Source organism: Mytilus galloprovincialis, chromosome 1 (assembly GCF_965363235.1).
Source record: "Mytilus galloprovincialis chromosome 1, xbMytGall1.hap1.1, whole genome shotgun sequence".
NCBI lineage: Eukaryota > Metazoa > Mollusca > Bivalvia > Mytilida > Mytilidae > Mytilus > Mytilus galloprovincialis.
In genome coordinates, this window is record NC_134838.1 from 99,439,674 (window position 1) to 99,501,762 (window position 62,089).

Here is a 62,089-nt window from a genome sequence, read left to right on the forward strand (position 1 = left end):
CTGGGTCGTTGGTTTCTCCTTTAATTTGTTTCATATGCTTCATGCCGGGGCAAAAGCTATTCAGGAACCATTCATATTTCAATATTAGAGAATATATTTTCAAAAACTAGAGTAGCAAAAAGAGACGTTTAAATAAGATGTTGAAAGCCATATTAAACAGATTTTTCTGTACTATAAGTGTTTACATTTTTACTAATTTTATAACAAATCGTAAGTTACACCTGCTTTTTATCAAAACATCGTTTTCAATATAATGGAATTTTATAAGACTGTCATACAAGTGTGAGGTTGAGCTAGCTATAAAACCAGGTTTAATCCACTGTTTTATACTTACTAAAATGCCTGTACCAAGTTAGGAATGTGACAGATGTTTTCCATTCGTTTGTTGTATTTGAGCTTTTGGTTTTGTCATTTTGTTAGGTCTTTCCGTTTTGAATTTCCTCGGAGTACGGTATTTTTTGTGAAACACATTTTATGAAGTTCTTCCAAATCTTAACATAATTTCGTCCTGATATGCATTTGAAAAAAAAAACAGACATTTATTAGATATCGTGTTAAGGATCTGAACAATAACATAAACAAAACCTCTGAATGCATGTTTTTATTACCATTCGAAGGTCTTGTAAAAATGGATGGTTATCATTTAATAAGATTGAAAGTCATCTGTATAACATTTGTCAAAATCTGTTGTTTCGATAATGTCATCAAACCAAGTTGTCAGCCTGATGAAGAAATCTGTGAGTTTCATTGGACAGTTGCTTATTTCCAAACAATGACAGTTATCCCACCAAACGGAAAAGGCTCAAGATCGCCAGTAGAAAATGTCAATGGCACACTTTATGTTCGGACTAATTGTGGATCACTGGAAAATATAAGAGAAGGTATATTATGAACAATTTAAAAATAATATGTACATGTATCTTTATTTTGGCAACTCATTTTCAAACAATACAAATGAATACCTAAAACACAAAGGGGCCATAACTTAAAATTACAGCAGTGTTTACTTCGAGTTTTAAATCGTAATATGGCTTGTTTATAAGTATATAACAACATTATGAACGTCACAACATTGTTGAAAACCGCAATGTTCACCTGATCGTAAATTTGAGGTAGGGCCAATTTGTCGGGATTTTTTTTCATTCGATAAGATAGGTAAATCATGTTTTCAATAGCCCGATAGATGCTAATTATAGTACATGAAAATACGTTTCATAATCTATTTTATTATTAACATTCTTTATGCAAGGTACTATTCCACGTAACTTGTCAAGGAGCCAAATAATACCGAACAAATTCAAATCGTGTTTTCTCATTCTGAATATATGTATAGCTGTATTTGTCCTGGACTTTTAAAGTTTTATCGTCTATAAGATAAGATAAGATAATACATGTATATATTTTAACCGGAGAACATCTTACATCAGTTGGTCATAGATCACCCTGTGCTACTAACACATGTTATATTGCCTTTTCCGGCATTTTAACAAATCGGTTCTTCGTTGTGATACAGATGCAACTGCATCTTGATGTTTAACCTACAATCACAAGCTGTAGTGTAATTGATTTGTTCTGTTGTGTTGTTTTATTTTCTGATGACTTAGGTACCGGTGTAAGGACGGTGGTAAACATTTCAGTACTAGTATCTACACAGTTTATGAATTGGCGACAAAATTGTTGTTGACTGCATTTGTTACGTATAATACCATGTTCAACAATGGTTTCAAAAAATTGTTTGAGTTGTTTTGAAACTTGTATACAATGGCCTTATTTTAAGTTATGTGATTATTATACCCAAACATTTGGGCTTCATTGCTATAGAATAGATTCTCGTGTTATTGGTTATGTACAGGCACCTACATCAGTTTGACGGCAGTTGTTCCTTGAATATATGTAATAAAGTAAACACATGAATAGAAAGTAAGTCAAGAGTATGGACAGTCATATGAATGCACACAATAAGCGATACATTATTCCTTTCTTTAATACATGTAAAATGATATACTAGTAAACTATATAATCTAAATGAACCAGAATGACTCTATGAATTAAGCAAACATCCGAAAAAATATGATACAAACATTGAAATTTAATATAACAACACAAAAAATGCAATTATTCTGAGCGAGATTAATCGAACCCTTCCTTCAAAATCATCATTCATTAGTAGTTTTTTTTTATATCTTTCTTATTTCATTAGTAGTTCTGTGCACTACTGATGGAGCCACGGCGATGCTTATCCCCATAATTCTTATTAAGAAGCTATATAGGTACAATTTTGCGATGTTACAATTTTTCTTTAAAAAGTTGTTTTTATGTAATAAGGCCACACTAAACCATTTTCATTTTTGAGGGAAAAAGTAGTATGAATTACAACAGTCATAAAAAACATAACCTTTTTTTGGTTTGAAATGTCCTTCTGGGGGGGGGACTCCCTGTTTTTCCAACCTAAAACACCCGAAATTCCGCATATTTGACTTTCATCCTTTTTAGGGTTAAATTAACTATTGATCACACATATCATAATATATGTAAATCGAGATATTGACCAAAAAGCATTTTTATTTTTAGTTTTTATAATAAATTTTATTCTGTCGGCACTTTTTGAAATTGGCCCTTCTGTGAAAAAAATCCCAACAAATTGGCCCTACCTTAAATTTTGCGTATTTATCCCAAAATGTGTAATAAGGGCAATCTTAACCCAAAGCAAAATTCTGTTGAAAGTTGACAATGATGTATTCGGATATGAGTTAATCTATTTTGATTTGAGATAACTTTCAAATAAATTAACTAGATAACACCCGCCAAATCGCGGGCATATACAGCTGGTAAACAGTTGTAGGATGAATTTTTGTAAAAGATATTATGACTGGAGAATTTCATATAAGGTATCAATAGCCCTCTCCCTTTTTTCCAAAGTCCGTTATGTGTTTCCTTTCTGTTAAATTCAGTGTTTCTGGCCTTATACCACAATTATTCTTCCCCTTTGCTACAATGCATTTTTTGGTAAAAGTCAAATTAAATCAAAAATTTGCACCGCTTCAAACATGAAATAAATGAAACTGCTTATAGACCATTATCATTCTAATATAATGTGCTTCTAGGATAATCCATAAGTGGTTTTCCTTTTGAGAGCCCTATTAACATGCCAATGGCAGTATTTGAATCTCTTATAAATGACTAAGGCTCATTTGAGGTGTGGTCTGAGGGGCCCTGATCCCGAAACTGGGCTTAAAAACATGAAATCCCGAGGTGCGTATTTTAACGAAATTCATATGGCGACATCCCAAATTAAAAAAGAAATATTCCCGCATCCCGTAAAGATCAATCCTGAAATCCCGAGCTTAAAAACACCCGATCCCGACATCCCGAATAAGTCTTGCCTCCCTCTAATTTCTACCCTTCTTTCATTTTAGCCAAATCACTACTTTCACTTTCAACAATAAATTGTTATGGTGCCAGAAACCAGTTATTTTACAATAAATCTTTAAAATTTCATGGATTTGTGATTTTATTTTCTTGAAAATTCATTCAAGCTTATATACAAATAACATGTATGGTTTCAAGGAACTAAGATGTGTGCGTGCTTATGTAAATAAATAGAAAACCTTTAAATTTGGGTGTCTGTCCAGCATGGAGATTTTAAAATATATAAATGCATTGCAAATAAGACAAAAAATGTGATGCTCTGATAACCAAATTATTAAAATTCTATATATCGTTTTTAAATTTGATAGTTTAGGAATTTCATCAAACTTTTAAAATACTAAACCTTACGTGCAATTTTGATTATTTCACTTTTTGAAAGTTTGATTTTTTAAATTTTTGATTAAAATATCAAAAATAGAAAAGGGGCAAAAGGAGAAGTACCTGTAAAAAGCGAAACGAAACGAAACAATATGAATTGAAAACATACTGATACTTTAAAGGTAATGTATGAAATAAAACCACAGACAGACAGTTGTAAGCGGTGAAAAATTGGATGACAAAATAAATATTTCTCAAAAGAAGAGAATTCATTTCAAAACAAGACGTACGGCTCTGATATTGGCCATTTTACTTGCTGGTTTTTCTAGCATCCATATTTTAGGAGAAACAGGAGTAACAGTAAAAAACTAAACAACTCGCAGTAGGTAATAGTATGGTTAGGTTGAGCATGTATGTATATATTCTACTGAAATCTAAGCAATAAAAAGCTCAATAAACGGTATATTATCTCTTTTGATTTTCAATTTTTTCTGTTTTGCTCTACGACATCTTACTCTCTGCAATCATGTTGGCTAAATAACATATCATTTCATGTACATTATGAACGATTATCTTTAACGTTTTAATCTGTTCTTTGTAAGTTGTTGGCCCTAAATATTCAGCTTTGAGCGTTCCTTAAGAAGGTTGATCCAGAAAAGCGCTGCGGTCGTAACTTGTAACGTTATGTTTTCATTTTTATCGGTTGCATGACAAACATAATTATATTGCCTTGTATTTTTTTATAACATTTTTTTTCGTACGGTAGAAATACTGAATGCATGGTGTCCGAATTAAGGTTGTGCTAGTCTACAATGTGGGAGGTTTTTAATTCTTATTTATAAGATATTTATATCTTATTTACGCTGAAATTAAGAGTACTTAGATGAAATATTAGAAGATTGGAGCCAAGATACTGTTATAAGGTATCTTCATAAACTCATCATAGATGGATACCAGGATATACATTTTGCCGGTTCTTACGCCAGATGCGCATTTTGTCTACAAAAGACTTATCAGTGACACTCAAATCAAATTAAGTTAAAAAGGCAAATAAAGTCAAATAAAATTAAAAAGGCCAAATAAAGTAAACGTTTATATCCAACTTAAAGCTCTGGTTTTGTAAAATTTGAAACCATTCATATCATAGAATCATATTCAAAACAGTGTAGCTGTGGCCATTGATTGACAACCTTAAATTATCCCATTGACTGGGGCAGATTATGTGAACGTTTGTCTGTAACGACCACTGCTCACTACTTACTTATTATAGAATTTAAGCTGTGGGTCACCAAAGGTTCTTGACGCCTTTAATATTAAAATAATTCGAAAAATTATACAGGAATAACTTTATGTTTTGATTTATATTATTGATACAAATCAAAACATCGTGTTATTCCTGATTAGTTTTTCTAATTACTTTATTTAGGTGTTGAGAACCTTTTGTGAACCCACAGTTTAAGTGTCTTTAACAAGTACATAGTGAGCAGCGGTCGTTACAGACAAACGTTCAACTAATCGGCCCCAGTCAATGGGATAAATTAAGGTCGTCAATCAATGGCCACAGCTACACTGTTTTGAATATGATTCTATATAAACTTATACCATAAACATTATTTTCAGCATTCATATTTATGTAATAGTTGCCGCTGTACTACATTAAGCGCCCATCTATCAATTTATAGGTGCCGGCATTTTGAAAATTGAAAATTCTTTTCAAAAGTTTATATCAGCGAAAAATGGTAATCTTTTAGAGAATCCAATATATAGATAGTCACTTTTTTTACTTTGATACTTCCACGATGGGCTTCGATAATGGTACATTAAAATATTCTGATCCCCAATTTGATGAAAAAAATAATATTCTGTGCAAGCAGAGGACAAAAGAAAAATTCTGAATCCAAATTTTCCCCATGCCTTATAGTGTTAAGTTTTGAACCAGATAAGTTGATTAATAGCGATGAAAAACGTAATAAAATTGTTAGCGCTTCGACAAAACAACCACACCCCACTTTTAAAGTTAAATGGTTGCTCCCGTATAAACAACGTTTGGACTGATTATTATATATACGTAGCTCCATTATGGGTCCTAAATCAACCATTTTTTTTTAATATTGAATAAAAATTGTACGACAATCGACTTTGAGCATACTAAAAGAACACAGGTACATCCAGTCAGAATGGGGCGTGTCGAGAGAAGCCACACTGTCCTCTGCATGATGGATTTTCCATTTTTGGCCATACACCAATGTTGCTCTCGAAAAACCAGTACGATGTAAAACACTGAATTTTAAGAAAAGAATTCACCTACGGAACGCTGAAACTGAAATTTGAAAGTCAAGAAAAATATGAACCGAAACAATTGAAAGGTGTTTGGCCAAAGTGAAGTTAAAACATATCAAAATTCATCTATAAGGGCTACTTTGTCCGAGGGAGTTGAATCCTACGTTTCTTCGTAATTTGTACATAAACAACCTATTTTAAATTATCGATTTTTTGTTGCCAGTGACAAATATTTCATGAATGTTCCGGAACAAATTAACAATAAATACAACAGGGAGAGAGTGTGCATAATGAAGATATAACCTTTCAATTTTTTAGCTTTGATCATGAAAACACGAATTTTATAATTTTTTTATTTAATTCACCTGTGCACTTTATTGTGGGACCACGTGTTATAATGAATGATAAGTTTTATTGAGTAATGTAATTGCTTAAGGAATAACACGTGATGCGCAGTTAGCCAATCAAAATAAAGTATTATAATAGAACATACATCTAATGTAATAATAATATTTTAACGATATTTCTGTCTTGTTATCAGTTACTGATGATGACTATTTCGTTTCCGGTGATGGACACCAAAAGTTTATGTTTGCAATCAACGATCAAGTTCCAGGACCTTCAATTGTCGTATATGAAGGTCAACAGGTAATGTTATTGTTAAATATCTCTTTTTCTCCAATTAAATGCAAATTTTTACTAAATAATAAATACCCAATACAAAAAACTGGGTTTTTTAATTTAAAATCGTCCCGGTCATGCATGAAATATTTGCCACTGGACGTTCAGCAACCAACAATCATTCAATCAATCACTACCGGAATAAACATTATGCCTTTACCAAATAACTACAGTGAAGTGGGCATACATTGTAAAACAATATATTAAGGGTGACGTGATATAATTACCAACAAGAAAACTATTCATCAGACATAATAGAACGAGGATGTAATTAAACATCTACAAGGCAGTGTTCGGCCTGCAACAATGTATCTAATGAATATTTTTATAAAGCTTTAAGATATGTGTTTGCAAATCAAACTGATTCTTCAAGGTCAGTGTATTTAAAAATGACAGCATTATGTTTAATTGTCTTCCCCAGGAGTGTTTGCGTCAAGTGTGCTCTAAAAATTATTTGCTTATCATTCCGGATATCATAATTCTGAACATCATAATTAAGAAACTCTATCTTAAAGATTCCTATTGAAATGGGTGTTGTACAATATTCTTATGCAGGAACGAAAATGCAATTTATGCAATGAAGATACATAATTTATCTATCGACCTATTTATTAGTCTCCTCAAATATAATTAAGCATTAGAGACAACTTTATCATCATACGAAGTTTCCAAGTATACAAAAGTTACCAACGTGATAGAATTTCTTTTTCACAGATGACCACGCATATGTTTCAAATGATGTAACCACAATCCCGTACCCTTTTCTGTGAGTTCACTGTAGTAGTTCGCCGTAGTGTACTTACATCAGTAACACGTCGGGTACCACATAAGAGCAGATTCTGAAATATTTAAATATTCATAAATTATTCAAAACCATAATATGGATGGTGTGTGTTTAAAAAGAGAAATTAATGGGGACACAAGGCGGTAAAACTCTATATTATTTTGTCATTCAACATAATTGTCTCCATAATAAGATTTTAAAGCTTTATGTTATTCGTATTTAGATTGTGGTGCATGTTCACAATAAGTTGATGATGGAAGGAGTGTCTATTCATTGGCATGGCCTGTTCCAGAAAGGCACACCTTTTATGGACGGTGTGGCTAGAGTTACACAGTGCCCTATCAATCCAGGAGAAACTTTTACTTACAGGTAATACATATGTATAATATATTATGTTCAAACACATTGCTATTAATAAAATAAATGTATATTGGCTCTTGCACGTATAAATTTAAAAAAGGAAAAGATGTGGTTATGATTGATTTCAAATGAGACAACTCTCCCCCTGAGACCAAATAACGTAGAAAATGGCATTTAAGTAAATCAAAGTCTTGATTATTTTACATTTTGTATGAAGAAAGAAATATGCTCATACACATTGCTCAGGTTTTATTAGAATTGAAAAAAATAGGTGTGGTGAAAACCAATGAGATGGCAACAAATCATCAAAATCAAAGTTAAATACGATGCACTAGTAATAAAAGGTCTCAATCGTGTCAAGTTTGGATGAATATAACTATTGCTTCAAAAATATCTTTACAAGGAAAAAAAACTGTGCTTATTTTATACTTAGATTTAAAGCTCTTCCTTATGGAACATTCTGGTATCATTCACATCTTGGGGCACAGAGATCAGATGGAATAGCCGGTGCCTTGATCATTTCAAAAAGACCGCAGTTACCAGTAAGTAATAATCTCATTAAATATCATACATGTATGTTCAGTTATACTGAATTGAGTGCGCGGTACTAGCTTTAATGATCAAAGTTGACTATTTTCTATCAGTTTTCTTTTTTCAGATAACGTACAATTTTAGTACAAATGTTTGCTTTTATGCTATTTCAGCATAACGTTTAAACATTAATATAAAATGATTAGGGAAATCAAGATGCAAAATTGCACTTTTATTATTTATTGAAGAGAGCTATGATATTATTAGTAACATAGCTTGTAATACAGACTATGTAACTATTAATAATATCATTAGAGACTCTTTTATATCTATTTTCTATATTTACATCTAACTTTGCTGTTCCTCCGTGAAAATTGAAATATATCTAAAATATGCAGGCTTATTATTTATCATATTAAAGTATACGAGTAAATGTAATGTGGTAACATTTCAGACTGACACTGTCAGAGCGAATGAGGAAGAGTTCGTTTTCCTTGTACAAGACTGGTTTCAAAGAGGTTTTACACATGAAGTCAAGTTGGCTAACTGGCATTTAAACAAGTGAGTCGAAAGAAGTTGAATGTGTTTGATGAAAGTAAATAAATGTTGTTTCTATGTAATAAGTAGTGTTGCAGAATACCGAAAAATCAAAAGATTTTTCACTTTAAAAGGTGAACGAAAATTTTCAAGTTGTGGTAAAATGAAAGACATTATTATCCAAACTATAGTAAATGCATATTATGCAACTTGAAAAAACCATACACATATACAAAATTAAAAACCACAAGCAGCAAAATATGATGGTAACAGCAGAATGATTTTAATGTTTTCTGTAACAGGTACATCAAGACATCCAATGGTGAATCGTGTACTGGTATAAAGAAGACATATGATGGCTCAATTATTGGACAGAAAGGAATACAGACCCCATTGATTAATGCAAAAGGTACATTTTCGAAATTTATTAAGAAAAAACAAACAATGTATCTTTGAAGAAGAGCATGGCAAAACTTTTGTATTAATTTTTCTTTTTTATGTAGTCTAAAAGATAGGTCGAAAAATGCCAATGGGAAATGTAAACTCATTAGTAAAAAAAAAAGATCAAAATACAGTATACTAAAAAAAAAAAAAAACAAAACAAAACAAAACAAAAAAAAAACACTAAAAACTGAGAAACAAGAGCCTCATAATAAATCGAGGACAGTCTCGGGTGCTCCGGAAAGGTAAACAGACCCTGCTCCATGTGTATCCCCTGTCATGACAGGAGTTAAACAAAATCTCATTTCTTAGAGATTTTAATAACCACAAACGTTTGAAAAATGATGAATTTTATCTACTTATGAGAAATATCAAACAATAAAGTTTAACTATAAAAATATCGACACATGTGGGCTGTTTTTGCCCGTTAGAATAATGTTTTGAAAATTCATTGATGAAATACTGAAGCACACCTCTAGTTGCGGGATTTCTCGCTGTATTGAATACCCATTGGTGGCCTACTGCTGTTTTCTGTCCCTTTGGTCGTGTTGTTGTCTCTCTGACTCTCCATTCTCAATTTTATCGACTTCTGTTCAAGATCATTTTTACAACAAATCACAATAAACAATAAAAAGTTTTAAAAGTTGATTACAAATACTGATCTTGATGTCTAACGTATTTATAATTTCAACGTGCATCTTAAAACAACAATGTTATTGATTATTTATTGTTAATTCATATTGTTTCAAATCAGAACAAAAATTGTATTGTCCAAAGATAAGACCATTGCAACTGTTGGTACAACCATTTTATTTGTTTTATCTGAACTAAGGATAATCAATGAAAGTTGGCAATCTTTAAATCGCTTTCTTTTTTCAGGACGATTCCACGAACCTTCCACAAATGATAATGCTAACTATTTACCTTTGGAGACCTTTGTTGTTACCAGTAGACATAAATACCTGTTTAGAATGATTGGTATACAGTCAATAAGTACTTACCGTATCTCTATTGATAATGTGAGTACAGGAGCACCATTTTAGTTCCATGCGATGTCCCCATGATGGGGACCCCATCATTACAGTTTTTTTTTCTTCATATTTTTGGTTACGTTAAATGTCTATGTGTTGATTTCAAATTATTTTTTTTAAATCGTCGAAAATTAATGCAAAGTTGTTTCTTTCCAACTTGTTTGCTTATTAACTATTCTATGATGAGTTTATTTATCATGATCTATGTCTAATAATGAATACATCGAATTTCTATTAATTTCACATATTAATTTCTAAAATTGATCAAGCTTTGTGCTTTTTGTCATGTGCAAAGCCTCCAGTAACAGTCATATCTTTTAAATCGATTAAGTGGATTTAAATAAAAATGATCCAATTCTCCTGGATGCAGGATATGATATATGTCAGATGACCTTGCTGTAACGGCCATTGCCCTTGAAATGTTTGATTTATGTTTCAGAAAAATAGTGATAAACAATTGCTTAAGGAAACTTTTATGTTTTATGATGCAGCACAAGTTGAACGTCCTTGCTATTGATGGAGGTGAAATAGAACCTGAGGAGACAGACTATGTAATAATACATTCTGGTGAAAGATATGATGTCGAAGTCCTAAGCAATGCACCAGTTGGGAACTACTGGATAAGAATTGAAGATTTGGCGAGTCAGGATATTGCAGGGGTATTAAAAAAGATATAATCAATGTATCTGCCTTGCATTTAACTGCCAATTCGGATTTTAAAATATGTTTAGCTGTTAACTGATTCGATATATATCTCCTCTCTTATCAATGAGTCAACTGACTAATTTGTCGTCAGAACTTGATAATATTAAAAATGTAATATTATTTTTCTCATAATTTTCTGTACTGTATGTGGATTTCGACAATACATGTCTCTTAAGTAATGCTCGAAACCAAATTATTTCTAAAATCCAAATCACCCTAAGAATCGGACAAAAAATAAAACTAAAGCCCGGCAAGACATCAGAGAGTTATAAAGTGATATATAGTCATCAGTTTAAAAAATAATTCCAAAACAAATATGATTTTTCTAACCATTTTACCTTTACTCCAGAATCCTATACCAATGGTAGTAGGATATGGAATATTAAGATACGATGGCGCACAAAAAGAAGACCCTGTTAGCTGTGGGAAAGTTTGTACAACCAGAAATCCATGCCGAGTTGTAAACTGTATATTCGGGTATTTCTATCTTTCTTTAACAACACTACATCTTTTGTTGAATGTAGAACACACTCATAAATATGTATATATACCTACTTCAACAGTATTCATACATCATAAGGGTTTTTATGCTCTTGAAACATTAGACTTCAATGAATAACAAAGAGATATCTGATAAATGCTTATGCAACAGTATCACATTCATTAAAATCTAGAAAAAAATAAAATATTCCAAAGTCTTGACGACTTTTCCAATCTGTGAACATTCAATAAACTGCAGCAACAAAAATGTAGGTTTAAACATGACAGCCAACAAAAGACGAAAAACAAATATCGTTCAAAAACATAACAGAAAACTGAAACCCAGTGTGAACTCAGGCTTCGTAGATGATAAGTCACATTCGGTGTTACGTCATACATTGTTTACGTGCTACTACAAATTAACAAATTAATTTTCTTTATGATCATCCTGAACACACATTTTTTCGTAATGTGAAAATTGAAAAAAGACAATTACTTATTCATGATGAGTTTGTGTATCCGTAGCTTCCACATAAGCAAACACTTTCAATTAAATACTGATTTCTAAATAGTGAAGCCATCTCTTCATAACAATATACAAAAGCCATCATGATTGTTGACTGTTATGTAATATATTTGTCATAGATTACAACGGACCTAGTAGTTTGGTTACCTTTAATGGTAACCCAACCAGACTATGTCTGTTGTTTCCTTTAATTATTTGTGTATCGTCTACCAACCAAAATGTTTTAAGTTTAAAAATGAGTCTTAATGTTCATTACCTTTGTACTTACAATTTTGATTTAAATTGATGCACACTACTACAAATCCTGGGGTTATGAGTATAGATCGTTTTAAAGCAAATTCGTATTCATTTTTCTGATAATATAGTAATAAAAGTATGTTTTCAATAACTTCATCCCAGAACCTTTCCTGCCGATGATTATACATCTTGTATTCCTGTTTCCAAACTAAAGTCTAAAGAACATGAGATAGAAACCAATCCAGTACCAACCATGTCTAGTACAAACGATCTGCAGGAATTCTTTCTTAGTTTTCATTACTCGTGTAAGTACAGGGATTTACAAAATGAATATAAAGATGTTTAACCATAATCTTATATAATTACTGATGTTCACTGTTGGCATAATTGTCTATATCGTTTTATAAAGTAGATAGATGATGATTGCATTGGTCACATACTTGTACAACATATGCATTACTTAAAATTAAATATATATGTAGGACTCAAATCTATGGCGGGTTCCAAATATATGGCAGATTCCTAATGTATGGCAAAAGAGGGACGAAAGATACCAAAGGGACAGTCAAACTCATAAATCGAAAATAAACTGACAACGCCATGGCTAAAAATGAAAAAGACAAACAGACAAACAATAGTACGCATGACACAACATAGACAACTAAAGAATAAACAACACGAACCCCACCAAAAACTTGGGGTGATCTCAGGTGCTCCGGAAGAGTAAGCAGATCCTGCTCCATTTGTGATAACAAATCCGGTAAATAGTCTAATTAGGTATGTCACATTCATGAAAGGGAAGGGGACTGTAGTTATGACGTAAGGAACATATCCGATATCATTTGTGAAACGGTTATTCCATAACGGTCAACCAACTCGTGATGGCGTCCGTAAAATTTACGAAGGGATGATTTTAGCTTCACCATTTGGAACTCTTGATTTAATAGCGTCCTTGTGAGCAGCAACCCTCTATCAAGAAAATCATGATAGGAAATGCAAGCACGGGAATATCGTATCAATTGGGAGATATATACTCCGTATGCAGGTACTTTTGGAATGTTGCTATTTAGAAATGGAAAGTTCACAATTGGAAAGCTGAAATCATCTCTTTTGTCGTAAAGTTTTGTTTTCAACCGACCCTCATTGTCAATTTCTAGATGCAAGTCAAGATATGAGGACGACTTAACTGTATCTGTAGTATCTTTTATCTCTAGTTGATGGGATAGATGCGTTCAAAATAGTCACCAAATTTTGAATTATTTAGTGAAAGAACATCATCTATATAGCGGAAAGTGGAGTTAAAGGATATTGCTAACTTCTTATCTTTCTTCCTAAGAAGTTCCTGTATGAAGTCAGCCTCATAATAATAAAGAAACAAGTCGGCAAGAAGAGGGGCACAATTTGTTCCCATTGGAATGCCGAGTGTCTGTTTAAAACACGTCTTCCGAACGTAATAAATATGTTGTCAATCAAGAAATAAAGCATCTTGATAATGTCAGTTTCAGAGAATTTTTTGTTTGAATGAGAGTGATCCTTTACAAAGTAGGATTTATCCCTCCATAAGAAAAGATACTTGTATCTACGTTGGCCATTCTTCTTTATGAAACAAAGCAATAACAACTCTTTTAATTTGTCTTTTAGTTTGGAATTTGGAATACTTGTGTATAGCGTAGAAAAGTCAAATGCTTTAATACTATTACAAGATGAAAGAGAGTTAGATTGTATGTACTCTAAAAGATCTTTGGAATTTTTTAGTATCCACATCTGATTCACACCATCTCTAGATTAGACAGTTTCACAATAACGTAAAGCCCGTCTTTGATTGCTGATAAAATAGATGTTAATAATTTAGAAAGAGATTTCGTGGAGCACTTGGAAGACCCAGCAATATATCTCTGTTTGTAAGGACACTTATGAAGTTTAGGTATCCAATACAGTGATGGAAGATCCAGTTCTTCATCTTTGGTTGAAATTCCAAAGGAACATAGAACAGACCTTTGATTATCCTGGATTTCCTAAATCTTATGTATACCGAATACTTGTTGTGTGTGGCAATATTGCTGAAAGTATGAACATTGAAATTCCAATTATGAATATAATTTCCTTCCTTGTTTCTTTTAATAAATTCTACTTGAAATTATTCTTTATCTTTAAGTACCAGAGGACAACCCGAGCCTGGTAATATCTACGATCAACAACTTTCGGATGATTTTACCAACTTCTCCACCAATGGTAAGTAGCGTAGAATCAAACATTGTACATTGTTTGGTGTCTCATTTACGGTCGCCATCACGAGCTGATTGGCCATATTGACAAAAGTGTGTCAGAAATCATATCTGATATTCTTTCTCAGTCATAATAATTTTCCATCATTACTGAACTGAACAAAGAAATAATACGACAGGTGCCGTATACGGTGCAGGATATGCTTACACTTCCGGAACACCTGATTTAACTCCTGGATTTTAGTGAAGTTCGTGTTGTCTCTTATTTATTATTTGTAACTGTTGATGTAAATGTCTTTTGGTTTTATGAGTCTTTGTTTACTCCTTGGTTTTGATTGTAATTGTCTTAATGGGGACAATTTCAAATATGACATGCGTAATTAGGATAACAAACACTCGATACATCAAAGGGAAAATATTCAAGTAGATACGATACATCAAAGGGGAAATATTCAAGTAGATACGATTCAAGACACGGACATGGATTGCCATGGTACATTCCAAAAACAAAACTGGTAATCAAAACTTAAAAGGTTAAAAAAAACCAGACAACACATTGTAGTACAGGAAAGTGCTAGATATTATAAAACACGAAAGCAAGGGTGCGATGAATGAGGAAGTTGAAAGATTAAGCTTAAGACAATGATACAAGAAATAAGAACAGAAAGTACTATTTTTTAAATGATAGTTTGTTCATTTTTCAGTTGCACGAGGCTGAATTTGTACCAGAGACAGCTTGTCCAAAAGAAATCACAACATTTGCATCTCAATGTAACCACATATTGAAGTTGAAATTAGGGAATGTAATACAATTTGTTTTAGTTAATGTTGGTATGTTTGTGTGTTAGTTACATTTTGTTGATTTTTATCATATTAAGTTTAAATATAGATGTAAACAATTAGGTGCTAGTCTTTGTAAGAAGCAGGCAATTTAGGTAAAAATCAAAACATGATCAGAAAAAACCCACTGAGCTAATCATGTTATTTAATACTAACCATCATCCTGAGTTAAAAATTATTAGTCTTTCGTTTGTGTGTGTCTGGTAATATCAAATAAGTCGGTTAGAAAATTGGTGAGAATGATAGCAAATTACAGAGTTATCTCCCCTTATTCGATAATTTCTAGTGCATTTCAACCAAATTGTATCATCTACTACCAGAACAGAAAACGAAAATGAATGTTATTTTTGTGCATAACTACATATTATGAACTGAAATCAATGTCAAATTGGGTGGGGTTTTTTGGTCATGTTTTCACCACTGCCTGATACTTAGGCAGACTGGCACTTAATGATCAACAAAAAAAAACCTAATGGAAATATCAATATCGGCTGCTGCTGCTGCTGTATGTCAACTTAGGATTGGGAAGTTTTATTTTGTCCGGTTGCAAATATAACATGATATAAGAAAGAGAAAATATGTGTTATGAATATAAATCCATATTTGTACTAGACCTACTTAGTGTGCCAGCATTGTTTATGTGTTATGTCAAGAGATAGCAATTCGCAGAAAGAAATGTCAAATTATGGTTTGATTAAGGTATCTGCGAGCATTCAATGTTACATGACATTGCATACTTTTATTTTTCTTGTACTATTATTTTGGCTTTATAAAATAATGGTTTTCGAGAGTTGAACACCTTTTCTAGACCAGTCTTATTGCATGTTATTTTTCCCTTGTTTTATCAACTAATCGAGAGAGAAAAAGATGAGGATGAGGTCTCTTCAGCAAAAACTTTGATTTGTCTCTTATTTGACTATTTCTCAATTTGGGGAAATTGGTTTAGATTGCTGATGTTTGAAATTCTCGTTTAAAACTCTGAATTTGTCATGTTTCGGGACGCTGCAGAGATAGCCGCATTCGAAACCCAGGTGCCTATTTAGGACCTTATATCTGATATATCCGTTTATCAATTCCATTGTTTCATAACTTTTGTTTACAAATACAGTAAGATTACATTAAACAAATCAAGTGTTCAAGTGGCGTATAAGTAACATAAAAATATATACTGTTTTACATCAAGTTATAAAGTGTAATCATGCATTCAAACGAAAATACATATATAATACACGATATCCTTCGTTTTCAGAAAGTAAAGGTTTTGGAAGACCACATCCAATTCATATTCATGGACATCGATTCCATGTTATGAAAATCGGATTTCCGACATATGATCCCGTTACTGGTAACATGACGGAAATGAACCAGGATATAGTTTGTGAATCTCAGCATTGTGACCGAGCTCGATGGGCGGATCCATCATGGTCTAATGGGAATGTTCCAGGTATGAACACCAAAAATCCTGCCATCAAAGATACATTAGTTTTACCGTGGGGAGCCTACGCTGTGGTCCGCATTCTTGCAGATAATCCAGGTATTCATATATTGAGATATTTTTAAGTTAAGACGGACTTCAAATATGTTTCTGATGAATAAAAAAAAATGAAAAGAAGACACTTTTGTTATAGCTTGTTTGACGGTATCTATATGTTTTAAAATTTACAATAAGAACAGTCGGTTTTCAAAGGCTTTAGAATTTTAATGTAATTACTTTTTATTGACCAGTCAAAAAGCAACATTTCCATTTTTTTTCATTAAGTGTACATAAAATTCTGTTTCTTCTTTTGCTGAAAAAACTAAATTTTAAGTGTTAAACATCCCTTCTAGGTTATTGGTATATGCACTGTCACATTGAGCTACACAACGTAGACGGGATGGCTCTGATTTTACAGGAAGGACAACAATCTGACATGCCCAAACCACCTGATGACATGCACTTCTGTGGAAACTCGAACAACAATCACACCATCAAGACTCCAACAGTGGTATCTGTAGTAAAAACCTTTTTAGGAGATACCGAAGAAAAGGGTATACAAATTTATGTATCCTACAGTACCTTGTTCATTAACAGAATATCGAAAAGAAATTGTTTGAAATATATGAACAGCTTTCCATTTATTTTTAAACATATACAATCTACAGTACGCGATAACTTGAGGTGAAAATGACATCAAGAAGTGATAGGCAAAACATGATCGTTTAAAAATTATTAGTCCTGCAATTGGCATTTATTGTCTGTTTATTTTCGAAAAAGGAGTTTGAATGTCCCTCTGGTATCTTTTGTCCTTTTTTATAAATACAACCAAGCCGATTTTTGCAATTGCAATCTATCAGGACCATCATTAACCCCTCTAAGGTGCGAAAGTCAGGGCTTACAAAATAATGTGTTTTATTATGTTCATTGAAGTCATATGACTGATATTTGACATTTTCTATGGAAATTTATGAGGAAAAAAATAAGGAAAAAGGAAACTTACATCATTTCATATTGCAAACGGCTTGTAAACGATATAACAAAACAAATGTCTGTGTGAACATACTGAAAAAGACAGGCAAAAGAAACTAACAGGATATTCAAACTCACTAGTCAAAAACAAAATGACAACCCCATGGAACAACAGTACAAAACAACGTAAACCCACAAAATCCGGAGGTTACCTCAAAGGCTTTGGAAAGTAAAGAAAGGTACCTCACATTTGTAATATTCATCTTGAATTTATTATTTAACTCACATTTAATATTTCTTTATATATACATTTACAGGACTTACATCTGAATCAAAGGTGTCTGCGTCCTCAGTTGTTGGCACCATTGTGGTCTCAGTAGTAATAACTTTATCACTGGTGTTCAATGTAGTTAGCATGATTATATTACTGAGAAGAAAACTATATACATACCATTCATATATCCCGGATGTGAAGATAAATCACTACCAAAATGAAGATGAAGAAACAATTAGACTATTGAAATGATACTATTGGAACAAACATTACAGATTGAATTAAGACTGATTGTTTGCTTAGCTATACAGATATCGGGGTTCTACTTGTAGTTGATCATCTTTTACAATTTCGATACCGCGACGTGAAACTTCGAATATCTATTTGACTTTTCATATACCATGTTTTTTTGCTTAGAAAAAAACACAATAAAACGAGAAAATAAGAAATACTAATAGTGTTTTTAATAGTTTATATTTATAATGATATCGAACGTGTTTTGTTTGCTAAGCGTCCCGAAGCAAATCGTTCAAGCATGTTCAGAGCGATAAAACAAAATGGTATTAAATTGACTATCATACAAGTGGAAGGAAGTAAGGACAACAGTAGTGAACCAATCTTCTCTTTGGTCGAGTTGTTGTCTTTGACATGTTCCCTGTTTCCCTTCTCAATTTTATTTCAATATTCAAACTGGTAAATCAAGATTAAATCAAAATAGAGTAATTGGATCAACTCGATCGAAGCGAGACCTGTTACATCGACAGGGTAAGCGTCTTCTGCTATGTATGAATCGCACGTCTTGGAGTCTAATGCAAAATAGTACAACTAATTACTTTCATTTGAAAAAGCCTAAAATAAATAAGAACTATGACAAATTCATCATTTCCACATTCGGAATGTTTGAAGAGATAGATAATACATTAGAGTTTTACAATTTTTGAACTCCAATTTCTTTTGTAATGCCCGGAATAGATCTGAACCACCGAAACATTGGAGAAAATATCAATAGAAGCTAAGGAACCATTCCATCATTTCAATAGGAATGGTAACATATAATGTATTGTCTTATTCAATCAAAACAATTGAAACACACCAAAATGACATTCAAACTCACACAAAAGTGCAATTTTTAAGCATATACCAATTTAGTAATCATCAAGGAAGTACGTCTAAAGTTGGGCATACATTATATATCAACAGATACGCACTGTGAGATTGCTTACAGTAAATGTCAGCTGTCATTTATTAATATATTACTTATTTGACGATTTCTACCTATGATATTAGGCTAATGTCTTTTCGGCCACTTTTAAAATACTTTAATTTTTCAACTGATCAAGATTCAAAACCCACTTCAACCCCTTAACATACGAATGTTTCTGTTTCATGTGAGGAACATTATCCGTCATTGTTTTGTGTTTTTAAGAAAGACAAATAATGAAAGTCATTACTATTAAAGAAACTTGCTTTAAAATATTGCAAATTGATTTGGTTTAATTTTTACATAGATAGAAATTCGGAGTCAAAGTGATAATAAGTATCTGTAAGACGGAAAATAGCTTAACATATTATATAAGTTTGTTATTGTGCTACTTATTGGGAATTTGTTTAAGTTTTATTTTTTAATTATTACCAAATTCAAGTCTTGTGCATCATTAATCATTTTTTAACTTTACATCCTTTTTAAAAAGACGTTTTATGATTTGAGAATCTTTGAATACACTACGAAGCTGCAATAGGGTAATTATAGTTAATGTTTTAATTGAGAATAAAAATGTGCTCTGATGAACAACAAAGATTTACAAGAAATTCGCAGAATAATTACAACAGGATATACATAGCTGTGTTAATTGTTCTTCTATGTTAAGGTTGGGGTGTTTTCAATTGGCGATATCTTAATCTAATTTTAAGGCGTGTGATCAAAGTGGTTTATTAAGCATGAACACAAAAAGACCAACTTTGTTTAAAACTTAGTATATAAAAATAGATGTTACTAAATTTAAAATATTTGAAATAGTAAAAATTCAAGCAATTGACAAGGACGTCCTGGGTTTATATTTATTGTATACATGGTGGTTACTTTATGCATAGGAGACGATTACCCTGGCGCGACGCATCCGGTCTAGCACTTTATTGGGTTCGTTCGATTACCTGCGTTTTTGTTTGGTGTCCAGATTTGTCTATTATTATCGACTGACTAGATTTGAACATTGATGAAATACTCTCGCATTAATTAAACGAGATTTCGCCAATATATTATAATACATAACGACAGTTCAGTTATTTTGCGTTTTATTCATATTTTAGAGAAATCAAAATGCATGATTTACAGAATTCAGCACTCTGATTGAGGCAAATCTGCGGGACAAAGAGCAAAATGAATTGGAATTATTTTTCATATTAAAATTTGAAGATAAATATTCAAATTACAGAGAACATACGACCATGTTATTTTGTCTCTGCTGGATTGTTGTTTAATTGGCAATTATAATCTAGATTAATAGGTTATATTTAATTCAAATTAGAATCAAATTCATAACAGTGTGCTCGACGGTAAAACGTTAGTTTTTAATTGAACTGAAAAATTTACCTCTAACTTGTTTGTCATTGGCGATGATTTTATGCTCACTCAGTCTATCAAAGGCCTTCCAGTGGGGATTTGAAAAATCACTTGTTCAAGTTTCCATATTTACATATTTACACCAAATTATACATGTTGCGTATATATAAAATTACGTAAATGCAAATTTTACAAGGCTTGATCATAATAGCTTTTTTACTATCCAATAACTTGCAAGTACGAAAAAGACAGTCCTGACAGAAGTATAGTTTCTATTATTTTGTCATTATTTGTTATATGTTTTGATTGTGCACAACTTTTGAAAGTTGATCATACATTCGTTCTTAAATTAAATTTCAGACTAGATAACAGTTAAAAAGATGACATAATTCGACAATTGATAAATCCATATAACGTCCGAAAAAAGATAAATATCAACACCAGCATTGTAACTTTTAAAGTCAGTTAAAATCATTTTTTTCTGAAAGTACTTGCAATATCATAAATACTAATTATCAAAACATAACAAAAACACTAGTAAAGATTTTTTTTAAAGTTTTCAATATTATGAATTAAAACGTAAAGGTTATTCCTGATTAGTTGTTCGAATTATTCTATTTAGGCGTGGAGAACCTTTGGTGACCCCACAGTTAAAATGTCTATCGTAAGTACCTCATGTCGTTACAGATAAACGTTCACCTAATCTGTCCCAATCAATGGATGAATTTAATGTGTTAATCAATAGCCGCAGCCACATCGTTATGAATTTCATTCTATAAGCTTGTGTGTTAAAGGTATTGAGCTAATTTATCAAAAACAAAAATAGTTCTTATCTATCAATATAATTATATTTAAAATTTACTGCACAAACTTAAAATAGATCTGACGAAATATTTAAAAGAAAAGGCTGTTAATGGTAATAAGCTGAGAATGGAGGTATTTCTTTTATATTGCTTAGTCATTTAAAATATATAAGTATATTACTTAGTTTTATCATAAAGGTTTAATCTACTGCATGTAATAATATAAAAAAAGCCGTACAAAATGAAACTAAACTTTCATTTTCCAAAAGTCGTAAAATTAAAGACTATTATATATTGCGTCTGTGTGATGAAATCATTTTAGCTGTAACTTAATTTATTTTTAAGCATGCATAACACAGTTGGGTCATTATAAGCTGCATTGCCATCACTTGCGTTAAGATAAATAAGACCATACAAAGGAAGCATTTAATTCATACGTTTAAGATAAATAAATAGGAAAAGATAAATTAAAACTCACTAAAATTACTCCGAAAACAAAAGATAGGGTAAAACTAATCTCACCAAAATCTGGGGGTAAACTTCAGTGAGCTGGAGCCTAAAACGTTCATGTTTCATTAGTGTCATCCATTGTCTTGCACAAGACTTGTAAATTAATATTAAAAGTACTAATTTTATTTCACTAGATTCTCATTTTGATAATTAATATATCTTCAGTAATGTCCAATGACAAAACATTTAAAGTCTTAAAATTAACATTATAGATCAGTCAAAATGGAAAGCCGAATTTGGCGATTCATGATTTTTATTTCAACCTAGAAATAATAATTACATGTAATTCACCAACCGTTCGTTTTAAAAGATAAAGTTTCATTGCACAGATTCATACAGATAATAATACCTCTTTTTAGTGTTTAATAGTGGAATTGATGTTTTAGGGGTGTGAAAGACAAATTAAGTCAAGCAAGTGATCAGCCAAGGAAACTTCAATGAAATAAAATTAAAAGAACATTTATATGTGTTGGCAATTACAAAATAGAAAAATAGTACCAGGATATAAATACAAATGTCTCTTCAAATAATTATATCCTTTCTAGGAAAATCAAGAAAAAATGTGTTATAATTGTTTCTAAGAAATTTAGTATTGCAAAGAAATAAAATTTCCAGAAGTAACGTTGACATCAACTTCACGTCCTTGCATAGGTCGTTATATCATAATATCATGGTATATCATAATTTAATGATATGTTTTAAAAGTCTTTGAGATAAAGCCTTAGGTCTAACTTTAACTATTAATAAAATTTATTTTACTTTTTTTTAACTATAGATGAAAAAGCACTCGTTTCCAAGGCGGATGCTCGCCTGTTAACTCGAACCTTCCATTTGGAGTTCATGGTATTCCCTTGTTTTTTGTCTGAATTTTGGACATCTGTTATCGACTGTTGCCTCTTGTTTTATGATACATTATATGAGCTAGTCACATGTTTGCATTATTATGATAGTAGCATAAGTTATTAGATAAATAATCAAGTCAAATAGTTTCAAACGACGAACGACATACCAAGCGCAAACAACCAACATAGGCAGTTGGCCCAAATAAATGAAACATGTCAACTATACTATGATTGACTGTGATGATGTCTATTCTGAATTAATAGCATTGTTTTAATGTTTTCTTGTCCAAGCAAAATTTCCGCCGCCATTCGTAAATATTATGAGGGAAAATAATGAAATTCCATCAAGTTGTCTTTCACTGATCTTGTAAATCAAACAAATCAAGCATATTATCAGATTCATCATAACAAAAAGGAAATTTCCAAAAGCTATAAACGTTAGGGATTCCCAGCCTTTAAATATATCACACTCATACATCGAACTTGACAGAAAAGATGGTATAGTAATTTGCATTTTCACTTATATTTTTTGTGTATAATTTACAGCTTTAAATTTGTTGATAATGAACATTTTCTGAAGAAAAAAAAATCAGTGAATCACTAGTTCATTAATTTGTAAACGTCATGTAAAATACAGATGCTTCTCAATAGTTTTTTCTTTTTACAGAAACATGGTGCATAAAATCTTTTGATCGACTTTGTTATTTCCTTATCTTTTCTCAGTATACAAACCTGAAAAAAAACATGCGTCTTGCTCCTAAAGCTTTTAAATAAATAGAGAAAAAAAAAGAAGAAAAACATGATAAAAAAAAATTACTACCCAAGTCCCTGTGTTTCAAACACAAATCAATGATTCTAGGCTTGTAAATTGGAACGTCAGAAGCACTTTTCGTCTTGTTAATATATTATCATGAAAAAGATTTCGTTATTGTATCAGATAAAGGATAAGCTATGTATTAACAAATTGAGAATCGGACTTCGAACGCACCTTTGAATAGCAAGGACGTGAATTTCGACAAGAAAAAAATCTCAAATATATGTAGGATTTCCAGGATTTCCAGGATCCGTATTCATGTTTTGGTAGAAGAGCTTACTAGTTTAAAGTAAGTGGTGTTTCTATGTTGAAAACTTTGATGTCCCTGTTTCACAAAGACATTTAAAGCTGATTGTGTATAACTGTACCATCGACCTAGATATTAACCTAGAGAAATATCATTAATATGGATAAATTACCTGTTTATTTGGTGAAGTCAATAGAAAACGCATGTAGTATATTTGACAATATAACATTCACAATACACGGGGATGAAAGTAAAGCAAGAATATCAATAATGTTCGGTCAAAGCGATAATAAACAAAGTAGACGAAAGTCAAAATCTATGGAACGCCGAAATAACAAAAGAATGGCTGAATATATTCAAAAAGTTGCAAAAACAGATGACAATCTAGATAGAAATAAAAGTATTTTACAAGAGACTGTTGGTGATGATCAACTTATGGAAATTGAAACCGCAAATCTACGGAGCACAAAAACAGACACTATAGTAGAGAATGGTGCACTCAATTTACATAAAAAATAATGCAATTTTTTCAAACATACATTCCGAAAAAGATGAATTGGAAGATAAAAACAATTTTACAAATCAACCAGAAATGAGTGAGAATCGCTTATTTGAAACCATGAAAACAGATGATAACGATACCACAATATCAACTGCAAAAGAAAATCTAGAGCAGTCAGTAGAATCTGAAAAACATGATGATGATGATGACGACGACGATAATGATATCGATGATAATGATGATGATGATGACGTTGATGATAATGATAATGAAGACAATGATGATGATAATGATGATGATGATTACGTTGATGATAATGATCATGAAGACAATGATGATGACGACAATGACGATGATAATGATGAAATAATTGCAGTTAAAATCGACGATATCATTTCAAAAGCGGTGATAAAGAAAAGTAGACTGTATCCTGATAAATTTATTGCGAAATTGAAAGGGACCGGGGACATTATAAAATACGATCGAGGATCTGATGAAGTAGAACAAGTGAATCCAAATGATATTGATTATCAAATATATAAGAAAAACGTAGAACATGACTTTGTGGATGTAAGAACTTATGGATTTCGTCCGAATGATACTAACGATAAACTTTTGTTGATGGCTAAATTTGCCTTTGACAAAGAACTTTTTGTTTGTAAGAAATGATTGATGTTTATATCAGATGAATTTTAAATTTTGAATATTCCATGATTTTGAAAAACTTTTTTTCTGCTATATTTCAACTAACAAGTCTTTTGAGTAAACAACTAACAATGGCTAAAATGTCAAAATAAAGTCGATTATATGACAGAATTGGAAAACCATCTGCATACATTCAATATTTGTTTTCATGCTATAATACGTGTTGTGACTGAGAGAAATGTTGTGAAATATAAATATGAGTGATTGGGTTTTTTTTTTGTTGTTGTTTTTTTTTTTATAATTTTTTTTTTTATTTTTTTTTTTTTTTAAAGTAAAGATTAGAAAATAATTAAAAAAAGAAACTAAGTGATAATGATGTAATGTGTAAGAGTATGCATGTGTGAAGAGTTGCATGGACTTTCTACAAAATATTATATATATGATATGTATAACGATTGTATAGTATGCATAGATATGTAGTATGAATAATAATAATAATAATAATAATTAAAAAAAAGAAAAAAAAAAAAAAAAGAAAAAAAAAAACGTGACTTGAATGGAGAGTTTTATCACGGGCACTCATGTCACATCTTCTTATATCTATATCGTTTTTTATTAAATGTATGTAAAACGTAATTATATCTGTGTATTGTAGACTTAAATTCACCAATTTTTTTGCTTTGCATTTGATTATTTTCACAATAAAATATGTATAAAATAAAAAAAAAAAAAAAAAAAAAAAAAAAAAAAAAAAAACAAATTGAGAATCCTTTTTAAATTTTACCTTTTATACTGCTTTTTAACCCTTAGCTTATATACAATATAAAACTTTCTTTCCCCCTCTCTGGTGTCTTTTTTTTAATTCTAGAGGTGATGCAGGTATTTTAAGTGTGGAGACATTTTCAAAGGTTTTTTTGAAACAATAGTAAAGGTCAATTTACAGTTATTGAGCTTTATGTCACAAAAACAATGTCTACAACTTTGGCTTGTTGAACTGTTGACCTATTTTCAGTTAAACAATCCAAGGTTGTATGCAAAATCTGTAACATAGACCTTGTTACTGTTCATTGACATTAAGAATGTAAACTTTTCTTGTAAATTGTAACTATCTTGTAATGTATCAAACAATATTCACGGGACTTATAATATTGTTCTGAAAGGTGTTTCCCCCGCATTGTATTGGTAATTACAGTGTTTTAATTCTCTTGTCAAAACTAAAATGTATACCCATATATATTTCCACATATCAAGGTTATGACTACACATGATTTATCGCCAAACTATTTTACAAATTCAGCTTGTTGTGTATTCAAGATCAATCATGCAAAAGTTTTACAACAATTAAATAGACAATTTATAAATACGGTTTATAATAAGAAACAAAATAGTCACTAACCCGGAAAATTCCAATGCTCTGTAGTTTGTAGTTATATATTTCATACCGTTTTAAATATCATCAGACTTTACCAAATTGGTAAATCCTGGATCATACATTTTAAAGAGGATATGCATTAAACCTATAACATTGATCTACGAAGCATATAAAGTGAGGTCAAGATCACGTACTCCATTCTAGAAAGCGTTCACAATTTAAACATTTATTCTTTAGACCAAAGTAAAGTTAATCTACCAATTATCGATACTGAGAGACTGACATATGCAGAAAAAAATAAAGTCATCAATTCTTTTCAGATCAGCACGCATATTGCTGTCAATGGTAGACTGTCCAAAGGAATAGGTCCGGTAAGACCCCTTTTTGGCCCCAAAATATAGCAGTTTTACACAATTGTTAAAATGTAAACTTTTAGTTATGTATTGGAAAGTAGAATGCTTCTGCTACATAAATATGGCCTGTTTTTGACAATACAATGCACATATAAATAAAGGCAACAGTAGTATACTGCTGTTCAAGATTCGTAAATGTATGGACAAAAACAAAATCGGGGTAACACACTAAAACTGAGGGAAACGCATTAAATATAAGAGGAGAACAACGACACAACATTAAAATGTAACAACGACACAGCAACGAACTAAGCATTATACAAAATCCGATGAGAATAACAAATATAACATCAAAACCAAATACATGAATTTGGGATAGAAAAGTACCGTGACACGTCTTATAGTAATGTGAATTCACACTCAAATATAGGAGAAAACAAACGACACAACGTAAACACAACGTAAAAATGTTACACACACAGAAACGAACTATGATATAACAATGGCCATTTTTGTTGAATTTTGTTTTCAAAGGAAGATTATTAAGACAAATAAATATATAACACAAGCAGGATTTTCCTCCATATATCGGGTACTATCATCATTAAGTCATGCTAAATGACTGAAATTTTAGCATTTTAGTTAAATTTAGACGGTTTTCGTTTTGATGATGAAAATGCCTCTTTTAGATAATTGAAAACAGTTTGATAAATGACTATGTCCACCATATTGATATTGCAACATTTGCAACTGCTGGACACAGTATGAAGTCTTTTTCAATATGTTCGCTGTACAAAAGGCTTCATATTGTGACTGTGTTTTTGTTTTTTTTGTTTTTTTTGTTTTAAGACGGCTTTTTTGTTCGGGTCAAACTCATGCTGTATGACTTTGGTTGTAGTTCCAGGTAAAAACTTAATGTGAACCGTATTCAACATCAAATCCTTAATGTTAAATTTTAAGAAGAGTTTATTAAAATAATAATGATTATAATAAATTCTTTATTTGAATAATGTAACTCAACTAGAACTAGTCTCAGTTCTTTGGTCGGGTTATTGTCCCCTTGACATTTTTCCATTTCAACTCTCAATTTTATTATTTTCATTGAGGTCCTTAAACTAAATAAATGTACACATTTAACATTTATACATTAAAATACAAAATGTATATTATATTACTAGTGTGTATATACAATTCAATCATTCAAACATACAAAAGGCAATAATTGATAAAGTTTTGGTTAAGGTTTTAGGTTTTACATTCTAACCATAAAAAGAAAGAAAACAAATTATTCGACTTGCATAGAATTTCTAAGAAAATAATTATAACAATGTTTCTTAAATAATTCTACATTACGACAAATTTTTATTGTGAATGGTAAATTATTCCATACCTTGATTGCAGAATAATGAAAAGATTTTTATAAAATTTTGTATTTGATCTTGGAACAAATAGATCATTATTAGAGACGGATTGTAAGATCATTAATATTTAGCCTTGCCCGATGTAAGTCCATTTTCAGCTTTATGCTTTAGAATCGATTGTTGGTATTTTAATCTTTTTGTAAAAGATATCCATTTTAAAGATAAATTAGATGGAACTGATTATTATCTCAATGAAGTATAAATTTTGCTATTCATTTTTGAAGTTTTATGATTTTATCTGACTCTTTTTGTAATAAATTTCTCCAAACTGAACTACAATATTCTATATATGGTAGAATATATGCATTATAAAATATTTGTATTGTGTGTATAGGCAAATGTATTCTTTAGAATGAAATTCAAAACAGTGTGGCTGTGGCCATTGATTGACACATTAAACTCATCCATTGACTGGGACAATTTAGGTGAACGTTTGTATGTAACGACCACTGCTCACTATGTACTTTTTAAAGACACTTAAACTATGGGGTCACCAAAGGTTCTCAACACCTTAATAAAGTAATTCGAAAAATTAATCAGAAATAACACGATGTTTTGATTTATATCAATTATATAAATCAAAACATAAAGGTTATTCCTGATTAATTTTTCGAATTATTTTATAATTAAAGGCGTTAAGAAACCTTTGGTGACCCCACAGTTTAAATGTCTATCGTAGGTACGTCGTGAACAGTGGTCGTTACAGACAAACGTTCACGTAAATTGTCCCAGTCAATGGATGAATTTAATGTGTCAATCAATGGCCACAGCCACACTGTTTTGAATTTCATTCTAAATTTATACAAAAGTGATAGTTTAGATTATATAATATTCCATATACGATCACAATGATATTCCCAGTTATCTTCAATTTCCATCAATGTCAATTATAATTTGAAAGAATGGACATTCTCATTACAGGTTTCGTTGATAGTAATACATAATTCTAATAGTTGTATATTTGTTTGTTTTGAACACAATGTCATACACTTTGTTTGTTGTGCATTTTACAAGTTGACAAGTTTCCCTGTCAATTTGCAGATGTCTGTTAATCGGAATTTATCACTAGGGGTCTATTATTTTTCTCATAAATATTTGCCAAATATAATACATCTTCCAAAATAAATATAAAAACTCCATCAAATAAAAATATATTGTTATGCGTTTACTTTTCTACATTGGCTAGAGGTATAGGGGGAGGGTTGAGATCTCACAAACATGTTTAACCCCGCCGCATTTTTGCGCCTGTCCCAAGTCAGGAGCCTCTGGCCTTTGTTAGTCTTGTATTATTTTAATTTTAGTTTCTTGTGTACAATTTGGAAATTAGTATGGCGTTCATTATCACTGAACTAGTATATATTTGTTTAGGGGCCAGCTGAAGGACGGGAATTTCTCGCTACATTGAAGACCTGTTGGTGACCTTCTGCTGTTGTTTTTTTCTATGGTCGGGTTGTTGTCTCTTTGGCACATTCCCCATTTCCATTCTCAATTTTATATTTGCTTTAACACTGACTTAGTTTACATAAATATTTCCCAGCAGACGTTGTACTTATAGATAGTAATCAGAATTCTATCCTTTGTTGCAGTTCATACTTTTTCATCGACTAAATTTAGTTGCCTTCCGTGTATTTCAAAACTCATTAAAATAGTTCCGAGTCAGCAAAAAAAAGTGACTTTATAAAGTTTTACTCATTGTCAAGAGCCATACGTTAACTAATAACTTTTAACTGCTATGTCATTCTTTATCTTTGAAGAAGAGTTGTTTCATTACTAATCAAACCACATATTCTTATTTTTATATGTTATTTCATCTGAACTTGTTTTTACGAATCAAGTCCATTTACTGTTCATTCACCTTATAAGTATTCACGTACGCACATTTTCTTGTAAATTCTAGCCTTCCGGTAATGTATCAAATAATCAGCACAGGATAAGTAATGTTGTCTGGACAGGTGTTTCCATTATATTGTATTGGTAATTACAGTGTTTAAATGCACTTGTCAAATTCAAAATGTACATGTATCAAAGTAATTACAGTGTTTTAATACACTTGTTAAAATCAAATTGTATACCCATACATGTTTCCACATATCAAGGTTACGACTACATGTGATTAATCGCCAACCCATTTTACAAATTCTGTTTGTTTTAAGGGAGTTCGTTTCTCAGTTTCAAAGTAATTAACTTTTCAAAACACTTGTTTATATAGATAGGGGATTAATGAAGGAATCCAAAGAGCAAAAAAAAAAATATATAGGTCACCGTGCTTGTTTTCAAGATATTAGCCATTGAATTTTTGGCGGGGAAATATTCTCTCTTGACTTTTCATAGCTTTATCATTGACAAGTTAAAGTTCTCAACAACTGTTAAAAAGTAATTAAAAATTTATAAGACTTTAACAGATGGCTTATCATTATGCATGTAAAAGATTTACAAAAAGAAAAATGGGGGTCACCGGGCAAATTTTTTCAAGACATTCAAATGGATAAAACCAGAGGATTCCGAAAATCTGACAAAACATTTAAAACATGACAAGCCAGCTTCCTTCATTCCAAGCCAATCATGCAAAAACCTTACAACCATTTGATAGACCATCAGTGTATAGTGAAAACAAAAAAGTCACCGATCAGTTCAGGTAGATTACTTGAAACAAAATCAATTAGGTTACTCGTTTTAAAGACAAAGAAGTCACCAAACAGGTAGATTCCATAAGCAATTGGATTGCTCGTTTTAAAGACAAAGCACAAAATTAAGCTGGTGTATATTCAGAACACATTCTTGGTATACGGATGCTAGTGGTTGCCAAAAAGTAGTGACCTATAGACAACAATGTGTCTTAACTTTCCCGGTAAAATTTTTGGACTTGATAGTATCTAACATCCAGTACGGCGACGAACAGACAAAAACATTATACATTGTAGGATTTCTGTTTACTTATTTGTTATTTTTATGAAATTGTAGAAATTCTATAATATAGGTACACATGTTACGATCGTGAGATTTTAATGTCCTATGACCGTTCTAGATTAAAGTAGAAATAAGTGAAATGTTGAAAAAAGCTGAAGATACCCTTACCTTAATTTTGTTTCCACTTTTTCAACGGACTCTTATTTGCCTGTAAGTAGTACTGGATATTAGACACTATCGAGTCGAAACATTTTGCCTTTGTAGTTAAGACAGTCACACAATGAACAATAGTTAATTTAACCTAGCATAAAATTTGGATTTTACAGGTTAATTCGATTACATCAGATGAAAATGGCATGTCTTGCTATTCCAATTACAACAAGGACAAATGCAATACGAACCTTGATATCTTTTTTATTACTTTTTTCCCAACAATAAATTATAAATGAATCATTTTGTATACATAAGTAAGACCACCCCCCGTATTGCCACTTCTAGGATACAAAGTTCTGTATATGTGCAAATTAAAAAGATTAATTGTTAACCATGGGTATGTTCTGGACCATATGAGTATTTGGACCATACGCGTATGGTCATGACCATATGCGTATACTCATATGGTCCGACCATACGCATATGGTCCGACCGTACGCGTATATACCCATATAGTCATGACCATACGCGTATGGTCCAAATACTCATATGGTCCGGAACAGGTATATAATATATAAGGTCAACTTGCCTATTCCGTCAGGAATTGTCTTTTTGTCTTTCCGTATCGTTGTAAGAATATTTTTAAGTTATGATTTACTTAGTCTTGAAAACTTAACCCTTCTTATGAATTTGTTTTAAAATAAAGGATGCATTTGAATTACTCATTTTTAACAGGTGATTTTTTGTGGAAGTATATTTTACTTTTTTCACTAAAAACTCCAGTTCTTGATATATACTGTGATTATTTCTTGTATATCTAGAAAAATAGAAATTGTTTGTGAGATTTGCGGGGTTATTTTTTTGGCAATAATTTATTGAAGTTTGACACTCGGTGCAATATTGATATTATGACGTAAGCGTTTTTATCGGATTTAAAACTAATTAGTAAATCCATTCGAGTTTATTTCATTTCTATATCATAAAGCTTTATTTTTTAGAAATTATTTTTCAGAATAAAAGAAGTTGCAAGGAATATAAATGTGAGATTCTAATGAACCAATCCAAATCAAAAAGCGATTTACCGAAACCTGAAACTAAAGGCATATTTGCAATAAAAGAGAACGACTGTGTAATTTACGTTGGCCAATCACAGGATTGCATGAGAGAGAGGATTTTAAGTCATATATCTGGTTACGATTCGCAGGATATTGGAGAACATTTAAAAAATATGGATAAAGAAGAAAAGGAAAGGTCTATATCAATATCTTGGGTTGACATTGAAAAACCTCGATTTGAAGAGCACCATTATCTAAAATGTATTGCAACGCGTCAAGCGATATGGCCAAAATTCAACCGAAAACGTGGAAGACCAAAGAAAAACTCCGTTTTATATATGTAACTTATATTTTATAATGAATTGATTCAGTTTCCTTTTACCACAAATAATTGTGGATTTGTTCTATAAATTTCTCTGTGAAAAAAAATACTGTACCTTCATGAAACAAAAAAAATAGAATGTTAAAGAAATTATTAAGTGAAAGAACCATATTTAAAACATACTACAAACACATTTGTATCATTGAATCATCAGCGGGGAAAGACAACAAATAATATAGAATATATTATATAGATAATGAAATACGAAAACAATATTACGATAACGAAGTTTGCGAGCTCTACAGAGGTAATTACATAGAGTATTAAGTTTTTTGATCATATGACCAGAAAATGATTGTATAAATTTATAACAACATGTTTTTTGTCTTTCTTTTTTTTATATATTATTTTGTTTTATTTAAAAATATTTGTCACATACTTGTATATAATGATATTCATTTCTAATCAGATATTTATTACATTAATTAACTACCTTATTTGTGTTTGCGTTCAACGCTCAATCTAGAGGTAACAAGTTTGCGTAGTACAAACCCATAAATTTGACACTTTGGAAACTCAGTAAATAACCTTTGATGAAATATTAATGTGTAACCATGCACCTTGACACCCAATATGAAATACTGTTTTTAAATAAACATGCTAAGTTTTGTTTATCAAGTTTTTTTAAAAAACGTGGATGAGATTTCAGATGCTCCGGAAAGATACACAGAATGATACTGTTTCCCATGTGGTACCCGTCGTGTTGCTCTTATAAGTACTTCCTCAATGATAAGTCTAATTCGGTAGAACACATTGGAGTGCGTAAAACAAATAGTATCTGAGTTAATACTTTACAACAATATTTTAAGAATTCTGCATACCTCAATTTTGATAAGAGGATATACCCACCTTACTGTATACCATGTACAGAGTTGCACACAAATGCGCTTTCGGTGTTGACGTGGAATATATATTATATGGTAATTTCTATAAATTTCCTACTATAAAAGTATGATTTTTTTTTTAAATATATAAAATTTTCTTATTCCAGGCATAGACTACCCTAGCCATATTTAGCACAACTTTTGGAATTTTGGGTCCTCAATGCTCTTCAATGTTGTACTTGTTTTGCTTTATAACTGTTTTGATCTGAGGGTCACTGTTGAGTCTTATGAAGACGAAATGCGCGTCTGGCGTACTAAGTGAATGTCCTGGTACCTTTGATAACTGTTCAAGACTCTTGAAATGTAACTTTTATCCACCTTTTTAGAATTTAAATTTCTATAAACTAAAGACGGTTCGGATTGTTGAATCTATTGGTAAATAGTGTTACTGTGATCAGAGGACTGATTTTCGCCAAAAGCGTTTTAGGTTAACTTTATCTGAATGAAATACAACTCTTAGATTTATAGCAAATAATTATATTTCAGACAAAAAAGTAAATTTCAAATCGTGCCAACACTCAAACTGACTACAAGTTGGATGATAACTCCATGCTTTGATATTCAATTAGCAGATTAAAGAATGTTTTTGTCTATCACGGTGTTTTCTTTTTAAATTGATTTTCTTTGTAAGATTTTGTTTTTAGCAAAATACACACGCATATTAGGTGTATACTAAAATAGCGTGCTGCAATGATTACATATTTAACAAAAAAACTCTAACTTCAAACAATGAAGCGTAAACACCAAAACAAACACGCATTGACACTTCGAATAGTACCATTAAATAATGAGATGTTAACTTCATGCATTTGGTATACAAAGTCAATCTTGGTCCTATATCACGCTCTCATGTGATGTGAAAATTTACTTTAGAAATTCTTGACGATCTGTGTTTGCAATAACTGAAAACATGCGCACCTACAAACTAGTTCATGTCCCACATTGTCATTAGCTAGTATTTGACAAAAATACTTTATCGTGATAATTGTTGTCTGATTATGCATATAATAGAAATTGTCCTCATCTCTTCAAACATTGTTTTACAACATCTGTACTTTCTTGATTGTATTTTATATGCAAAGGCAGAGAAGTCATTAGTGTTAAATTTGTTTCTTTTGTAATGTGTGTACTTAGCTTATCGGTCATAACTTGACGATAATTATACCTTTATTGATATAAATCTAGCTATTCATTTGTAGACTTATTCCCTTGTAAGTCTTTTATATTGTCGCAAACACCTAAATTGATAAATAGCAAATATTGAAATCATGTTTGTTTTAACGTTAAAACTCAATGTTTAGTACATGAACGCTTACAGTTCAGTAACTAGTATTTTCGTAGAGATCAGACGCAATAACAGTCGTCAACAGAAAGTGCCTTAAACAAACACGTATTATCATTCTGAAAAGATTCACATTCAACATTCGACAAATGCGAAAAACATGAGAAGATTGTTATGATTGCAAACAAACGTTTTTGATACTGGAGAGAATATCGTAATGTAAATTCATGAATAACATGCAATAGGACAATCAACTAACAGGAATTCTAGGGATCATACGAGGTCTCTATGAATTAATTTAATCAAAACTTGATTAGTAGCATTATATTTTATACACTCTCTAGTGGCATATAAATCTTGATCCTGCTAGTTCTTACATTTAGTATCAACAATGTGTTCCAGGAATGCAACACCGTTTTGCGAGCTCACAACATTTGAAACTGGACGTGCTTTAAATTTTTCTCTCATGTCAAACTCATCGACTGCTGCAACATCGTATGTACCTAACTGTTCGTGGCACCTTGAGATGATTGAATGGATAAAAATGACATTTATGTTGATAGGTGTAATAGGAAACAGCCTGACATTCATAGTAATAATAATTAATAAGTCATTACACAGTGTAACATTCTCCACAATAGGTCTCCTTGCCTTTGCAGATTTTCTATATTGCTTTTCTGCAATATTATGGGAGTTATTCATAGTAGGCTATATGGAAACGGAAAACAATTTTCGGAGATATCTGCAGTGTGTTAATGACGCGTTCTACATATTTTTAACAAAGTTTGTTGCAAATTTACTCTCTGTATCGTATCTAGCGTCGACTCTACTGGTTGCAACATTATCTATATTTCGTTATATAGTAATTGTTCATCCCTTAAAAGCAAAGCTGATTTTGAACACGTGTGTTGTCCTGATATCATTCATAGTTGTATGGATGTTGGCTGTTTTAAATGCTATTTGGAAAAGTTCAAGTGTACATGACCTTAACAGTACAATTTCGAACATAGTTGATTTTCAAGTAACGTACACCATTCCGTTAGCTGTCGTTATAATTTTTCACACACTAAAGTTAAAGTCTTTAAAACGGAATCAGTTTAGAAATACAGAAAAACAAGTGAAGAAAATGGAAAAGATTGTCCTTACAATCATTTTGGCATGCATGATCCTTCCTTTGCCATGGCAAATATTACGTTTTCTGCACGTGATATCAGTTTATGACGCGGATTACATTCCACAAACTCTCAGTGGATTTTTACTCCTAATAAATAACTGCATCAATCCGATTTTTTATGCTTTCTTGTCAGAAAATGTCAGGAAAAGGATTTTCTTGATGTTTCCATGTCGACATATTTTTAAATGTGAAAACAGACATTGTTTGTCCTCTGTTCAACACAGAAAATCTACAATATACTCTGTTTCCAGAGACACAACATCTTCTTCTATGACAAGAGACACTTTCAAAAGTGTTGAAAAATAACTCAAAAGTTGTAAGTAAGGAAGGAGTTTTTTTTATTTAATTTTATTATTAAAATATTTTGCATCCTAGAACGCTATCTATGAAGGAGCAAAATGAGTGAACCATTTTGAAGTGTTTTTAATCTTGACTGACTTGCCTTTTACAGAACTCTTTTTTCTTTTAATTTATTTGATTAAGTTTGTGTATCCTATATAGCTAGTATCACTATGCCATATTCATATTGCTATTACACTGTTTCTTTGTTATAACATCTTTGTCCTTTTTGAACAATAAAATATGTTTACACTTAAACTTTGTTATTTTGCCTGCAGAACTAAAGTCTGATATTGCTATTCTCTTGTTTCATTTTGATAATTATTAGGTAATTTTACCTTTCCGTTGAAATAAATTTTGAATTTGTATCGATCATAAGTTGTTCTTCATACACGATTGGTTCTGAACTGTCGCTATTGTTTTGCAATATGTCGATAAGATATGTGATAATATCGAAGTTACAGCGGTGTTGAAACTTACCCTTTTTTAGTGAACACTTTTCTGCATAATGTTTTATCTTATTATAGCTATTTTTTACCTCGAAAATTGTAGTTTATTTTCTAATGTTGATCTGTTAAAATTTTGGATGGAAACGGTCTGGTAACAAGTTATAAGAACTATTCCCTTTTTCGTGCATTTTATGAGTGGTATGATGTCCATAAACTTAACATTGAGGTCTACATGATTTTCAAAATTTCAAAATTTGCTTGCTATAGAAACTACTCAGAAAACGTTATCGACATAAGGCCACACACATTCTATATCTAGTGTTTCCGGTTATGTTTCGGAGAAATTGACCCTTTTAATAATAGAATGATTCCACTTCTGTAATTTTTGGTTCCATTACTGCTTCTCAACTAGTTTTGTCCTGAGTTTTTTGGACACAGTCTTTATTTTTAATTCCATGCTCATATGGTTTCAAAAGAATGTGCGAAAGATCGACTAGTAAATGAAAAGTAAAAAAAAGGGATGCAAACATGCCTCTGTTGTGTCAGCTCATTGCCAAGGACAGGCAGTTATATAAAACACTGAAATGTAATGTGTGCATCCAGTTTTACCTCTGAAGACCTGTATAATACCTAAGTCATACATTAACTTGGCGACGGATAAGATAACGATACGTTTCGGCATCATTCTTTGCAATCTTGTTTGGTCCGTCGATTTCCGTAGTAGTACTTTTTTTAAATGGGACAATTTTTTAACTAGAACAAACTTTTAGCACGGGCGGATCTTAACAAATCATGACTATTCATAACCTTAAACAAGAAATTTGTTTCTACGATTGTCTTTGTTTTTTTTTTAATCGGTCGGGTCTTGACAAATTGCGATTTTGCATGACCTAAAACACAAAATGTGTTTTCATGAGAAATGTGTTTTAGAAAAAAGAAACACATTATAAAAATATGATGTATCCAATCTTTGAATTGATCAAGGTTAATGTATTCAGTGGTGTATAGGGTAGAAAAAATCAGGAGCTTTGGTGTTATTGACCTTTACATCGCTTTGTTAAAAAAAAATAAGTATAGAGTGCATCCATAAATTAAAGCGATGATGTTTACAAAAAATAGTCTTGTGTACAACAAAATTTGTAGTATCCATATGTTACGCTACCTACAGGTGCACTTTTACGTCGGTATATACAGGACTTACCAGCGAGATTCTTTGGGTTCTTTCACAAAGCTTTGTAGGTTGCAAGGTCATTAGATTTGAGTTTCGTCATTATTTGGAACTATTATAAATGTAAGTTTGATTTATACTTTTTTTTAAGTTTTTTTGATTATGTTTATATCTTTACAATATCAGAATAGTTTCTGGTATGTTAATTCCTCGACTTGTTATATTCCCATTAGTTTCATTGTATCTTTGTCTTGGTTACATGGTTTCATTTGCTGCAAAGCAGGTGCTGATAAATATGAAAACATACCTTGAGTTCTTGCAATTCCCTCATTTTAATCCCGAAATTGTGTATTCAAAATAATATACTGTTAGCTGTAAGAGGACATCATTATATTTTGTCAAATTTACAAAACGTGGAATGAAAAATATTGACAAAAGACTCTGCGTTTTAAATATTCTTTTGATCTCGGTATTTTTGTTATTTTACTTTTTGTAAGAGCGTAGAAACTAGATGTCGGAATTTACAAAAAATAAAATCGTCCTTATCACAATATTTTATTGATATTCTGAAACAAAAACAGGAACTATTCTCCAAATCAGAACCATGTATCATCTTAGAAAGGAATACACCTATTAAAATCTTAATCGTTTATTTAAGATATACTGATAACATTACGCAACGATTCATGACTAACATGTCATCTAAAATGGAATAACAATTATCAAAGAAATAAGTTGCCATGGTGTATGGAAAGTGTTATGAAATAACTTTGTAAAGCTAACCAATAACATCGGAAAATTCTTTGTGATATTCAATACTCTGTTGAAAAGCTAAAACTCCATAGGTGTAAAAAAAAAATAAAAAATAAATAGAATTGTCTGAACTTATTATTTATGAAAACTCAAGTGTATAACTATATTGCTAAAACCTTATTTAAATTGTTCCCCTTTATTTACAAAACGTATTGCGTACCACTGTCAGATCATTTGAGCGAAGGTTATGTCAAAGAGCGTCTCGTTCTTTTTCTAAAAAAAAAAAATTCATCGGAAGATAACAAGATCTCGTTGATAAATATTTCGTATAAACTTCACAAATAATACACAATGGTATTGAAGTTAAATACTAAGTACTGACATTGTTTATCATCCTTATAACGTGTTATACCATTCTCTTACTTGTCTTTATGAGTATAACTTTTACTGTTTAGTCTGTGTTAGGTGATATTCATTTGATGTGGTTCGGGATTTATAAATGCCGTCATAGTGTTCTTGAGCTATGGTAATTTTAAAATTCTTGTCTTTCAGTTTTGCTACTGTGCTCCGTCAATATACCTTTTTGTGGGTTTTTTTTTTACATTTTTTTTTATTGTAAAGATTATAAGACAAGGCTGACTACTGTACCATTTTTTGACATTTTTATATATTATGTCTTTTTTTGTTCTCACATCGTTGTCAATATAAAGGCAATATAAATGCAACTGTCATATAAGTAAGAGTTTTAGCTAGCTATAAAACCAGGTTTAATAAATAATTTTCTACATAAGAAAATGCCTGTACCAAATAAAATATAAGAGTTGGGTTTTTTTCATTCGTTTGATTTGTTTGAGCTTTTATTTTTTCTATTTTATGAAAGACTTTCCGTAATGTGCTTTTTTAAGGAATGAAACAAAAAGTTTATTATTGCGATTTTCGGATACTTTTTCTCACAGAAATCAGATATCAAAAAGCGAGTTCTTATTGTTGCGATATTCTACCGAATACATTATACTCGTTATTGAAAACCTCGAAATGATTTCTGAGTGTCCAGTATTCTTCAAAGATACAAGACTTATGATTTAGTAAGCAAGACACAATTTTGTCTACACATGATTCTCCAGGTATTATCAGTAGGAAGGTCTAATCGTAGAAAAGCATTTGACGATCAGAAGATTAAAAAAAAAGTCAATATCTAGCTAAATTCATCAATACCTATGCGAAGAAACCATTATTATTTCGAATGATTAGCAACTAATATAATAATTCTGACCAATGCAGATTTGTTGACTACTGGACCGTTGATACCAACGGGGACATAACGTCAATTAGAAGCACTAGTAAATATATTTTGGTCTTGGACAGTCATTTTGATTTAAACATTAACTAGAAGGTCTGAATAATTGTTTATTTAGTTGTGTTCGATCTTTCAGTCAGTAACGGTTCATATTTATCGACCGCGGTTAAATCACTGCTGTTCGGTCAGTTTGCGTGCAGTCATGACATTATCTGTTTAGACAATTTTTATGGTGTTGTTGAGTGGAGTTTATTTATAATTATGAAACAGTCTTGATATTGAACGAACAGATCTTATTTGACTGTAAGCAGGTCCTCTGACAAGTGATTTTGACCAATCCGTTAAATAATAATGATGGACTCCACGATCACTCTGTGCAGTATTTGTATGTGTATCCATCTGATGAGTTAAGCCTTTTTCAACTGATTTTTATAGTTCGTGCTTATGTTGTACTGTTACGCCACTGTCCCTTATTAATGGAGGGTTAGGATCCAACTAACATGTTTAACCCCGCCACATTCTGTATGTATGTGCCTGTCCCAAGTCAGGAGCCTGTAAATCAGTGGTTGTCGTTTGTGTATGTGTTACATATTTGTTTTTCTTTCATTTTTTGTATATATATAAGGCCTGATTTGTTTTACATAGTCATTTCAGGACCTTTTAAACCAAACTTTGCAGTATGGGCTTTGCTCATTGTTGATCGTATGATGACCTATAGTTGTTAAAAGGTCAGGAATATGACAGTTTTTGTGCTTTCGTTTAATGTGCTTGAGCTTTTGATTTTGCCTTTTGTAAAGGGACTTTTAATTTTGAATTTTCCTCTGAGTTCAGTATTTTTGTTATTTTGTCTATATAAGTTGACAGTAGTCCCACTAGTTCCTCGGATTTTTAAGTGGTATTAAATTCGTTGTTGTCCGCTATGCTTTGTATGTATAAAAAGTAGATGTGGTATAATTGCCAATTAGACAATGCTTCACAAGAGACCAAATGACATAGAAATTAACAACTATAGGTCATATTAAGGCCATTAACAATGAGCAAAGTCCATAGTCGCTAAATCAGGCCCCGAAATGACAAATTTAAATTAATTCAAACGCGAATACGAACGACAAAGTTTGTGTACAAAAAAATGAGGCTATCGCTTAGTTTTTAAAGGTCATGTTTACCTTTATTTGGTAAATTACTATGCAAAATATATACTGAAGTTAGGAAATGTTGTTATCCTGACCTTCTTAATGAAGCTTCTCATATTAAAAAAAAAAATAAATATCTCGTTTAACTTTTGTCTCTCATGTCAATTAGTAATAATAATGTCTTTACTGTCACTTTCTAATCTTTCTATTGCATTTATTTTGGCTTCATTTATATCTTTACGTCTGATAAAATTGTTTTTCTTGAACATGCATCCTATTAACTTCCAGTACATAAAATTCTACGGAAAGATAATAAAGTACTATCAGATCAATTCATCGGTGAACTAACTATATGCCTCTAACAAAAATATCTTGAAATAGAAAAATGTTGCTAAATGAAGAACTTATCATATACATGTACACCTTTTACAGTTGAGCGTGTTTGAAACTTTAAAAATCAAAAATGAAAAAACACCTCGCTTCTGACTTCACTTTAATTTTCCAAAGTTAATTTTGATTTTAGTAGTTAGTAGTTTGAGGAATGATCTTTTGATGATAACTATATATCAATTAATATTACCAAGTAGGTATCGGTGCATTTGATTACATGTATCTATAACTGAATTATATTTTTTGCATTTAAACAACAAGTGGGTACATTATCCTTAATCGGTCCCTGAAAAGGTTGTCAATAAAATCAATCAGAATTTAATAACAAAATATGTAAATTTAAAACATATAGAGATAGTTAATCTTTAAATAACATTTATTCCAGGTTTAATCCACAATACAATTTTCTACATGAAAATGCAAGTACCAAGTCAGTAATATTGCAGTTCTTATCCATTCATTTGATATGTTTGGGCTTTTAATTTTGCCATTTGATTAGAGACTTTCAGTTCTGAATTTCCACAGAGTTCAGTATTTTTGCTATTTACTTTTTTTCCAACGAAATGTATGAATCGAATGTCAAACATAGCATGCAGTTTATGCTCCACTTCGTCATGATGCAATAGAATAGACCGAGATACCTAATTTTATAATTAATGTCTACTGAGCCAATGATGTGAAAACGCATCACATAGCGTAGCATGGTCACATACATCTTGATTTCATTTTACTTGACGCTCTGATTATACTCCTTAGAATAATGCGCTGAAAACTTATGAAGGTTAGACAGACAGATGTATCATTTAATACCTTATCCTCAGAATAAAAATATTAAAAGGTCATTGTTAAATAACAGACATAGCGTTCACTAATTTAATATCATTCGTGGTATATATTTTCTTAAGAAATGTATAAGTATACATTTTAATGTATAGTAAAATAATGTTCCTTTTTTGTAGATGATCCGACAAGCACTAATTATCTTTGTGGTTCTAAATTCCATAACGAGCTGTGTAGCAAGCAACATGCATATAAAAGGATCATCATATTATTATTATTAAGCTACGTATTGTCATGCCCGTGTCCAGTTAATTGTTTATTTTAGACTTTTAATAGGTTGGATAAATGTTTTACATTGTTATAAATCAAATATTAGAATTTGATTAAAATCGGTGAACATGAATTAGACAGTTAGTGTCCCTTTGAAAACTCATAGGAAAAGACATAGTTACAGACTTGTATTGAGTTTGAATTTAATTCCTGCATATTCAACTCGAACAAAACACTCAAAAAATATTATAAAGGAGTAGGTCAATTAGTTTATGTGAAAGATTTTAACTGATTTACTCATTAAAAACGCTCCGATTCTAGCTTAAATATGAAAAATCTATAAAATATGCCAAAAATGTCACTTTTCAGATGGTTTTTGTCACAAATGAAAGTGGCTGCATCCGTGTTCATCCTCAATCTTTATATATGTTATGTATTATCACCAAATACAACTTATATTCCAATATTAAGAATGAACACAAATGCGGCCACATTCATTTAAGATGGAAACTGTCTAAAATTTAACTAAAATGCTAAAATTGTGAAGATTTCAGTAATTTAGCATGACTTTATGATGCTAGTACCCGATATATATGCATTGTATTGTCAAAAACAGCCCATATTCATGTAGCAGAAGCATTCGACTTTCCAATAAATACCTAAAAGTTTACATTTACACAATTTTGTAAAACTGCTACATTTAGGGGTCAAAAAGGGATCTTATTGGACCTACTCCTTTTTATTTGGCTGAAATATTTATTGATAATGTCTGGAGCTTCAACGCCCATACAGCATCATTTTAAGGTAGCTTCGTCTGAATTATTGTTTCCTACAGAAGCATGTAATAGACCAGCCAGGATAGGTATGAGATAAACTTTTTACATTTGAGTACAAGATATTGATTCATAAGTATGCTATGGCTGACAGAAACTCGACTATGAACTACTAAAATCAATGATATAATTAATAGTATTGTTCTATGATGTATGATGGGGCTGAATAATAGATGTATATACATTTATATGATATATTTCTGACAGAGCTAAAATTATACAAAAAAAATCCGTGCAGTTTAGAAAGTTATACCCTATCGTATTATATAAATGTAAAATCCAAATAACAATTTTGCATACATCAGGAAAATACAATCCAACTTTCGAGTGCAAAAACATACTCACACATAATGATAGTAGTATGATATTTCGTAAAACAATTTGTATACTGACAAAATTCTTTAATGAAATATCAGTTGGGATCGAATAGGGGACTGATGGTAGAAAACAAAAGATAAAAGGAAAATATTCTACAGGTGACCAAAAAACACAGTAATAAACTAATGCGCGTAGCAGTGTTGTTTGGTCACGAGTTGAAATTTTTCGATATTTGAATTCTTTGATTAGATATTGTTGTATGACGTCAGAGGAGTGAAATAACCACGTTTATTTCACATGTGAAATTATCGGTATTTATTTCACTGTGGAATCGATGTAATTTATTGCAGCCAATGTATACTTCAACAAAAATAGTGTTAACACTGCATAATTGAATCATTCATTCTTACTCGAAATATCTTAAATTAAATTCGATTTCAGGCTCCAAGTAAAAAATAGCATACATTAATTGAACATATGATTTTTCACTCGAAACTACAGAGGCAATTTACATTTTAATTTGATTACGGAAACATGTGTATGCATTATATGCGTGTTTCGAAGATTAATAACTCTCCAGGGATGCTCGAGGTCGAAATATCAGAAAATACAAAGCATAATTAAAGTGTGAAGAGCTAATGACCAAAAATGATCAAAAAAATTATATTCAACGTCGGACGGGAAATCAAAGCTTTGTGTTCAGGAGATATATTTAGAAGTAGCACTGCTTTGTGTATTTTTTTTTTAGCTTTGTAGGTTTTTCCCATTGCAAAGCAACATAAAGAATGGGGCGAGATGTAGTTCTGTAATACCGCAGTTCCACTAGGCCACGATCGCACTAAGATCTGTGAAAAAATGCAAATTTTGATGATCGTAGTACGGTCGTGGTGAGGTCTTCAAGATCGTGATGAGCGTGGCCAACTTTGAGCATGTTCAAAACAATCGTGGTGCGGTCGTGGTGAAATCAGGTCATTACGGTAGTAGAAGCGTAGTGAGAGCGCACTAAGGTCGTGGTAAGATCGCAGCGGTTGCTGTACCGTCGTAGCGAGAGCGTAGCTAAAGCGTGACTCTATTCGGAGAGACAGAGCTACTCCCTCTGCTACGACCATCACGTTCTCACCGTGAACCAACTACGCTTCCACTACGATCATACCACGTTTACACCACGCTGTTCAAGACCACAGTACGAGTCTAGTACGCTCTTGCCGTCCTCATTACGCTCTTCTTATGACCTCATTATGTTCATACTACGACCATCATTCTCATTGTCATTTTCACATAAAATATATTAAATCTCTCCAAGTTTTATTTGTCTGTATGTAATTAGGACTTCTTTTTCTCTAACGGCTCAACCATGATTCTCGTTTTTATATAGATTAGACCGTTGGTTTTCCCGTTTGAATAGTTTCACACTAGTAATTTTGTTCACTAAAATATCGTCATTTGAGCTTGATGGACCCACGTGTTCTAGTAGATTTTTGTGGCATGACTGTATTGTTTCCGAGAAATCTACGTATTAATCAGAAATAGAAGGAATGGAACTGTAATGATATGGAACACGATGTTGACGTTATTGCTGAGAACATAGTAAGATCGCGGTATGAACGTAATATAATCGTGGTAAGAACGTGCTATAATCGCAGTAGAAACGTGGTAAGATCGTGTTGCAATCGGATAACTCGTGGTATGGTCGTAGTCAGAATGTGATGAGCGTAGAAAGATCTTGTTAAGCGTAGTGAGGTCGCAGAATAAGTGCGGTGAGAACGTGGTATAATCGTAGCGGGGTCGTTGTGGACGCGTAACGAGGACGTAGTAGCATTGTGAAAGCAACGAAAATTTACATTTTCATGCCGCTCATACCGCGACCTCACCACGATCTATACTTATGTTAGATCGCGGTGACCGTGGTGCGATCGTGGTCTAGTGGGACTGGGTCTTAAATTGTTTTTTAAGAACAGTATTACATCGTCCGAATCTTCAGGTTTCTGTAAATATACACTGCTCCAAGGTAATTTAAATAAATCAACAATGTATATATTTTTGGAAAACTCTTAGGTCCTCAATGTTCATCAAATTCGTACTTTATTTGGCCTTTAACATTGTTTCATTGAGTGTCACTGATGAGTCTTTTGTAGACGAAATTCGCATTTGAAACAGATACAAAATTGCAATCCTGGTATCTTGGATGTCTTATTCACTAATTTACTTTTTCCTAAAATAAAAAACGATCGTAAGGATAATAAAGATATAGTTAGATCGGTCTCGTATCTTTACTTACATTGCGGATGTTGTGTTTATAGCAGTTAACACTTACAATGACTTAGCCGGCTTGCTTTTTTTTTTATAGTTAGTGCAATTCCCTCATTTGTGTTTGTGATCTGAGCGTTACTGAGGAGTCTTGTACAGACGAAACACGTCTATGGTGTATCAAATTATAAGTCTGCTACCTTTGATAACTATTTTGAAATCAGTTTACAAGATTTTAACATCGGTAAACTGCTGCCACCTTAATTTACACCTAGAAATAGACAATAAGGATAGTATGGGAACTTAAATTTGCTACAAAAAAAAAGATTATTTCAGGTTTATGAGTTTATGAGTTTGAACAGCGGTATACTACTGTTGCCTTTATCTAATTGTGCATTTAAGTTTCTTTCCAGCTACACACAACCTACGACTACACACGGAACACATATATATGAGTTGATTCGATATTTCATAACTTGCATCTTATATCATGATTTGCCTAATAGAGAGTTGCCATTTGCCCTCGGGTCTTGATTTTCATGTTATATTTTTCAACCACATAGTTACCTATATTTAGGTTGTTATCAGAAAAAGACGAGCTGTTGATGTTGAAGTTATAAAGAATGATAAGCGTTTATGGATATTTGCTTACAAGGAAATTATTTTATCAGCTGGAATTATCAATTCTCCACAGATATTAATGTTGTCTGGAAATGGACCAGCATCTTATTTGAGAAAATTTGGGGTATGTTTCTATTGTAAGATTTGTGGGATTTACATTTATCAAAACATATTCTTGTATTACGATTCAAATGAAAGACTATATCAACAATAAACTTTTATAACTACAAGTCTATGGTCTTAGAATTATCATGTAGTAAGATTGGAGGAAAATGTGCAAATTGCAGGTAATATCTATTATTATGTGTATGTCTTTAAAAATTTACAAGATCAACTATCAATTATATTGCATTACACCATTGATGACGATATCACTTGAGCATCAGAAAAAATTTCTAATCCTGCAAATTTTCAACAATGGAACGCATCTAGAACAGATACATGCTAGTTTAATTAAAACATACCACATCATATAAAATAAACTAAAACTTTGACCAAAAAAACTTACTGTTATATACATTTAAGTGGTATGGGTGTCTTCCGCCATCTTGGATTGTAAAAAACAGAGAAACTAAGGTCCAGCTTTTCAATCAAGTTAGCAAAATATGATGCAGAAATGCAGATATTGAATGTAAAATTCATTTCAAACAACCAGTTTATAAGAATATAACTTAAAGATATTAATATTTTTACAGGTGTAGATTATTTTGGTTGTTTAAAAAAAAATTAAATTGGCATTTTAAGAAGGGGTTAACTCTAAAACAGTGCATTTTCTGAAGGAATCTACCTGAAATTTTCCTATTTAGTATTTTAGCCGGAAAAAAGGTGCGGTGACCCTATCTTTTCTTTTGATATTCTCAAAGTATTGTCTGAAAGCTATCTTTTCTTAATTTATTTTACAATGCTATCCTTTTTTTTAGTTTCTAATCACAAAATTGTGTTTTTTTCAGTATAATCCCTACAAAGTATGTCATTTTGTCACAATATGTAACTTTAGAAAATGCGCGGAGACCTATCATTTTTATTATATTTTTAAACATGTATCAATAGACACTACGTTTTGGCAAAGTATGAACAAATTCTATCATTTTTATTTTAGACTCCCATACCACCTTAAATGGCCTACTAGTATAAGACATGATATCATCGTTACTGTGGTCATACCTCTATTGCTGACATGCAATATCCTTAATGTGGTCTTTGTTTTTCTAATGCAAATTGCATTCGACTGCCATATAAGTGAGAGATTAAACTACCTATAAAACCAGGTTTAATCCACCATTTTCTACATCAGGAAGTGCCTGTTCAAAGTCGTCAGGATTATGACAGTTGTTTTCCACTCGTTTGAGCTTTTGATTTTGTCATTTTATCATTTTATAAGAGACTTTTCGATTTGAATTTTCTTTGAAGTTTGATATTCTTTTTATTTTACCTTTTATCCATTTTTATCGATTGTGTGAGGTCAATCGAGATCACCATGGTGGTTTTTTTGGTGGGGTTCGTGTTGCTTAATCTTTAGTGTTCTATGTTGTGTATTGTGTTCTATTATTTGTCTGTTTGTCTTTTTCCTATTTAGCCATGGCGTTGTCATTTTATTTTCGATCTATGAGTTTGACTGTCCCTCTGGTATCTTTTGTACCAAGTCAGGAATATTACATTTCTTTTTGATGTGTTTAATCATTTGTCATGTGATTATGGACTTTCCGATTAGATTTTACTCTGAGTTCAGTATTTTTGTGATTTGAGTTATTGTCCCTCCTTTATCACTATCAAGCTTGCATTTTGTGTACATAAGACTCTTCAGCAGTTTTAAAAACATCATCATATTTCATGTTAATGGACTTACCATCTTTTATATGATTTGCCTAATTCTTACACGGAATGATACTTCTACAGAGAAATAAACTAATTACAAATCTTCCCAAAGTTACAAGGCACCTTTTTATTAATGCTTGTGAAAAATTTAATAAAGTATGTCTGATCATTTCTGTTATTAATCCTGCAGGAGTTCTTTCTCGATCTGGAATAGATGGGACCGTATTTGCCAAAACAATTCCATCTTCTAAAACACCAGAGAACTCTCCAGATATTTGGATACTAAGTTTCAGTTACGCATCTGATGTAGGGATTGTCGAAAGTGGCTTCAAGTTCAACTATAAACCTAATGTAACTTGCCGTTTTGTGTGTTTCCTTAAGGAATGATATATCACTTAGTACAAGATACTAAATAAGATGAGCATAGTCTTTATAATTTTGGGTTTTATATTATGATATATGTGTCACTGTTTTCCCTTGATAAACTATTTTATACATTTATATTATTATGAAAGCGCAATAAAATCTATTTTAGTTATAATTTTTGAAAAAAGAGACGACTTTTGTAAGAGACTAATAAGACATCAAATACAATCTATACATACAAATAAAGGTCAGTTTTATTTAACTACCCACTAACATTTATACCCAAAACCTCACTAGTTTTCAACATGGACGAATGTCATCGCGATTCACCTCTAAATCGCCCAAGTCTACAAAAAGAGGCTATCAACAAACTACCATCAAATCAAATGTCTTAAATAACAAACATACAACTAATGTGCATTCAAAAGTCGAATTTAATGACAATACAGTACTGTATTGTGGTACATTAAATGACAAACTTGTTATATCTTTTATGCTGCTATTGATATAATTTCTTATTTTAGGTAATCAAGTAAAAAATGCTGATTCATCTGGATTCAACTTGTTTCCATTACTCGTTCGACCAGAAAGTAAAGGAACTGTTCAGTTAAGATCAAACAATCTACTTGTAGCACCAACAATTACCCCTAATCACTTAGCATCTGCCAAGGACGTCAAAACGATGTTAAGAGGTAAAAAGTAAAATAACAGTAAATCAATCTATTCAACACAATTATCGCAACGCGGGTAAATTATCACGTTGTGATTTGTTTAACGCTGTCACGTGGTGACCCCTATGAATCCGTTAGGGGGGTAGTAAATTTCATAGGGGGTTCATGACGTCACGTCTACTGTTAATGGTGATGTCATCTATTAATGTTGTTGTGTTTCATTTTTTATTTTTTTACAAAACAGAAACAGTTTCGCGTGCGAAAATTCGTTATACGATTCACTACTTACCCCCAAACGACCATAAAGAGTGAATAAAATTCATAGGAGATTCGGCCTTTGACCTTACCCCTATGAATTTTACTAACCTTTTGTGGATCCGTTGGGGTTCAGTAGAGAACCATATAAATTATAATATTTCTTTATATATTTGAACAACATAGTTTTCCAATTATTACACCCCAGGGCCAGGAGTGACTGGTGAATAGAAATTTGACCACTCTTGCTCTTCCTCGCAATGGCAATACAACCTTAGCCGTAATAAGACGTCCGTTTGGGCATCATTCATCAACAATAATTTTAGTCAATAAGGCGACATGTTGGCTTAATTAAAGATTTTTCATCAGAGCCAGTAATGATATTATGACAAAACAGTTACAAGAATTTTTACGCAACCTACCAAATCGGGGGTATCAGGAGAAACGACATTGATGAATGCTCTTTTTCTTTCCTGGAAACAGTATCAGCCGAGCATTGAATTCCTACACTGTTTAGAGAACACATTCGCATAAAGAGTCACAATAGTGCTAGTTTTTTTTTTCTTGTAAATCATTACACCCTATACATAAATCTGGAAATAAATCCGAAAACATTCAACTGTCAACGATCTTAAATGCTGATACATGAACCACGAAACTGGGGAAAAGTATTTATGAGCATCATGCCATCAATACTATGAAATTGTTTCTGATCTATTTTCATTGTAATTTAAGGAATAAGATTGGCACAGAAATTGGTAGATACTAGATCCCTTAAAATGGTTAATCCAAGATTTTTACGAAGAGATTTTGGGAATAAATGCAGGCAACGACTTAATTCTAATGCAGACTGGATATTGCATGTTGCGTCATTTTAGTGTTCACGTCTATCATGCTTGCTGTACATATAAAATGGGAGCGAGGAATGATCTATCGGCTGTAGTTGATCCAAAACTAAGGTTATTAAATAAAAGTATAAATGTTCCATTTGTAAAAATCGCTTTTTTTTACACAGATGATCAACTCAAAAACATTATGACACTATATCCCTGATTATAGACGTATCAATTATATAATTTTCTGAAAATAAAGTGTGTTACTCTCTCGGGTGACTTTCACCTCAAGACAATCTAAGCTAACTTCTAATGCATTTCCATTGTAAGAGTCTAAATATCTCATTAGTTTTAGCATTAAAAACCTTTAATCAAAGAACCTGGTTGATAATTTTGTACGACAGTCATGCGTTTTGTCTAAAAATTTGTCAAATGCCAAATCAACTGAACTGATTATTGTGGATTTATCAATTTCCGTGGAATAAGGAAAACGTGCATGTTCTTGGTAATTTTGTGTTTTGGTTTTGCAAAAGTCTGCATACAAGCCTATAGAAAATGTGTCCTTCGTCGAACATTTAATTTCGTGGTTCACATTTATCCACGAAATCCACAAAAATTGGTATAGACGGATAATAATGGATCCACAGTAACATTTACATAAAACATCAGGCTTGTTATTAAGTATCCAAGAAGTGCTACACATGTTTTGTGGGTCTCGATTCAAAACAAGTATAGGTTAAACCAATAACGAAATAAAGGAGAATCAACAAACCTAAAATTTCTAACAGGTTTATCTACGCCTGACAGAAGAACATACTTAATATTTCGATTGATTTGAACATTCCATGAACGGTGACTATACTAAATGATTGAATGAATCATATTGAAGTTCAGGACTACTGTGCTACTAACCTTCACTGATAGTGGTATTTATTCATAAAAATGCCTTAAACTTGTAACGACATAAAACTTTTTGTCCACATATTCGGCGCTCTAATCCAAACAGCGAAGATGCAAAATCAATAAGTAATTCAATTAACATTGAAAGTAAATTTGCTATTATAAGTAAACTATGATATATTTTTTTTATACTTTTTTCATACTAGGGTGAGAGTAATTCGAAACTTGCGTGTTGTCGACGCGTCTGTGATGAGAAATCAGATTGCTGGTGACCCTCATACTGTAGCTATATTGAAAAGGCAGCGGATATAATCAGATGCACAGATACTGTTGATAAATGGAGACGTCAAGTATCAACGTTGTTCCAATGTCACTAACGTTCAGACTGTTGATAGTTAAAAAAACAAAAAAGCAACTCACATTATAACTAAGGTATCAACATTCGAAAAAAACATCTGTTTTTCAAAATCAACATTCAACCAAGGTCTTGTTTCGTTATGCATTTTGTGCATACACATTATTTACATTATACGAATTTCTATAAGACTCATTATTGATAAGATAAGACTTAATAAAAAAAAATTACGAGTATCATTGTAGCGACTTTTTTAATAAGCATGTCTTTGTCACAGTGTGTGTGTTTGCTATGATATTCACCTAATAAAATTAATAAACCTGATTGGGTTTTTTTTTTTTGATTACTGTATTTTATGGTGTCGGCGACAAAACCAAAGTGCTTGCAAACAATAAAAAACATTGCCTCTGGTTAAAGGTTTGAATAAACTCACCACAGATGCCAGTCTTCGAAATTGTGTACGCCAGACGCGAATTTTGTTTAAAAAAAGCTATATCAGTGGGGCTTGAATCAAACATGTCGAAAAAATACATGAACTTCGAAGTATAAGAGCTCTAAAGACCCAAACTATAACATGAACATGATATAAAAATCTTACACCAACAGTTTGTTTAGATTATAGATGTCAAAATGCGATTTAAGACTCCCTGTATTAAATTGCAGCGTTGAACGTAATAAAAAGTAAAATCATAAAAATACTGAACTCCGAAAATAATTCAAAACGGAAAGTCCCTAATCAAATGGCAAAATCAAAAGCTCTCGATCGAATAAATGTATCATAGTCTTCTTTGTAGAATTTTCCAAAATTAAGTATCTACAAAATACAATATTTTCTCAAAAAACTAAGGAAAATGTAAGCACGCTAGAAACGAGGTTGACGTCTTTTCTATTAAATTCATGTGTTATGGTAAAGAAAATTAATCACCGCCTTCATTTATAAGTTTTGATTTTGTTCAACGTAATCTGTACGATTTTTATGTTAGAAGTTAGATTCAAAACAAACCGGACATATATATATATATATAACATAGTTAATTGCTATTGATTAGTATTGCAATGTGCATTGTGTTTAAATGTAATATCAGTATTTAGTTCTATTATAATCTTAATTCAATTCTATTTCTATCTTTATTTTTTAGAAATAATTTTTCAAATATGACGTCATATTTGTGCTGTTTCAGAAATTCAAATGTCTGCATGACGTAATATTGTACCTTTTCAACACTTCGTATGTGACGTCATGGTTATGACTTTTTGCGTTCAGGCCTGGTTTGTCACTGAGTCGGGTGTGTCTATTTTCTGTGTTGGTCTTCAATGCATTATGTTTTACGGTTTTGTTTTCTGTAATTAGTTAACGTCAGTTTGATCATGTATATCTTTTATATTCATTTGAAAAAAATTACTGTTTGCAATAGCATAAATTGTTCTATATAATAAAAGTTGTTCTTATCACAAGCAAAAAACCCTAGCCGTATTTGGCACAACCTTTTTCAACTTTTGATCCTCAGAGCTGTACAACTCCCCCCCCTTTTTTTTTTACTTTCGAACTTTTATATCTGGGCGTCACTGGTAAGTCTTGTTTGGACGAGGCGCGTTTTTGACGTAATGAATTTTAAACCTGATGCCTTTAGTTATCTATTATTCGTCTGTTTCTATGCCTAATACGTTCTGCTATTTATTTGTATTGTAGTCCTGTATTATTATGTTGTCATTTTAATGTTATATTTAACAATGCCATTAAAGTGCGAGGTTTGGCATGCCCACCATTTTTTCTTTAAAAATGTCCTGTACCAAGTCAGGAAAATGGCCATTGTTATATCATAGTTCGTTTCTGTGTGTGTAACATTTTTACGTTGTGTTTCCGTTGTGTCGTTTGTTTTCTCCTATTTTTGAGTGTGAATTCACATTACTATAAGACGTGTCTCAGTACTTTACTATCCCAAATTTATGTATTTGGTTTTGATGTTATATTGGTTATTCTCATCGGATGTTGTCTAATGCTTAGTCCGTTGCTGTGTGTGTTACATTTTAATGTGTCGTTGTTCTCCTCTTATATTTAATGCGTTTCCCTCAGTTTTAGTTTGTTACCCCGATTTTGTTTTTTGTCCATAGATTTATGAGTTTTGAACAGCGGTATACTACTGTTGCCTTTATTAATCGTTAAGGAATAGACAAATCTATAAAAAAAAAAAAACACTGAGGCAATCGCATTGTCTGAAAAAGGAACTAGACCTGGGTTAGACAGAAAAGACGTCTTCTTTACATTACCTGCTACGTAAATTCGCATTTAATCAAAATATTACAATCGGTAAAATCACAGATCTGACAACTTTATTAACAGACCTCGAAAAACAATATCGCCGATGACTAACGACACAGACACAATGACTTGATATATCACTTGAAAGTCATAGCAACACTTGGTATCCCGTATATATATCTCTATCATTCACTAAAGTGGAAATTAAAAAAAATCACATATCTCTTCTTCTTTCCTTTGGTATATACTGGATACCTTAACTTTACTAGAAATTATAGAGATCTTTGTATAGCCGGGTATCATGATGCTGGATAAATGTCCTAACCACGATTTTTTTTCTACAGTGAAGCTGATTAGAGCTATATGAGAGTTTTTGTGTAGTTCAATCTATCCTAATATGGGATAGATTGCTTTAACTCTGTGAAGCTGCCGTTTCAGTTATTCGAGTTACCTTTCTTTATACAGTTTCTTTATAATGTAGGTTTGCAATTTTCTGAATTTGGTCCCAGATACTACCAAGGCTAGTTTGGCGGAATGGCCAAAACATTAACAATTTTGCTGGTTGGTTATGTCTTAAGTCTGGAGGAGGATACATAAAATATCCTGAAATAACATGGAATGAGAAGGGACTTTTCAACATGGACGGTGTTCATCTTTCAAACATGGGAAATGAACTATTTTTGTATAGAATTCAAAGTTTTCTCCAGGAAGTTGTGTAAGCGTTCCTAATGAAAGAAAATGTACAGATAATGATTTAGTGTACAAACTGTGTGGTTACTATCTAATAATGTTTTGTTAATTCAAGTCGTGCACTTGCAATAGTGTGCTATGACGTTCGTTTATTTAAAGGATCTCCCCTTGATGACCTTTGCATTGTTGTGATGTAAAAGTCCCTCACTGCTGTGCACTGGTCATGAGGAGAACTACTGCAGGATGAGATACTATATTCCTGGTTATACATGTATTTTTACTTTTTTTTTTTTTGTTTCCGTATTAATAAACTTTATATCATATTCTTTTAATATTAAATTGCACTTGCAATAGTGTGCTATGACGTTCGTTTATTAAAAGGATCTCCCCTTGATGACCTTTGCATTGTTGTGATGTAAAAGTCTCTCACTGCTGTGCACTGGTCATGAGGAGAACTACTGCAGAATGAGATACTATATTCTTTGTTACATTTTTACTTTTTTTTTTGTTTCCGTATTAATAAACTTTTATATCATATTCTTTTAATATGAAATCGACCTCATTACACTCAATGCCTCTTACCATAATTATATCGTACATTGCTCATATTATCAATTTATTATTTGTGATACTTATTGTGTACTGCACTAATGTTTATATAATCATTGTATTATGATGTTATTGTATCTTGCCTGACAAGGGCCCATGATTGGTTTAATAAAAATAATGTGTAATAATGGCTTCGCCCTGCAAGAGAAGGGATGAATATAAATATGTAGCAACCAAGTCAATAAGGCCACGGCTTGTTGCGTCGTTTTCTTTTATTTCATGGCGGTGGTCGCATGTTTAACATGTGACCATTTGGCGGGAAAGCGACACAACGCCAACAATCTTGCACCATGTTCACATAATGGACTCTAATATCCGTTACTGAGCTTCTGTTCCCAGGGCCAGTATTTTTAAAGTCAATTTCAGTATTGGACAGTAATGATAAAGTGTTCTGTTTGTACAGATGGTTCTAATTGATCATTCTTGATCCATGCTAATGTTATGATTGATCAATCGTGATCCATGCTAAAGTTTTTAATTGATCAATCGTGATCCATTCTAATATTATAACTGATCAACAGTGATCCACGCTAATGTGTTAATTTTGATCATTTGTGACTCATGATCATGCTAATGTTTCATCTTTATTGATGATAAATTAATGTTTGATTAATTTATGAGCCGTGGCCTTTATTTTGCCAATTAATATAATAATTCATTTATATCTCTTTGGTATTTATTCAAGCATGAATCTTAAGTTAATTATGTAAACCAATACAAAGCAGGGACACTTTACTTGAATGAGGAGGTCTTAAGCTGATATGTGGTAATGAGATGATTGCTTATTAATTGACTATCAGTGGAGATTATGGTGTCAGACCACCAATTAAAAATTCCAATCTGTTCAATCAAATTTTGCAATTTTCACAGCTTTATAAATATTTTACATCAAGTTCAACTTCATAGAAACATATTTATCCTGAATCGTACATGGATCAACTTTCCGCATGCCAATTTTTAACCTACCTTTGACGTGTAATAAGATAAATCTGACCTTTAAAACACAGGAACTACCAAAATAACCCCTGGTTTTCTGGAAATCTGCAAACTTATAGACAATTAATCTTTGGTTCAAAATGGTCTAGATGTATTTCTATTTCACCAAAAGTTTAATTTCTGCAAATTTATTTGTTAGCTTAAGTAAACAAGGACATCAAAAGCACTGTTTGTCAGAGAAGGGCTACTTTTTCATATGTTCTAAATTGGAGGTAGTAATTGCTGGTATGGAATTGAATGTAGAAGAGCGTATCTTTCATTTCTATGACCCTCCTTTTAGAATGTAGATAATTCCAAACCTACTGTGTCAGCCGTTTTGTCGGTGGGTACGAACAAATATCGATTTGTGAGTAATTAAAAGTCGTTTACTAGAAATGGGCTTCTTTTTCTTTCTTTTTTTCTTTACTTTCTTTTCTCTCATTTTATAACGAACTAAAAATTGGCTTATAATAAACCTTATATTGATGTTCAAATCATCTTTAATGTAATGTCTTATATCAACAAATCTGTTCACGTTTACATCCAATTGGATGTCACAAAGTCTGTAATGATAAGACGATGATCTTTTCTATCATATATGAAGAATATGTTCATTCGAAGTTTTTTGTCTCTTTTCATCCATCGTAAGGATTTTGATCTTTCGTCCTTAATGTAAAATTTAATCTAGAAAGTGTGTGCCTAGAAGATAAATTACAATAAAGACAATGACCCTAGAGTAATATAATACATAAAAAAATCAATTTATAAAATGACACAGGTGTACATAAAGCTATGCAATGTTCATTTGTACATTAAAATGCAACAATGTTTCTTGGTAATGAAAGCTCAAAATATGTTGTTAAAATGCAAAGCTCGGCGTACTAAATTATAATCCTGATACCTTTGATAACTATTTACACCACTGGGTCGATGACACTGCTGGTGGACGTTTCCTCCCCGAGGGTATTACCAGCCCAGTAGTTGACATGAATATCAATAATGGGGTCATTTTTATAAATTTTCTGTTTACAAAACATTTGAATTTTTCGAAAAACTAAGGCGTTTCTTATCCCAGTCATAGATTACCATAGTCATATTTGGCACAACTTTTTGGAATTTTGGATCGTCAATGTTTTTCAACTTTGTACGTGTTTGGCTTTATAAATATGTTGACATGAGCGTCACTGATGAGTCTTATGTAGACGAAACGTGCGTCTGGCGTACTAAATTATAATCCTGGTACCTTTGATAACTACTACGTTTTCAAATTCTTCAATAACTGCGCTTTGGTACAATAATGCATGTACATGGAATCTAGCGTTTGTAGAACGGATCAAAATAACAGTTATGCTAACAGGTATCATTGGAAACGGATTGACCGTTTTAGTAATAATAGTGAACAAATCTTTGTACAATGTAACCTTTTCTACGATATGTCTCATTGCTGTTGCAGATTTTCTTTATTGTTTTTCTGCCATTCTATATGAAGTATTCATAATAGGATTTATTGACATAAAAAATGATTTTCGAACTTTTGTTCAATGTGTTGATTTAATCTGGTATAACATTATCGATATTTCGATATATATTTATCGTTCATCCATTTGAAGTCTAATTTTATTCTCACGAAATGTGTGGTTTTGCTGACATTTGTAATAATGTTGTTGATTGCAATATTAAGTTCTGTCTGGAAAAACAGCAGTGAAAATCTTAACAAAACTATTTCGATCATACTTGTGTTTATTGAAACATACATCATTCCGTTAATTGTTATAATTGTTTTTCATACTCTGAAATTAGTGTCTATGATAGAGAATCAGTTTGGAAATACCAATAAACATGTCAAAAAAATGGAAAAAAATAATTCTATCCATTATATTGACGTTCGTGATATTTCCTTTACCATGGCATATATTTCGAATTTTGCAGATATTGTCTGTTTAATAGGCTAGTTACATTCCCCAAACTTTAAGTGGTTTATGTTTTCTGTGCAACAATTGCATTACTCTAATATTCTATGCTTTCTTGTCACCAAATATTAGAGACAGAATGATCCATTTGTTAATTTGTCCATGTCTACTCATTTGTAAAGTCAAAAAATTCTACTGTTTTTCTTTTGGCAGGATGAGAAAAACTACAGTTTACTCTGTTTCAACAGATATTACATTGTCATCTGTATAAAAAGACACTGTGAAAAGTTGCTACAGTAACACACTGAAGATAACTGCTACAGCCGATATTGTTTTTGACTTTTTACAACTACATTGACGATGTTCATTGCATAACACTTTTGTACAAACAAGACAATAACAATAAAAATCAAGGAGTAAACAAAGACTCAAAAAACCAAAGGACATTTACATCAACAGTTATAAATAATAAATAACAAACAACTCGAACTCCACTAAAAACCGGGAGTGAAATCAAATATTTGAATAGCAATCTGACTTCTAATTTTCTTGTTTCAACATTTGACATCGTCAGTAAACATGAATATCATTTAAAAACTATTGTGACATAAATTTTATGAATTGCAACAGTATAAATTAACATATTATTTTGTGCATCAATAAATATACTTCTATCATAATACTCGTGCATAAGGTTCCTTTGTCAGGATTACACTTTATTTTGATTGCTACTTGCAATATTTAAACAATGTGTACAGTATAAATGTAAAAATTGTCACAAAACCCGAATGTAAATGATTCAAAAAATTTAAGAATGATTCACATTGAGACAAAAATTCTCAATGGACGACCAAAAGAACGATTTTTCACTGTGAGTAAAACTAATAAACAACAAAATTTCACAGCACAACAAAAATGAAATACTAATGGGATAGTTGTTTACCGTAAATCGTATCTCGTAAATCGTTTTATTACAGGAATATTAAGTGTTTTCAGAGTCAGCTCAATTTTTGTGAAATATGTTATCGTACAATAAAGCTATTTAACCAAGAGTTCCAAATGGTGAAGTTGAAATCAACTCTTCGTAAATTTTACGGACGCAATCACGAGTTTTATTATATTGGATATGTTCCTTATTGTGTAGATACATTACCCTTCCCTTTCCACAAATGTGACCTACCGAATTAGACTATTTACCGGAATTGTAATAAAATAGGCAACACAACGGGTGCCACATGTGGAGCAGGATCTACTTACCCATCCGCAGCACCTGAGATCTACCCCATTTTTTGGTGGGGTTGTGTTGCTTAGTCTTCAGTTTTCTATATTGTGTCTTCTCTACTATTATTTGTCTGTTTGTCTTTCTATTTTAAGCCATGGCGTTGTCAGTTTTTATACCCCCGCTTTAAAAAAAGGGGGATATACTGTTTTACCTCTGTCTGTCCTTCCGTCAGTCCGTCAGTTCGTCAGTCCGTCAGTCCGTCAGTCAGTCCGTCCGTCCCATGAATATTTTTCGTCGCATTTTTCTCAGGAACTACAATACAAGGATTTCTGAAATTTGGTTTCAGGGTTTATCTAAGTCAGCTATACCGTGTGATGCGTTTTCAGATTGATCACTCGACAACTTCCTGTTTACCGAACACTTGTAAGATTTTACACATGATAGCCAAGTTGAAAATTTTCGTCGCATTTTTCTCAGGAACTACAATACAAGGATTTCTGAAATTTGGTTTCAGGATTTATATAAGTCAGCTATACCGTGTGATGCGTTTTCAGATTCATCACTCGACAACTTCCTGTTTACCGAACACTTGCATATTTTTACACTATTAATATTATCCACTTGCGGCGGGGGTATCATCAGTGAGCAGTAGCTCGCAGTTTCACTTGTTTTTCAATCTATGAGTTTGACTGTCCTTCTTTCGTATCTTTCGTCCATCTTTTACAATAATTTCAAAAATGTTTGCAGTTTCTTTAAAGAAATAACGACTCCTGGTATATGCTTTTATTGATTGATGATTGTGTGTTGCTTAACGTCCAGTGGCAAATATTTCATGCATATTCAGGACGATGTATATGCTTTTATGCATTGTTATTTATTCGTATATTTTAACTAATTTCAATCATTCAGGGATGGCCACATGTTGAACTTTATTTTCGAAAATAGATAGAAAACGGCTAATAACAAAAGTGATATTGCAGAGATATTTTCATAAAATCTAAAAACCGATATACTTTGTGACGTCATAAAACAAAAAATAAGTTTTTAAAGATCATCTATGATCAATTATTTGAAGAAATAAAAAATAATGTAAAAAAAAAAAATAAAGAAAAAACATAACAATTATTGAAATAATAACTAATACTTGACTATATGATATCTATATAATTTCAACAAAATTAAATGATCGAGAAAAGAGAATATAATGCTCTGACGATTTGATACAAATATGGTCGGAAATTAATGATATAACAATTACGGCCTTTGTAAGCGGTCAATAAAGGATATAATGACCCCAAGATGTATATCGGCATCGGACTTCGTTCTCATTCCATATACTGCTTTCATGTCAATCGATCCTTGTATTGACCTTGTATTGACCTTACACAAAAAAAATATAATTGCATTAAAAACTACTGGTGTCATATCAATGTTTACTAAATACTTGATTTCCATATACTTCTAAATAAAATAGGGGAGATGATTATAGCCACGTCCGGTTTTAGACATTTCAATTATGGTGTAATGTGAATGTTTATTTTAAACTGAAACAAAACAAATTTGGTTTCTACATACATTTCTGCTAAATACGAAAGATAATCAACAACTACCCTTTTATAAATGTTACTTCAAGATACAAATCATAGGTTGTGTTATCAAAAATGTAAAAAATATAAGTACTTTTTTTATGAAATGAAAGCGAAATTTAAGAAATAAAAGTTGCAGAAGAAAAAAGAATATCAGAACATCATCAAAAGACCTTAACGATGAATCGTGGATTTGTTTATTATTAAACAAAAAAAGTAAGAGCAAATATATTATTTTTAAGTCTTCAAAGAGCTCTAAGAGCTCAGGTTCCTTGTTATTATGTTTTTATGCAACCCGACAAAAGATAACTTTGAATAGAGATTACTTTTAAATAAAGACAACTTTGCGTTAAGATGTGGAATTACCATTTTATTGATTGGTTCTTTTTGTGACGTAATATCATAAACATTGTTTAATTGAAAATTTTATTGGTAGAGCTTTAAGTAAAAAGACGTCTTAGGTGTTGATCCCGATTACTATTTAGTTGTTTGAGTTGTGGGGTTTAATTTTATTTTTTTACATTTCTTTTCATGTTTTGTAATCACATTCTTTTTTGAACTGTTTGATTGAATTCAAACATTTGAATATGTAGTTATCAAAGGTACCAGGCTTATAATTAAGTACGCCAGACGCGCGTTTCGTCTACTTAATATATAGATATATTTAGATGCTTAAATATGTCAGTAGGTGTGTGACCAAAATTAGGCAATCCACTTGAACTAAACTTTTCTTGTGAGAGTCTTTAAAGCATTATCGGATTAAAATATTGTTTGATAGATTTAAGGCTTATTAAACAACAACTTACAAATTACAAAAATTAACAGATATAAGAAGATATGGTATAAATGCCAACGCTACAACTCTCCATCTAAGTCACAATTTGTTTACCTAATAGTTTAGGGAAGCACTATTTGGTAAGATATAACTTATTTATAAAATTAGTATCTATAACACAAATGATTTCACAATTATATAAAATACAGTCATAGCAGTCATTATTTTGTAAGAAAAT

General features: G+C 31.6%; 2 protein-coding genes across 2 annotated transcripts; both read left to right on the plus strand.

The window, feature by feature from the left end:
* The first annotated feature begins 622 nt into the window (after positions 1-622).
* On the plus strand, positions 623-18,543 carry LOC143063503 (uncharacterized). Its single transcript, XM_076235734.1, has 15 exons — positions 623-881; positions 6,569-6,675; positions 7,716-7,861; positions 8,286-8,394; positions 8,838-8,944; positions 9,223-9,329; positions 10,241-10,380; positions 10,884-11,051; positions 11,447-11,574; positions 12,503-12,645; positions 14,496-14,572; positions 15,270-15,396; positions 16,655-16,939; positions 17,233-17,433; positions 18,169-18,543. The coding sequence occupies exons 1-15, from the start codon at positions 629-631 to the stop codon at positions 18,375-18,377; spliced, it is 2,307 nt and encodes a 768-aa protein (XP_076091849.1). The 5' UTR covers positions 623-628; the 3' UTR covers positions 18,378-18,543.
* A 3,027-nt stretch (positions 18,544-21,570) lies between these two features.
* Positions 21,571-33,070, plus strand: LOC143047071 (uncharacterized). The gene is made up of 2 exons (XM_076220044.1): positions 21,571-21,621; positions 32,267-33,070. The coding sequence occupies exons 1-2, from the start codon at positions 21,616-21,618 to the stop codon at positions 32,651-32,653; spliced, it is 393 nt and encodes a 130-aa protein (XP_076076159.1). The 5' UTR covers positions 21,571-21,615; the 3' UTR covers positions 32,654-33,070.
* Positions 33,071-62,089: the final 29,019 nt, after the last annotated feature.

Excerpts from the sequence above, each read along its gene's own strand:
- LOC143063503 (XM_076235734.1), top strand. The coding sequence starts at position 629 with ATGGATGGTTATCATTTAATAAGATTGAAAGTCATCTGTATAACATTT. Across the intron at positions 11,052-11,446 it reads CGAGTCAGGATATTGCAGGG|AATCCTATACCAATGGTAGT; the intron begins GTATTAAAAAAG and ends CCTTTACTCCAG. Across the intron at positions 17,434-18,168 it reads AGGAGATACCGAAGAAAAGG|GACTTACATCTGAATCAAAG; the intron begins GTATACAAATTT and ends ATACATTTACAG.